Consider the following 61565-nt stretch of genomic DNA (forward strand, 5'->3'; position numbering starts at 1 on the left):
GTTTCTGCATGCACCCTGTTTTATTTTTCTTGATGCTTTGCCAACGTAATGGCAATTTGCTCGAAGCATCATCATTCAAATTATGTTTTGACAAGACGAACTTAATGTGATCATTACTCTAATGGATTTTATGAGAATGCTCTGATGTCCCTTTTCTCCTGTGGTGAACTTAAATAGGTGTGTGTTTCAGTCTACCTTTGTTGCACAGGACAGTGTCGAGCATCAGCGTAGTACTGGAACAGATGGTTCCTGTGCTGGACAATATGACCCCAGCTCCTCTGACACAGAACTGCTCCAACTGCAGCCAGGTTTTAGTCCCAGAGCTCAACGTGGTCAAGGCTGTGGTTTTGGGCCCGGTGCTTGGCGTCTTCATTGTGTTTGGGATTGTGGGAAACATCCTGGTGATCCTCTCAGTTGTTTGCCATCGACACCTGCGGACGGTCACACATTATTTCATAGTTAATCTGGCGGTGGCAGATTTGCTGCTGAGCTCCACTGTCCTACCTTTCTCTGCCATTTTAGAGATTGTGGATCGTTGGATGTTTGGACGAGTCTTTTGCAATGTTTGGGCAGCTGTGGATGTGCTCTGCTGCACTGCTTCCATCATGAGCCTCTGCGTGATCTCTGTTGACCGCTACATTGGTGTCAGTTACCCTCTGCGGTACCCAACTATAATGACAAAACGCAGGGCGCTGCTGGCGGTGATGCTGCTGTGGGTGCTGTCTATCATCATATCTATTGGACCTTTGTTTGGCTGGAAAGAGCCGGCGCCCGAGGACGAGTCCATCTGCAAGATCACGGAGGAGCCGGCCTACGCCATCTTCTCTGCCGTGGGCTCTTTCTACCTCCCTCTGGCCATCATACTGGTCATGTACTGCCGGGTTTATGTGGTAGCTCACAGGGAGAGCCAGGGCCTGAGGGAGGGCCATAAGACAGAGAAGTCAGATTCAGAGCGGGTGATACTCAGGATACACAGAGGCAACACAGCTGTGTCAGAGGACGAGGCCCTTCACAACCGCACACATTTCGCCCTCCGACTGCTCAAGTTCTCACTCGAGAAGAAGGCCGCCAAGACCTTGGGCATTGTGGTTGGCTGCTTCGTGTTGTGCTGGCTGCCATTTTTCCTGGTGCTACCTATCGGTGAGTATTATCACGCTCGTCTTAAGTAAGTAAGTAAGTTTGTGCAACAGATCATGTCCAAGACCTCTGCAACATTTGTGTGGGCAAAGCAACAATTGGTTGGACATTTTGGGAAACATGCGCATTTGCTTTATTGCTGAGAGTAATATGAGAGGATTGATACCACTCTGTATGGTAAATATGAAGCTACAGCCAGTAGTGGGTTAGCTTAGCTTAGCATAAAGTCTGAAAACAGGAGGAAACAGATAGCCTGGCTCTGTTCAAACAGCACCTCTAAAGCTCACAAATGAACACATCATTGCTTGTCTGTTTAATCTTTACTAAAACCAAAGACTAAAAATGACGGGTCGTGGTTCTACAGGTGTTGTGACTGGACGCAGTAACATTTTAGAGTCCTGAGTGAGCTTTACAGGTGCTTGCAGATTTAGTTCACCAGGCGTTTTGTTATACAGAATCATCTGGGAAGTCAACCATGGAAGTGCCAGCACTTTCAAAAATCACTTGGCAGGTGATTGGATGATGCATCACCAGAGAAGAAATACTCTCCGGTTCTGATATCACCAATGCTACACCGATGTTTTCACGCAAAGGCTAGCTTCTCTTCTCGTCACGTCTAAACCACGCCCGGTCGTAGCTGCCAGCGGTTCCTCGTAGGAGGCTGACTGGTCCAAACCACTGTGGTTCAGCCACAAGTTCACAACTTGATGCCTGGCGAGATGGATTCTCAGCTTGTGTGATCTTGTGATCTCGCGAATCCAATCCGGTTTCCCCCTGTATCCAGTCTGTACGCTATCTCCTGGCTCCAGATTCATAATGACGGGTCATATATGAAAGTGGTTTTCTCATCTAACTCAGGGCAACAAAGAAAATTAGCACATTTCCCCAAATGTCACTACTCCTTTAAAGATCCACAAGACCTGCTTTTAATCCTTTTAATCAATAAGATTCCACAAAGGAAAAATAGGTTCATATATTTGATCACCTGCATTTACACGTATGAGTCAGACCACTTTTAGAAAGCCATTCACCTTCTGCATTAATTCATTTTACAGATACATTCATTGATTGCCAAGTTTTTAAGTGCTGGCGAATTTAATAGTTTGATCAAGTTAATTGAATTGCTCCTCTGTGGGAGCACACTGAAGTTACTATCATTCAGACGAGCCTTGTGGCCTCTTGTAGTAAATGCTTTGACTCGGTCAGGTAGACGCTCTATAAATAGGCTCCATAAATCTTTCAGGTCTCTGACAGCCTCTGTTGCTCCCCTGTCTGTAAACAAAAGCACAGACTTTCAGACCAACATGTATTTCAAACACTCACTCTTTAAGAAGTGTAAAGCCATTTTTCTGCTCCTTCCTCTCCCCTTTGTGTCTGCGGCTCACTTCATCACAATGCCGGCCCAGCAATGACAGATAAAGCTATCACATCAGTGTCAGACCGTATATTATGTTCCCTTCAAGAACACCCAGCTTTATGAAGACGGACTTGAAGGGAAATCACACGGCTTGCCGACCATGCATGCACTGTATGTGCCGGAGTCAATATGGAGGGAATGTGAGGCGGAAATCTGAACCAAGTAGATATGAGATATGGCAAAGCCCTCAGAAATCCCTCAGGGTTTTTTTTATTTATTCCATGCTCTCATGCTCATAAATATAGCTGTTACCATTTGGCTGAAGGCCTCTCCGGACTGGGAAATGAGGAAAGGCCTCAGCTTACCAACACTCCCGCACTAAAGCTGGCGTCTGGCTGCATACCGCTGCCACATAAGTCTGTGGACAATGATAGATTCATCAGTGAATCACCAAGCAATGGTCTAGCTTTGACATGTAGAGCCAGATAACTCTTGATTGTTTGATTGTTTGACATTGTTTTGCCATCAGAGAAAAATACATTTGAGAAAGCTGAAATGTTTTCAGCTCTGTTTTTATTTGAGGACTGTCTCTCCTTGACTTTGTCTTTCTCAGAGCCAATGCTAATTTAAAGAATAATTTCATGTCCTCTGGCCAAAGATGTTAAGATGTCAAACATGATCTGCAACGTCCCTAGTCTGCAAAGTCCACCTATTGTTATCTAATAAAGGCATAAAATGTCCTCACCCCCAAAATCAAAGTCATTCCATACCTTTTATGAAAAGCAGTGGTTCAGTGCACTTTCTGATTTAAAGGTTTATGAAAGTCGCACCTGTAGCCACACCTCATCACAATCGAAAAAATGGATTTTCAGTTGGCGTTAAGCCTCATTTTAAAGTTGCACCAGTCACCAAACTGCAGTTCCCCCCAGCTGTCCCAAAAAATCATCTATCGAACCCGTCCTCTCCAGAAAAACGACTGCGTAGGTCGACTGTGCAAGCAGGTTATTACGATTACATTTACGTTTACTGCATGGACTGAATTGTCTGTGATGAAAGTCATATTAGCTTTGTCGCTGTACTCCCCAACAGTGAGATACATTGTTTTGGGGGTCACTGGCGAACGAGCTATTCAGTCGTTTAGGTATGAGGGTGTTGCATCGATCAGATAATTGCTTTGATTTTACAGCGTGCATCTTAACCTTTTTGCTTCACTCTCACCGAGCTCACCAACGTCGATTTGAGCCGCCGCTGTTTTCAGGCTCTAAAAACCGCAGTGTGCTACCAGCCGCGCGCTAAACAGCTGCTAGATAATCAGATATTTTTCTCATGAGTTGGTGGAGACCAAAACGGAGCTAAAAGGAGAGGGAAAAGTTGCTTGTGCTTGTCAGGTGGACAAACACTCCACATGAACGCTGATGTTGCTGTTTGAAGGATGAACACCACAAATGTATCAGTGGAAGTCATATAGAATTTTCTCCAAGCAAATCGTGTTGTCCTTTAATTGAATTGACAAAAGTTACATAGGTTTCCCTTGACAACAGCCAGTGATGCTTCATTGATTTTGGACATCAAAACATTTGTCAAACAGCTGCAATACCCTTCATTTTTCATTAAACAATGAATTTATCAAACATACTGGCAATAATAGAATTGTTTTTGTTGGGACAGCTGGGGATAAAACGTATGAGCTGTAGAGCCAGGCACAAAATAATTTGCTCCCGAACTCTCTCCACCTTCTACCTTCCATCCATCTCGATATCTCGATCTCATTTTTCAAAAGCCCACGTTTAACCGTCTGCAGCAGCTCGCCCAATAAACCATTTTACAAGACAGCTTGTCCCCTTCTGCCTCCGATGATAGATAGATAGATAGATAGATAGATAGATAGATAGATGGCAGCCGCACAAGAAGTCAGCCATTTAAGTATTTTAATGTGTCACTTGCAGTCATTGGATATGTGAAGTATCAGCTACATTCGCAGTGACTAACAGGCCTGCATGTAATGTGCCTGTTAAGCCATTTTCTCTGCTTCTTCATTAAGGATCCCACTCACGCTGTCTGCCGTGAACACTTCCTCTAATCAAAAGCAGCACTATTTGTGACGGCAGTTTTAATCCGAGCCTCAACCTTGATGGCAAGTGGGGAGCTTTTATTAGCGGAGTGTGGATAAAACAATTAAAAATATATTGGCTTAGGTGGATGTAAATGAGAGCAATGATATGTTTCTCCCGTGTTATTTTCACATAAACACAACCCCGCGATGAAATCGATACTAGCGCAGGTAACTGGAGCTCTACAAACATCATCTGTATCATTTTAGCCGTGCTAGCAGCGTAGCTCGTGGCCAGTGTTCAGTTAGTCACTTTGGTCAAGACTGAAATATCTCAATCACTTTGGATGGATTGCCTTCGCCCGAGATGGCTGGGATAGGCTCCAGCCCCCCTGTGACCCTGCAGAAGATTAAGCAGTGTATAGATAATGGATGGATGGATGGATGGATGGATTGTTGACATACATGTCCCCAGAGGATGAATCCTCATGACTTTACAGTTGTGCCTACAGCCTCATAGAGCTGCGAGCATGGCGGTAGATTTGCTTTCGAATATCTCAAACTCCACATTCCAGGCAAGACATCAGTTTGGATTTTGTTTTTCTTTCTGCCGTAATGTTAATCCCTCTTGTTTATCTTAATACAGGCTCAATTTTCCCTGCATACAGACCTTCAGACACTGTCTTCAAGATCACCTTCTGGCTCGGTTACTTCAACAGCTGCATCAACCCCATCATCTACCCGTGCTCCAACCAGGAGTTTAAGAAAGCTTTCCAGAGTTTACTCGGAGTTTGCTGTCTAAGAATGACCCCCAGACCGCACCATCAGCATCTGAATGCGGTTCAGAGCCAAACTCAGGGTCACAACCAGACGCTCAGTCTGGGCCTGGACAGCAGGGGGGCTCCCTGTCGACTCAGCCCTTCCTCCTCTATGGCCCTGTCCAGAACCCCTTCCTCCAGGGACAGCAGGGAGTGGAGGGTCTTCTCTGGAGGCCCCACCGCCGGATCTGGACCGGCTGAGACGAGCAGGGCCAAAGTGGCCAAACTCTGCAGTAAAAGCTTCCACCAAACCTGCTGCTGCATCCTCAGCGGCGGGACTCCCCCACAGGAGTCAAACTGCGCCCAGCCCCCTCCTGTCGGAAACCTTCCCACCATTAAAATCCACCAACTGTCCCTGTCGGAAAACGGAGAGCCCGTATAACTACCGTAATCCTCCATCCATTAGTCACGACTCCGCTTTCAAGGTCGCAGATGAGGAGATATTTCCTTTTGCTCTGTTACCATCACAATTGCTGCGCTGTGTTGGAATGATGGCTGCTTCTAATCGAAAACGTAAAAGTCTCTGCTTTGATATCATTCTGTGATTTCTCTGGATGTAAGATTGAAAGAAACACGACAGCCATTTTATTTAACCCCTTTCCACACTGCAGTCCATCGAATGTCCCTAAAGTTTGTTTAAGTGTAGAAAAGATCCTGTAAACGCTCCCCTGATGTGGACCAAAAGAAAAAAAATCCATACTGTAAAGAGACCAAAAGACCTCTAAATGTTTACATATTTTTTATTCCAGAAGAGCAGTTCACATGTATAATCATGTAAATAGGAAAGTTTTATATGTTGCATGATTTCACCAAATGTTTCAGAATGCTGGTCAGTGGTGCTCCCGTTTGCCTAATGCTGTTCCTGTCGTCAAAATGCTGTTTGTGTACTGCTTTGTACACAGTAAAGACCAAGGGACCTTGTGTACTTCCATGTCACATTACAATAAATTTATATGACGTACTCCCAACAAGGGATTCATGAGGACATTTTTAGACTTGTTGTTTCTTTTGGTTGATTCACTGAATATATCGCCCTCAAAGCTTCTACTTCATCTATCCACATTCCCACAATTTCATGTACCTCCCAGCGATGCCAGATGGACGTCTTAATATACTTGTGTGGAATTTTAACTGACCTTGCGGTTGCTGACCTCAATCCTGACCGGCCCCCAAGCCTCTTAAAAAATCCACCAGATTTAGAGATGTCAAGTTAAGTCATACAGTCACAGACATTCTTCTCTCAGGCCGTACTCTTTGTTTCGGTCTTTTTTACTTGCAGTGCACTTACAAAGCACGCAGAGCCTTGATCTGGGCTTTTCGTAAAATCCTCTGCGTGGGTGCTGTTTACCAGTGCAAAGGTGCAAAACTGAGTGTGTTCAGTGTGAGGTCAAGACTGCAAAGTGTCTCTCTGTTTACGCAGAAGCACCAAAGGGCAAGAGGACAACCTCTGCCAACCGTATTGATTTATTTCCCCCTGGCTACTCCTTCTGTAGTACCAAGATGCACTCCCTTTGTGAGTGAGAGTGGGAGGAAATGCAGTCGGCATTGTTAAGTCCATCCACCCGTCTGCGTGTGAAGTTCAGCCCTAGAAGTGGAGTCGACAGATTTCCCACAGGGGAGGGACCGGCAAGGCAGCGAGAGTGCTTGTCTGTGTCCGCGTTGTCATTGACTAGCATGTCTGTGAACCTGTAAATCACACCATCTCCGCGCCGATGCCATTAGGAGAGCAGCCACCAGCCGCAGCAATAAACTACAGATGGTACAGATGACCTAATTCACCCCTCCCTTCTATTGTCTGTCTCTGTGGAGAGTGGTGGGATTATGAACAAAACCTCAGCCAGCGAATACCTGTGTGCCTTTATAAAGATATATCATCTTCCAAATGCAATAGCTGTAATGAACACCATAAATAGATCTGCAGCCCTGCAGTAGTCAGATATAGACTGGAACAGGGCAAGAACAGTCTCCCTGTGTTCCACTCTCTCCTCTTATCCAGAAGCTCAATTTTTTTGCATTCATGTTGCATTTATCAATAAGTGTATAATCTGCATTCCCTCAGCATTGTTTTAAAATCTGATCCATCGCTGAACCCACAATCTTTGATCCTAGAGGGGAATGAATGCTTTCAGATCTAAATTCATGTTCGTGATGATGATGTAGTGATGACAATTCGATTCTGGGAAGGATTGTGGACTTGCAATGCTGGTGTCTATGTTCCAGGGGATTGAAAGCATAGTGAGCGCAGCTGGTGAGTCATGTTTGCACACTTCTCCCAGGAGGGCTTAGCTTTGTAAAGTCTTCCTGATGCTTTTTGTGTTCTTTCTAAAGCTCTCATCAGTGGGTGAAGATGCTGACATTATAGGATTCCCCTCTCCGGTTTAATCAGTGCGCTCATCATGCTAAGTCCTAATTGGACGACTGTCAAACAGCCAGGGGGCTTCACTAATCACAGAACTGTTGTTGATGTGTGCACTCTCTGTGACGTTGTCTTGCTCGGTTCATTTTACTGGGAGCGTCCCTGTGGGTGAAGTGTTGAAGGAGCTGGAACAACAAAATGCTGCTGCGAGGCTGAGGCAGCGCACCACGACTCTGTGCCTCCACCTAGTGTCTTGCTGCCTCTCTGCAGTTACTCCAACCACTGCTGGATGTGGTGCGACTCAACAAAGTAATTGATTTCCAAATTTGAAACTGACAGCACTCAGTTTTAAGAGGTCAGATTGTTGACTAATCCTTTCTGGAAAGGACTTTCACATATGTCAAATTCTCCAGAAGGTTCCCGGACAGGATTGTGTAATTGGACATTAATTGTAAGGACGCTGGAGACACTGCTCATTTGGCACACTTCTAATTAATTGATTCCAGTTAATTGCTTATGTGATAAAGCGAATCTTTTAATCAGCAATCTAAGAAAGATTCAGTCTTTACTTAAGTAAAAGCAGCATTAAGACAGTGTTAAAAAGTAAAAGTCCTGCAACTTAATTAAAGAAGCATTAGTAAAAGTATTCATAAAAATCACCCCTATGAGCATTATGTTATTAAAGGAGCCCTATTAAAATGTTCATATTTAAAAATTATGAATATATATATTATATTTAAAGATATATTGGTGTTGGATGTCGTCTTTCCACAAAAGAGTCTTTGCAGCCTCAATTAAAAATCTTAAATTTATGGATGTGAATGTATATTTAATTTCCTTCTTCACTGAGAAGTCTATTCTCACTTTATGTGACCCGGAGGTTTAAAGATTCAACGTCACACTTGTGTAAGTTGCATATTGGAACACGATTGGCCCCCAAACTGTGATCGTGTCACAAAATCTCACAGCACAGGGAGATTTTCCTCCGTCAGCAGATCTTCAAGTCAAACTCAAGTGTCTGCACGATGAAGCCGAAGCGTCCAGGTGACGTAAAACACAATTCTGACTGTGTGCATGAAGGATTTTATTCTTGTAGCTCAAAAGCTGACAAGTGGCATAACAGAGAGCTGTAACAATGCATCAACAATGCAAGGTCGTTAAATCATAGCAGTAGAAAAGGGGAAATACTCAAGTACAGTACTTGAGTAAATGTACTTTCCACCCCTGCTTTTAATCAATGTGCAGCAGGTGAACAAACAAAAATGTCAAATTTGTCAACAGGCAAGAAGAGTTTAGTGCATCTTTCCTGGAAAATCCTCTGAAAGCTAACAAATGATATAAACTTACTAAAATTGTACATTATGTGAGTATTAAAGTATTAGGAAGTTATTGGATAAAGTGTTTCATTTGAATTGTAGATGGTGAACTTATTCGTGTATTGTATATATTAAAAAAAGAGTCTGGAAAATGTTTAATTTTTATTATTTTAATCCACTGAAGTCAACACAGATAGGGTCAAATGCTGACAGGACCGATGATTTCCCCCCCAAAACCCTGGTTTCCTACAAAACATACACGACCAAGGGAGTATCACACTTGCTGGGGGAGGGGCAACAACATCACAACTCAATAACCATCACCAAGAAACTTCCCCGAATGTAAATCACTTCACATTATAGCTCGGCATACAAAACCTACACTTGACAAGGGAATGAGGAAGAGATAATCCAGTGTTTTACAGTCTGGCTGTAGAGTGCGTGAAACTGACAACCCAACGCGTTTCAGTGAATACAGTTACTACCTCGAGTGAATCTGGTGTCGACAACGTCGGGCAGGTAGAGGGGGTAAGAAAAACCGGCTATCTGGTAATTCATTCACAACACCAACACCGAGAACAGTGGACACATCATGAGCACGCTGTGAGGGACTTCCTATACATACTGAGGCATTTTTCATCAGGTCTCAAAGATCATGGTTCCACTTCTTCCAAGAGCCTTCATAGATACAGTGTGCTATCAATATGTTACACAACAGGCAGGCAAGTAGTTCAAGTCAACACATATCCTAAAACATACAGACGTTTCCAATACAAAGAAAAAGTTGCAAGCTCACATACATTTTTACCGTTTGGATTCTTACAGGTGCAAATCAATTTAAAAGAAATGGTGGGTAAATGACTGTACTGTGACTGCTGATATTACAGAGTTTACACGACCGCAGTGTGGAGGTGGACATCATCTGCACATATACAGCAAAGGTTGTATAGCACCAGGTGCAGAGAGGCTGCAGGCAAACCTCCCGGTTAGCTTCTTCGTAGTTTCAGTCTGCATCCCCAACAATATACACCGGTCTGATTATTGGAAGCTTGTTGCCCTGACAACCTCTGAGGAAAAACAACAAAATGATGAAATGGAGGAAAAGGTTCATGTTGCTTGGACAAAATGTAGCGTGCCAGCCGTTTCTCCCCCGATGTTCAGGTCGAATGAGTGGTTAAACCCTAAAAATACCCTTTCTGTTCCTTTCAGTGCAGTCAGCGCTTTCCAAAACGACTGATGAAAACATTAAACATCCATTTAAAAAAAGTGCAACTATAACACAAACAGAAGGTGAATTGTTCAGCTGCACACAGTACCGACAAAAAAACCAAATACTGCAAACGTCAGGTTGTTATGAGATGCAGGAACCGTTTTCTACAGTCTAATCTTTCATGATTAGTTTCTTGTGGCAGCAATGAAACAACATTTTTGTACTAAAACAGCAATCTTACAGTGTAACAGTGTCAAAACACGGACAATGGAAGCTTTACTTTCAGCTGAAGGTGGCTCTGGAACACGACCACCGGCACATTCTAACTTATATCTGGGAAATGAACAGCGCATGAAGAAAAAGTGTAAACGCGTGACGTTCCTAAAATGCCCGCTCGTGAAACTGACCGCTTCCTGGGACTACTTTCTGAGGCAGGAGGGCAACTAAACAGCTCGAACATGTACAGCAAAAAATATACAAAAAAATGTAAACAAAGTAATGTCATCAAAACCAAACTGGGCTTAAAAACAGCAAAAAAAGCTGCTTCGATTCACTTGTTCCTTCCTCGGTGATGGAACATGGCAGGAAAGATGAAACAAAATGGAATAGTGCCTTCTTTTTTTTTGCATGAGGTGACATCGTGGGAGTGTGTGAATAAGAATGGATGGAGTGCTTTTGGGTGGGATGCAGGGGGGGGTCAGAGGTGACCTGATGTGATGTGACAGCGGTAAGAGTGGCCTCTGGTCCCGCGTTGCCCTGCATCCACGGCTCAGTTGAGAGGAGAGCTTAGCCGAGGCTGGTGATGTTGGCTTTTCCACCGGGGGGAGCCACGATGCGTTGAGTGGTGCGGCGAGGAACATTGTCATCGATTTGGGCACCTAAAAAAATGACGGTACAATCCAATAAAACTTCCAGTTGTGAAAGAGGCCGACTGCAGGGACTGAAATGTGTGCAATCACTCACCAGACAGACTGAAGCCAGACTGGTGAAGGTTGCGCACTGGCTGGTGAGTAACCTGCTGTTGCTGCTGCTGCTGCTTGGCCGGGGAAGTCTTCACTGAGGAGACGGAGGACATCACCTTGGGAGTCACAGTCACCTCGCACACCGGGCCATCGTACTGGCCCCTGGGGACTCCTCGCAACTCTGTGAGCTAAACGTACAGCCACAGCTCGTCAGACCAGAAGCCGTGCAGCCCATCGGCGAGTTTCTCTAAGGTGTGACTACCTGCAAGAAGGACTCACCCTGCTGCGAGCCTTTATCCTCTTGTACACGTGGTCAGAGAAGGGTTTACGGCTGATGTAGCGCCCGCAGCCCTCCATGGTGTGAAGGCTGCCCTCCTCCAGCACTATCTTGCCTTGGCTGATCACCACCACAGGACCTCCACGCACTTCTGTGCCCTCGAAGATGTTGTACTCCACCGCCTGAGAGAAGAAGAGATTTGATCAGGGCACAACTAAAACACTGCTCATTACATGATTAGCATAAGTGTTTGTGTTATTCATTGTGTTATTCTGCATTACATCAGTCGATGTGTGTTGAAAAATTTAACTGCCACTGCACCGCTCTTCTTAAGAGAGGTGGCTATACCTTACGATGTGCACTGCAGCCTATACAATCTTAAAAATTAGCTCTCAACATGTCTTGGACACATAAATGACATAGCAGAGGAGAGTTGAGAGTCAAAGTTATCATCTGACCAGGTTGTGGCTCTTGGCTGAGATGATCTTGGTGACATCTGGGTCCCACAACACGAGGTCGGCATCAGACCCCACAGCGATGCGGCCCTTGCGGGGGAACAGGTTGAAGATCTTGGCTGCGTTTGTGCTGGTCACTGCCACAAACTGGTTCTCATCCATCTTGCCAGTCACCTTTTGGGACAGGACAACCAATCACGTGCTAGCGCCTAAACATGCACAGAGGTCATCTGCTTGATGGGAGTGTATGGAATGTGTGAAGAGGGGGTCGAATCAAACTCACCACACATTTGTCCCAGATTAGAGACATCCTCTCCTCAGTGCCATTGGTGCCCTCTGGGATTAGGGTGAAGTCATCTTTGCCTATTGCACGCTGAGAAGTCTGGAAGGTGCAGTGAGCACTGCCAGTCACCTGCAAGTCCCCACTAGATATGAAAGAAAGCAGGAAAACTCATTTCATACGAGCAATACGGTTCATGTTTCAACAATTACTCATAAGATAAATGTGGTGTTTATTAGTCTACCTTTGCATTAAGTGCATGTAAAGGGCATTTCATAATGAGCTCCAGCTATCTTTAGGTCCTGGTATGGAGCACCTACCATGACAACAGAGAGCTGAGGTAGTCAGGGGTGGTGGGATCAGGACTGAGCGGTGGAGAAGTGACATAGGCTGCAGCCTTGGCCCAGTTCTTGCTCCAGTAATGGGTACCGTCTGTGCCCAAGCTGGCAGATATGGGCTCTCCATAAACCACAGCGCCTACAGGAGTAGACAGGATGACATCAGGGAAAAAAAAAGAAAAGAGCCGGAAGCCAGGCAGCCACTGATGAAGGTGTGCAGTAAATCTGCACAAAATAAAAGTTTCTCTTTTTACCCTTTTTCCTGGCAAGAGCAATGACGTCAGCAGCACTCTTGCTCATCACCTTGGTGATGTAGAGGGGGCAGTTGGTCTGATTGGCTATGGTGACAGAGCGATTGACTGCCTCGGCCTCCACCTGCAGACACACGAAGTCAGAATCATCAGCAGTCTGGTTTCCATACCGGATTTCTCTTAAAAAGTGCGACAGCTGCACCTCTTTCACTCGACAAAAAGCCTGCTAACAGCCACTAACACCTGGCTTTCCTCTTCAGCAGAAAAGGGTACAATCAGCATTCATTCCTCGGTCAAATGACTCTGCAGTAGTCACAGGTATTTATTGGCTCCAGCTCCAATCGGCAGTGATGGAAACACGACACCTACGACAGACTAATGACAGACTTCATATTCTGCAAGATGCAACACTGGCAAGAGGTGAGAAGCTTCTCCTGATTCAGTCAGCGTTTAGTTTTAAAGAGACACTGAAGTAAAAGACACAAAAAAGCAACCACTGTAACATTGTCGCTATCCTTCATGCTGTTGCCTACTGTTCCCTGTTTTCTGGCACATTTGTGATGAAAGGCAAACTGGTCCACCAGAAATTGAAAAAGCACATATATATATGTGTTTGTTTCGGTGGGTATTGGTGGCATTATTGAGAAACCTGTCCTCTATCTTACCTCCTCTGGGCGGCTGAGCACATGACCTTCAGGGCCAGTGATCCCCAGCTCTAGAATACGTCTCTGCTCCTAAAAAAAAACCCGCACAAGAACATTAAGATCCAAAATGGCGATAACTGCTTACAACTGAGATTTGTCCGACTCATTCTGTTACCTCTGCAATGATGTCGCCATTCTCAGCATGCACCTGTGCAATGGCTCCAAGGTCTCTGATGACACTGAACACCTCATAGATCTAAAAGGAAATGACACACGCTGGGTCAGCTCGTAGGACAGGCATCCACGCCTCAAAAACATATGCCGTGACAGACGGCTCAGCAGAGCGTGCAGAGCCGCCGAGCATACCTGAGAGTCAGAAAGTTGGAAAACATCCTTATAAGCCAAATAGACCAGGAAAGAGTTGACACCTGAAGATAGAAAACTTATGAGAGAAAACAGCCAAAGGTGGAATAAAGAGAGCAAAAGAGGGAAAACCCAGAGCAAAGGAGAAAAGTAAAATCAAAAGGATAAAAATTACAAAGCAGAAACATTCAGTTACTGTTTACGGTCTGTGAGCAGTCGCTTACTTCTTTCCCAAAGCAACGTCTGAGAAACACTTTTTATTGAAATATAATGACTGAGAAAAATTCCCGTACTAGTAAAAGTGGCAGCAAGTCTAAAGTATGTGGAGACAAACGTGAACGTGTTGACTGCATACCATGATCCTTCGCTAGGGCCTCCATCTCTTCTTGAGTGCCTTTGTTCCACTCGGTGATGTCCACATGCAGGGAATAGTCACAGCAGGACTTGCTATCGGCCCACTCCCTCCACTGTTTGAAAGCCGCAACCAGGCTGACGCCAGGCTCCGGCACCACGTGGTCGACTATGAATCACAAACAAACAGGTTGGATTTCGTGTGCGCAAGCAAACTGCATGATTAAATCATACGTTTGACGGGACGCGCATCTGCGGTGCTATGATCCCTGCAACGGGATGACTGCGCTTTAAACTGGTTGAAAAGGCATGTGGGAATACGTCCGATACAACACATACTGATCATAGTCGTCCCCCCAGCCAGGGCCGCTCTGGTGCCCTGATAGAAGTCATCTGCTGCCACCATGCCTCGGTCAGGCATCTGGAACCGGGTGTGCACGTCAATACCCCCAGGCATCACCATTCTCCCATGAGCCTCTATGATCTTAACTCCCCCGGGAACAATGAGGTTGTCTCCTATTTGCCTGAAGGAGGCAAATGAAAGGAAAGATACAGAAATGAATAAAGGAGACATGATAAAACTAAGAAAATTTAGATTCCAAGAATCAAGGTGAAGGTGTGTCCTGTTGTAGATAAATATCATTATCATTCTGTCATTTGTAATATGGCCCCTATAGGAGTTAGGAATCAGCAGCATTTGAAGCAGCCCTGTTCATCTTCTACCAAACTTACTTGATGACTCCATCCTCCATGTAGATATCAGCCAGGAACGACTGATCATCGTTGACTATCTTTGCTCCTTTGATGAGGAGACGGTCACTCTGGAAGGAGCAGACAGCATTTCACATTACCCACAAAGCACAAAAAATTCAAACCACCTGCTGAGCAGAGTAAAAGAGCAAGAATCATCTCTGTTAATTCCTGCTAGCTAAATAGTCTTTTCCATAATTCAACAGTAAATTTGACCAATTTCTAAGACAAACTACTTTTTAAAGAACAGAAAAAGACCCTTGGGCCAAATTCAGTGATTCATTTAGCTTAATGTATTTCCCAATTTGCCCAGAGAAAATGCTTTTATTAAGGCAGAAATAATAGTCACCCCATCGCTAATACAAACATCAATCAATCCATACCAATATTCATCCTGCGTAACGATGATGATGATCACACATGACAGACACGTCACTTGAAGGGAGGGAGCAACTCTTGATCAAAACCTTCAAGTAAGAGCTTAAACTCTTAAGAAGCGCAATTAACTCAAACTCGGCCTAGGTCGGCCTATTTCTCCTCGAGGCTTCCCCAGGGTCTCTGAGGACAGTCAGGAGAGCTAATGAAGACAAAAGTGGTTTACTGCCAAGCTCACAGCAGGAAACACTCAGTTTCTAATGAGCAGAGTGGACGGACACGGGCAGCAGGAATGCATTAGGTATACAAGTCGTGGCTGTATTGACATGATCTCCCAGCCCATTACTCCCCTATAAGTGGGTCATACAACCTACAGTATGTCCTCTCTGTGCCTGAGTGGTCCCCAATGAGAGCATTGAGATTGTTATATACCGCCAATCAAAATGGCTTTCATTGTGCATTGCTGTAGTCCTTAATTCTGTACATGCATCAGAAAGTCAAACCCAGATTCGAAAAAAGTCAAATGTAAATCCTCCATCAGAACCATCCTCGCTTGTGAACAACTGAACCTTTCAGGATGCTCCTTTCAGACCCAATCATCTATCGCCTGTTTCCAATCAACCTGTTTACCTGTGGAATGATCCAAACAGGTGTTTTTGGAGCGTTCCACATCTTTCCCAGTCTTTTGTTGCTCCTGTCACAACGTGTTGGAAACGTGTGGTTGCATCAAATTCAGAATAAGTAAATATTTACAAAAATCAGTGAAGCTGATGAGGTCAGATATCAAATATATTGACTTTGTGCTGTTTTCAACTGAGTATATGTCAAAAATAGCAGATGATCACATTTCATTAATGTTTTACACACAGTCCACAGTAGGAGTACAGTAGTACACATATATACACACAGACACGCACACACACACGAGCGTGCACACACACACAAACACACACACCCTTGTGAGAACTACAGACATAAAACTGAATGATTACTAACGACTGAATGCTGAATGCACTTTGTAAAGGGCTCAGTGTCAAGCAGTGTCAGCCATACTGTCAATGGAAGTAGAAACCGTGTCACATACACAGAACTACACTCAGCTGTCAGTTTATTAGGTTCACACAGGATGCAAAATTTGGCATTTTCACTGAGTGAAGCTCAGCGAAAATACTGTACCAGCATTTGGCCGGTGCTAATTATGTGTCATGGGCACACCTAGCTAAAACTAATGCAGAGAGGTGTTTCTGTTAGCCTACCCTCATTGATATTAACAGGTGGACAAAATAATATGAACATCAGCAGTATAACACTGAACAGCACCACACACTCCAGCCTCCAACATGAACAGAAAGTTGAATTAGCACCTCTCTATAACAGTTTGAACAGAAACTGAACACTACAACCTTCAGGAAGGAAGGATTTATTGCAGGGCTGCTGCATTACACTGCATTAGTTTTAGGTGTGGCTAATAAACTGCCAACTGAGAGTGTGTTACGGCTCAAATAGGCCAAGCATGAATAAAACATCTTTTCAAGTTGTATAAACATTATTGTTTTTGATTATTTCATGTGACACAACAAAAGCTTAACAGGCAAGCATCTAATTAAGAAGAGACCACGCTCACAATCATGATTAATATAATATATTACTTTTCTAGCATCATTTTTGCATCAATGCAGGCCTGGACCTGGTGATTATTCTCTTTTTTAAAGTTTAATTCCTGGTTTAAATGTCTAATTAGAAAAATCAATGTATGACATAATCTAATATGCCAAATTAACTTTAAAAAAAATCATAACCACTGTTTTAATTGACTCAAAAAATGAATGAATGGTGAAAATAATGACCATGTTTCTGTCACGCAGCTAATCAATAAATTGTATTGACTGCATCTAGATACGGTGGTATCAGCTATGACTGGACAAATGAATACGATGAAGGACCACCCTGTCTACGTCACTGTGAGGCTACAACCTTCACAGTATCACAATTGCTTTGTTTTAGGCAAATTTGGCTGCTGTTGTTCAGGAACAAAGCCTAATCTTGGGGTTTTTTTCAATAACTCTGCAGAATGAAACTACCTGCTTCGTTCCAAACTAACAAGCGTTGTCTGACTGTGTGTCTGAGGGCCGGGTGCCTGCTGCAGAGTTACTGCTGTCTGCATGTTGTGTCTGGGATGTCAGGGCTGCATGTTTGTAAGTCTGCCTCAACCTGTCAGACAACTACCTAGATAGCTGTCTGCACAAAACACAGCCTGACACTGAGTCAGTATATTTTTACAGGACAGTGGTGTTATTAAATAATCAAACTTAAAGCAGTTTCTGCCTATATGCTTCAGCACTCTGGCCATAACAGCTGCATGATGCAAGCTTAGAGAAAAAGGTTTGGATGGGTGCTTCTGTCCAATGACCTACTTTACAAAAGAGGTTTTACTTCTTTCAACTATCACGACATCCCTGCTGTAGACCCTTAATACTGTGCTTTCTGGTGGAAAAGCTGCACCATAGAGCAAATTTAAATGATCAAATCCCAGATCAGGGTTAAATAGCCAAAGCTTGTCCTAGCTGAAGCATTGGAAGATCTTGCAAAAGGCTAGTTGTGCAAATAAAAAAATAAAAAAAGAAGGTAGACTGAGTGGATGTCAGCTGATGGAGGATGAAAGATGAGATGATGATAGTGAAGGAGGCTCTGTCTAAACCTGTTAACTACACCCTACAAACTGAGGATGCTGCCAGGCAGAGCTACACAGCTACTAATGACAGCTAGAGGAGCAAAGAGCTGCTTCAATTAAGCCATGAGTGTTTATGACACAGAAAAATACTACAGCTCCAGTTATCAAAGAGCTTGCTGCAAACCCACTGGCAGGTTATCATTATTCATCCCAGGCTGTCAGTGTGTGAAGCTGGAGCAGGGGTGCTGCTGGTGACAGCGTCCGTGTAAATGAATGGACACGACAGCTAAGCGTTGGCTAGCTTTTCTAATCCTGAGGCTCAACGCACGCTGACAAATCACCACCACCGAAGGGCAAATGTGATTTTTTTTTTGTCCAAGCAATCAAAATGTACTTACTGTAATTCGTGGAATGTTCTTCTTTCCTTGGTAACCCGACATTTTGAAGATGCCTCAGACACAGCTGTCCCCCTGCCTCTTGGCTAACGCTAAGCTAGCTTGACTGGACAACCTCAGCTGCCAATGAAAGGATGAATGGATGCTCTGCTGGTTGGCCAGTCGACGCCCTGGGTGCTCTGTGCCTGTCCGACAATTTCTGTCGATAGTAAGTGACGTTTGCAGCCTCACAAGCAGTTTAATGAACGGATATAGCGTCGCCTAACACTCCTATCTTCAGATTTACTGCTATAAAGGGTCTCTGAAGACCAGACAAGCTCCAAGAAGAGAAGGGCCACAAAGAGGTACCGCGCATGCGCACTGCCCCGCCCTGCTCAGCTCCAGCTCCATGTTTCTTTGATGTGTTATCATCGGGGGAAACACGGGTCAGGGACCTCAACAGGTTACTGAGGAATAAAATAGTTAGAGATTAACAGTTATAATGACAATTGCAAAGTTTAAAACACTTTATATGGTGGTTGATTAACTCTGCAGTTGCATATTTTTGTAAATAAGATGGCCAGTCTCTGTCATATCAGGGTAAGTTTTTACAGGGAGCAGTCACATAAGATGACCTTTTGACCTGGGTGAACATTATGTCTTCTACCTTACATTAATGTTTTTTATGACATGGATACAACTTTAATTGCTGTATAGTTGGAATAAAACACTATATTCCACTGTGAGTCCAGCATGATCATAATCAGATTTCTGTGTTTTTGCTACTCAACACTGCTGGAATAAAAACAGTTATATTTTTCCAGTACTTGACATTAACCAGGAGCCTTCCCTGACTATGAACAAGCAATTTTTGGCCTGACAGGTTCAAAAAGAAATGCAACAATACTGTGCATGTGATCAAAAGGTGAAATCTGAAATGTGCCAGTCTGCATGCAAGGATGCTAGTAATAAGGATTAGAGGTAACTAAAAGTCACATCACATCCATTTAATGTTGCCCTCTCATCCGTTCAAAGGACCATGTACAAATAGCAAAGAGAAGACAAGCTTTGTAGGGGTCTAATTTGTGATATCTGTAGCTTAAAAAGTCTGGGCCTGTGACCAAAGGTTGCTGATTTGATCCCTGAACCATCAGGATAAATCTGGGTGGAAAGAGTGACTACTTACCCCTCTGTTACTACCACCACCTGAGAGCCCCTGAGCAAGAGGCTCAACACCAAACTGTGGAGCTGCTTGGTGGTTCAACTGGTCAGCTTCCAGATGTGGCCTCAGGATTGGCCTTAGTTTGCCCCTCCTTGTTGGCCTACTAGTTTTTCCCTGTAATTCAGGAAATTGATGGGTGGGGCTGAGACCTCATACCTGAGCAGACTGGGCTCAGGAGGCCATAAATCCTCTCATCCTCCCCTCTCTGGCTGACCGTGTTCACACTCCTCCCCATTCACCCACTGACACACTGACACAGGCATTGCATACATACCTTTCTGCTGACAAACACATTGCATTGCACTGTTCACTTCATTTCTTTCATTAAAAACTTTGGCATCATTTATAGACTATGTGTGGTCTCCCTCTTTTGTCACATACTTGAAAGCAGGGCTGTGACAATGTGTGTAACTGAGAAAAAACATGAACAAAATCCAGTTTCCCAGGATTTACAGTCAAAAAGCATAAGCATGTCAATATTTCAACCTTATTTAAAAAGATTTAGCTACTGACACAAATAAGTACGTAGCATAGCATTTATTTTGGATTATATTAGCATGGTTAGGTGACCACATGAGTTAAGAGATAGTTAGCTGATGTAGAGGTTTTCCTTACTTTAATTTAAAGAGAATAACATGAATTTAGAAAATTAACCTCCATAGACAACACTTTCTATACGTATTTATGTCTCAGCCTCTTTGTGCTGTGTTCAGTAGATTTTACGATGCTCACTGCTGCTCGCTAAACGGCTGTGCAGAAGCCCATAAGGATATGTGCCATTTATTAGCTATTATGACTTGAATAATGCATGAAGGTCTTTGGAGCTCTTTTCACTCCCTTTGTATTTATCTCTCAGCCGCTGTATACAGTACAAACTTTATTCAAATTCCAAAATGCTCTGTATTGCACACTGATCAACTGTACATAAGCCTGTTATGATGACAGTTTTATGAGTTAGTATGAGTTATATAATGCATTAAAGCCTGAATGCATGTTGAGTGCTTTAAAACCAATGACTCTATAATGTCATTCATTTGCAAACACTGACGGAAGAATCATCCAGTCATCCAATCAGCACGCATCAATACACGGAAATCACATGCATTTTCTTCAGGAAATGCTCCTCTAGTTTCTCTGGAAGTTCAACACACACTGTACACTGTTTATTCCATCATATTATGTGAAATGATTGCACAGTGTAGTCTAGATAAAAGTCTGATAACACTCTTAAATGAGGCCCCTGGAAATACCTTCCACTGTGGTGGTTTCTGCCACTGACGCTTCAGCAATTAAACGACAGCAAAAATACATTACGTACACTGCCACAATGCTATATAATAACAATGACATAATATGCATTAATATCAATGTATAAACAAATTATACAATGTCAAAAGGTGTACATGGGGCAGATCACAGCTTAAATTATTTTTCACATCTACATCTTTAAATACCTAAACATACCAGAAAATCAAAAAAACAGTCTAAGATAAATCACCAATGTGCAGTGGTGAAAGATACAAATTTGGCACTTTGCCATTGCTGCTATGTTATGTTTAAGAAGATATGTTGGCAAAAAGAAATAAAAATAGCATATGGCCTGGTAAACTGCCATCTAGCCTAGGTTCCACTATCATAGGTACTCAAGCAACCCCATTGTAAAAATTTGCAGCTACATACGAGATCAATGCATAAGCCTTGAAAAACAACCTTCAAAAAAACAAAGCTTTTAAAAGAAACTCTCGGGAGTCAACATGATACAACTTCTGTTCTCAAAAATGTGTGGAATTTAAAAACAAATCCCACTGTGCAGCATCATTTCTCCCTCCCCCCCACAATAACTGCACCTTGAATGTTTAGCTAAAAAATTAAGGCGATGGGCCTTTCTGTTCCCAGAGCCAATTCAATTTGTCTGTATTGCAGAAATGGCGAACATTTTTGGTTCATACACTCTTCACTCTACTGTGGAGAGATGCAGTTTGGGAAAAGGCCAAATTTCTCATGACATAACATCAAAACAAGTAGAGAAACGTCAACCCTGAAGCCTCTGGACATCAAATCCTTGTCATATATTTTTGAGTTGAACAGGATGACTAATATTCTGCAGCTCTAACAGGGTCTGCTATCTACTGGATTCAAGTTGGTGGCAGCTGCTGGGTACAATGTGTCAAAATGTGATGGAGTGCAACCACATTACATCATGTGTATAACTCGATAGCTACATCTACAATGTGACAGAATTTAATGCTGACTGGAAGAAGAAATGTGGGTGTACAATAGATGCAGAGAGACAGCTTGACTACAGGAGGATGGTTGAGACTCTTAGAGACAGGAGAACATCCAGGCACTGCTTCTTCTTTTTTTCAGTAAGAGCTGGTGGAGGCTGTGGCAATTCTCTTCCCAATGTACACCCTAGAAAACAAATCCAGACAGTGCATGAAGTCAAACCAGAGGAAAGAAATGGGATAACGCGTATAAACATTCTGGAAACAGTGAAAAATGTAAAACCTGCGCTGATGATGCAGTAGTGAAATAAAGCCATCAATCCATATCAATTGAGCAATTAAAATGAAGGTTTGCATTCTCATTAACAGCCAGGCCAGCCCTCTATTTTGACTGTAAAAGGTGTAACTTGCAGGTGACAGGAGCTACTCCTGCAGTCGCTGCTTCCAGCTCTAATCCTAAAGCTGCAGCGTGTGTAGGAAAAGGTTTCCTGTTCAGGTGCAGTTAGTTGTAGAGTGAACCATAGAGCTGCTGAACCATTTCCACCACTTATACTGTTTTAATAATGACACCCACGTCTGAGCAGACAGCCGTCTGATACGTAAATTGCAGTCATCTTCAAAATGTGCGTTTCTATCCACCTGTTTCTAAATGATTTTTCAGTTTGCAGGAGGTGGAAAAGTTGGTGTGTCTTTTAGCATCGTCCATCATTACATTCTCTTCTTCTACAAAGACATAATAGTCCCGGACTGGAGCATTAGCGCCACCCACTGCTTATCTCAATAAACCACCTCTTAATATTCACATAACAGAAGTGGACGGATAAATTTGCATTTCGTTGTGTTGATTTTCTGAAAATTCAGTTAGAATTTCTGCTACTTCTGGATGGAAACCTGGCAATTAACACAGCCCGTCCTGACCCTCTCCTACATGCACACGGTGAGTCACTAAACCACCAAACTGGCAATGGCAAGTAAAAAACATCAGATTGAGAAAATGTAACTTTTTCCGATCCAAAGCCAAGCCGCGCATTTTGCCCCTGCAGGAAGACACAACCACGTGAATTCAGACCTACCCGAGGCCGAGAGCGAGGATGTGTGAGATGAGTAAGGAAGGGATGAAGACTTTGAGGAATTCAGCAGAGAAGATGCCACCTTTCTTCATGACTCCACTCTTTCTCATACTGAGAGATACTGAACGGCGGGGGTGCCTGAAGTGGAACTCCCTGAGAGGAATAATCAATCAATTCAGAAAACAACTGAAGACAACATCCTGAACCACTACTACTGAATCATTCTGGAGGTGAGGGTTTTCTTACTTTGGAGGAACGTTTTCTGGTCTGCTGGACCAATCAGCGACCCAGTCTACTTCTTTGTTGAGCAGGATGTCTTCCTCTCTGTCCTGCTCTGGACCGTCTTCCTCCGACTGTGAATGTGCATGTAAAGCAGGTTTTAGGGTTAAATGAAAAGACTTGAAAAGGGTTTAAACTTTAGGGTCAAAATATGTTGTTTTACCTGACTACCTCTCCGGCTGGGCATCTCCACATCAAAAGTTATCTGACCCTCGTCCTGATCTGGACTTGGTGGCCTGTGAGGACTGAGTTCACATATTGGGATTACACATTTGTAAACACTTAGAGAGCTTTTAAGAGTGTAGAGTGGCCTTTATTCCTACCTATCACAGGAGGAGCTACTTGGGCTGGATTCGTGCTGTGCATCCAGGAGGATCTTTTCCATGTCTCCATTGTGGATGGAGGAGGACGACGGCACGTGCTCTAGTCCTCCAATCAGGGTTTCATCGTTCTCAGGCACCACTTCCAAGGTCTGCAGAGTTTGACTCATGCCAGCATTGGCGTTTATTTGGTCTGCAGCGGGTGTCATTAGCAGGTTGATCTGCGCGCCCTGGGCCCCTGTGTTTCTGTTCAGCTCCAGCTCTACCCAAGAGCCTTGGCAACACAAAGGTCAAGAGGAAGGAAGGGAGGGAAATTAAGCTTGTTGTGTTAAAGGGCAAACAAAACAGCAGAACACACAGAAACACACCCCTGCCTCCTTTCAAATAGAAACAGCTGACCTACATTTCCTGCACCACTGACACTGTGCATTCAGATGAACTGGCTGTGCACCGCATCCAGATAACATTTCTTTGTGCCACACTGCCCCACAAACAGCTTGCACATTTTTTTTTCCAGACAGGCGGGGGTTATGTAATCTCTTACGGGCAGCGGGCTTTGCTGTGTACAGAATGGAAACCTTGTGATAGCATGAGACGCCCCCCCCCCCCCCCCCCCCCCCGTTTTGGACTCGCTGAAAATAAATTAAGATTTGTGTTTCGACGACGCGTTTGCATAACCGAATCACATTTGCAGGCGAGGCTGTCATCAGCGCTGCCCTCATGAGACTGCTTGCATAACTGCGGTGCACAGTGAGACAGTTTGCCCAGACATGTCGCTGTTCCAGCTGTGATGGTGTCACACACAAAAGCGCACGTCCCCCTTCCCTGTGCGAGCTCATCTTCCAGTCTCTAAACTGTTTCTGGATTGAATCGAACACCCCTTGAGCCAGTTTAGCGTCTTTATGAGCTGTTATTCTGCAGGCACTTGAGCTAACATCCTACCATTGTCTTCCTTTACAATGTATATTTACTTAAGATGACTGCTGCTTGTTGAATAAATAGCAAACTCGGCTGCACAAAGAATGACAGTAATATGCGCCGTTATCAGAGAATTTAAAAATAAACAGTCGCGAATAAAAGCGACATTTATTCCGTCTTTTGTCCCAAACTTGTTTTCATTTCGGCCAGTGCCCGCCCAACGCACACTCCCTTACGTGATTGGCTGCCACCCCATCAGTCAAACATTTATCAAAAAGCAATTGGCTATCTCGCGGTGACGTCCTTCAACATCACCCGCCACCCCTCCCAGAAGAAGAGGAAATAGCGCACCAGATGTAACTCTACAATAAAACCTTCATTACGCTAATATTCTGATAAACACGCACACTCGTTAAGAATAACTACAGTAGGCTTTGTAACGTGCAGCACGCAGAGGTGACGGCGTAACGTACCGTGAAGCCCGGGCTCTTCGTTATTGTTCCGTTCAGCTTCAGCGGTGGACATGTTGACTACCCTGTTTTAGCGTTCATCAACATGACACGCACACAAACTACGATGTGCGCAGGCGCGAAATCTGTCCCGAGTCCAGACCACAGATAAGAGGCTAACTACAGGCTCCAGGTCAGGGATGGGCAGCATTTATTTCTTTTTCATGAAGCGCTGTGATGTTGAGTAACAATATTTAGCATCATTTAATAATATATGCAGTGAAAATGAGATGAAGTCCCACAAAGCACATTTGCACTATAATTAGGTCCTGACTGGTTGATGTGCTGGACTGCAGGACCTGGGTGGACCCTGGTTCTATCTGAGCCACCTGAGCCTCTGCAGGGTTTGAGGGCTTATGGTAGTTGTTGTAAGGCTGACCTGTCCCTCACTCTTCAAATAAGCGCTGCGCTGGCTGGATTTAACTATGAATGTGGTGAGGGAGGCTTGGGTGTACAGTATACATGTCCCCTCCTCCACGTCCACAACAGGGTCCTGTTGGTGGACTTTGAATTGGATGTTTTAGAGGGTTTGATTTTTTGTTGGTTTTCAGGAACACACATACATAAATAGGTGTATTTTCACATTATTGCTTATAGACATTAGGTTGTGTGCACATGTGACCTCAGAGTGGTTAAACAGAGGGAGATGGCACCGATGGACCCATCTGCCCTTTAAACCTGTTCCCAAGGCTGGGTATTGACGCCAAAAGGACTGAGGTGGTGGGAGTGTTATAACAGTATATATGCAATGTTTGAAAATTATTTGCTAAGAGTCGAATGGACTTCTAAGTGGTATCTCGCTGTCCCTGAGATCTGAATCTTAGAGAAGTCACTGCGGTCAGAGTGGCAAGAAGAAATGATTTACATAAATAAAATCATTTTAGTGAGAGCAGCAGAGTCTGGAACTACTGAAAATATCTTGAAAGCGCTGCAGAAACTCTGCCTTGCTGATGAAACAGGCCTAAAATAAGGTTGACCATGTTTTTATACACAGCATGTTAGGCTTAAATTGTAATTCAAAACGCATATCCTGATAAAGCTTCTATTTATGTGGTCATGTCACATTTACAACGCATCATTTCAATACAAAAACCATGAAGCAGCTTAGTCATGTCACTCACAATAATTTAGGTTTGAAATTCTTTATTACTTTTCATCTAAATTGTACTTTATTCCATTTGACAAAGATAAACATTGCTGTACAATGAGCCATTTGTAGTTTTTTTCCTCCCAAACAGATCACCCAATCTCTCCTACAATCTTTATTCAAGAGCCTCTTGAAAGAAATAAACAAAAACATACAAATTAATGAAATTCACAAAAATAAAAAGTGCATTTTTGTTTTAGCTCCTGTGATACATTAGACATGTACATAATGCTGCTTCAAGTGGAAAAACCTCATAACTCCAATTCAGACAGTTTCCTGGAGATCTCGCGATCCTTTGTATGCGGGGCAAGTTTCGTTGACCCAAGGTTCATGTTAAAAAACACTTGTAGCGACTTGAATTTCAAAAAGTGTGTGATCTACCTGTAAATAAGGCAGGTTTTAGTAAAGTCCTGATAAGCTGCTTTTTTTGGAAGGTACAAGGTTTTGATCACAGAGCAGCGGTAAAATCCCCTGAGCAGTCTCCTGTCTGGCACGCCAGAGAGTTCAAGAAACATACTTGATTATCTTATTTCTTCTTAATGCTATAAGAAAGGCATTAGGGTTCTTCTGAACGTCTTTGTGGTTTACACCATAGCCTTGAACAATAGCTATGAAGACAATATGAGGGGAGAGTGACAAAGATTACTGGTTAGCTGTTATCTTTTATGAATGTTAGTCACCATTTTTCCAATAATGCTCCGGCACTCGTACAGTCTGCGATGACCATCTCTGCTGTGTCTGCACAGATGGGATGTTTTTTTTTTTGTTTTTAAAAAGGAAACTTGCCACTTCTGAACTACTTCTGTACAGATTTTCAAACATCTTCACATCTTCCAACAGGTCGTTGGATTTAACAGTGCTTCCTTCGAATGAACGACAGGACAGGGCTGATCACTGAGCTCATATTTTGAACGGACGCCGCTCCTCGTTGACTGGCGGCGAGCCGATTGGATCGTCTTTGAGGTGCCACATCATACAGGTTTACATGACATGAGGCAATTAACTTGAACGGCCCTCAAACAATCTCGCATCAGACAATAAAGAAAAGTTGCTTTTCCAAAAGGGTGCAAAATAAAAAAATAAAGAGATTAGCAAAGTCTTTCATTACTAGAGGACATTACCCAGAGCCCTGAGAGTGACGCTCAACAGTAGCTTAACTCCACTGAGTGGAGATGGGTGGTTATTTTGGTGGCATCCAAGTGACTGGAAATCAGTTCTCTAAAGTAGGAGTGATACATCAACTCACATAAATATGATCCAGTGGAACAATAAGACTCCTGCCCTGATGTCACTGTAATAAAATGGAAAACGGAGCGATAATCAACCTGTTTGCTCCAGAAGAGAACTGGCGGCATGTGACTGAAGCATAGTGTAGCAGAGACACAGCAGAGTTCATATCTCGAATCTCAAAAGTCGTCAATAACTGCTTTCATACAACAAACGTCTGCGGGTCAAGTGCTTCACAAAGTCTCCTTTTTAAAATAAAAAAAGTCTGTATTCTCCTGCATCACAGGAGAGAGACATTTCACACAATAATCCAAAACCAGTAACTCTGCCAAGTCATCACCCGACCAGACTAGCTTTAGGAGAACCTGATTGAACAGTTTTAACATTACATGTTGATTAAAATGCCTTTCCCATTTCGACCCACATGGGTGTATTCTTTCACAGCGAGCAAAATGATTCATAAAATAAAACCATGGCACAAAAACAGACTGTTAAGATCTAAATCAACTCAGAATGTGACTCTGAAGCATCCAAATAAGCTTTATATAAACATCAGTTACAGTCAGCCAAATTAAAAAAATAAACTGTTATAGTGCTTATGACTACTGAGGTACTGACACCTGAACATACTTTTCTTTGGACATCCCACGTGAGAAACAAAACACTTCCTCGATGTCACAAAAAGTCTCGAGCTTTTAAAGAAATACCTGCCAGAATTAAAAATGTCCCAAAGTCGTGACAAAAAGGTGACCCCCCAAATCAGGTCACCTCCCATCTACAATCAGTCTGAGACAGACAGCTAAAGAAACTACAGTGATCAGACTGTAATCCTAATGCCTTAATTTATACAAAAATAAATCAGCTATAGTGATTATTCTTATTTTATCAGGTACAGTACAAAACATCATAAAAAAAACCTCTACAAACAGAAACTAGATCCAGAGAGTAAAGCGGTCGATCAATCTGCGACAATGCAACAGGCTTTGTAGGGAAGCTGGCAGCGGCACTCACGATTGGTGCCACCGACCACGAGAGAATGAGGCTACATCACGCCATCACGCCCTTCCACGTGTACACAAGCTTTTGTCCTGAGCTTCATGTGGTGGTCCACCAGTCTGCAGCTTGTCTGCAAGACAGCTTTAAATGAACAGAACTTTGTATAGGACTGGTTACTTTGGCATGATTAGCCCCCATTCAACTCCCAAAACCACAATACCTGACGAATGTGTGCACACGCCATTCTTGCGTCCACGTTAAAGGACGACACTTTGATGTTTTTGGCCAAAAACTAGAAATTACACATACATTACTGCTGACCATTTTCCTACATGTAGCCATTTCAATACACACTGAAAATCAACTCACAGACTTGAATCTGGCTCGAGGAATCCATCTCACCAAACAGAGGGTTCAGGTTTTGGTAATGCAGCTGAGACCAGGGATTGTTTTGAAAACCTGATGCTGAGCTCTCCAGTGTTTCGGTTTTCAGCTTCAGCTCGTCAAAAGCTCCTGCTACTGTATCAGGAAACTCTAACGGATGCTGTTAGAGGACAAATTCACAAGCCTGATTTTAAAAAAAGTTGGGCCGCTGTGTGAAAGAAAGAACACAGAATGTGATAATCTGCTGATGGTTTTGGACATATACTCAACTGAAAACAGGACAAAGACAATATATCCAATGCTTGACTCCCCTGACTTGATTTCTATAGAAATATGATAATTCTGAATTTGAAAAAGAAAAAAAAAGGTGTGGGATGCACAAAAAGAACACCTGCTTGGAACATTCCACAGGTAAACTGTCCAACACTGAGGTTACCTGCTTGCAGCTGCATTACCACCGAACAATTACTTTGACTTAATCAAAGACAACAAAAAGTTCACTGTGATGGAATACGTGTCAAGTCAGTTTCAAGCAAGTCGACTTTCTCACTGTAAAGAAATGAATGTAAACCAGTGGCTGCCTTGAAGTCTGAAATTTGATCTAATAAATATTGGGACGCAGTGAACAACGGTTAGCAGTAATGTACGTTATACACTAAATAGTCCTTTAACAGCATAACCACACTGTACACCAGGAACGAGGTGGTGAGTGAACTTGGCAACTTGACAAATACTTGGGGAAAATACGGAGTGTTGACAGCTTGTATTAGCAGTGTTTCAGGCCTGTACCATGGGAACTGACAGAAAGACGTATAAACAGTAGAAAGAATTTCCTATTCAAACTAATAAAACGTGGCAGCTACAAAAACTCAACAATTGTTAGCTATGACATACAGAAGAATCATGTCACGATGGCACAAAAGAATGATGAAACAAACTAGCCAAATATGTGTATTCAACACATTTCCCTTTGGTTTGGGATGTAGTGGAGTTGCAAATGGTAGTTTGGTGAACGGAGTGCTCCTTATGGAGAAAACCCATGACACTAGATCCCAAATTCTGGGCTCAGATTTACAAATCCTGCGTGTTTATATTTGTAATACACATGGAAAATGTGCTTGTGATGGCCTGCTTAGATGTACTGTATTAATGCCACTGATTGTTGTTGACAGAGTAAGTCTTGTCACATTCAATACTAAAATCACCAAGGGCGGATCAGATCGAGACTTGGGGACTTAGCCAAAGACAGACAGATAGTTTTGTATGTGTGTATCAGAGCAGTGGGACTCAAGCAGAAACTGGGATCTGAGCGGTTTAACGAACACTAGTTCAGTTTTTCCTGGAATATGTACAGATTGTTGGTGGTGGCCACGGCGATTATGTTGTCCAGGGGATGCCAGGCAGTGTGGAGGATCTTCTTGTTAAAGTCCAGACTGTCTACACTGATCTCATCCTTTTTGCGCTTCCCACCCGTGCTTACTTTGCGAGGCTTCAGGACCGATCGAGGCTTACTGTTCTCCCGTGACGCCTCTAGAGTTACATCCTGCCGATAGCCTCTGTCAAACATCCTGAAGAAGTTGTTGTAGGAGCCGGTCATCACAACACTGCAGAGAGACGAGTTACGAGTGAGCGATGGTGGTAATGAAGGACAATTAATCCAAAAGCCACATGTGCTTGCGTTTGCCATGAACCACAACAGGAGCATGTGCAGAATGCCCCTCTGCCACCCAAACCAAATGATGTGCAGCCTTCTGCTCTGCACTGAGCAGATAACGACAGTTATTGATAAGGCCATGGTGAAGGGTTCAGTTGCGTCAAATAAGGGTAAGCCCAGAAAATGTGCATGCATCATTCATACTGAATGTAGGAGAAATTCTAATAGCAGAAGAAAAAAAATCATGACCTTCTCAAATGCAAATTTTGTTCTGTCACAGGTACAACAGTTCTCCAGAAGGCATCTTTTTACCCAGACTGTGCTCATAATATAGCCGCTCACCTGTCGTTCCCATTCCAACAGCACTCAAACTTGTCGAAGATGCAGTCATTCTCATAGAGCGAACACAATTTACTCCTGAGATATTCGTGCACCTGTTTAAAGAAAAGGGCATAAGAGGAGTCATTATTTCATTATTGCTCCAATAAAACACCTCCCTCTTGTGGAGAGACAGTAGTACGACGTCAGGCCTTACAACCTCCAGAAAAGAAACTGATGTTGACAACATTACTCTTGTCTTAGCACGGCAGCAGTTACACACCTGATATGTTTCTACTGGCCGGCTCTCCATGTTGAGATCCCAAATTTTGACGGACAGGTAATCGCGGGTCATCATATAGCGTCCACTGTGGCTGAACTTTACATCAGAGATGGATGAGATGATTTCAGAAAAGAACGAACGGTTGTTTGGATCCTCTGGCTCTTCAAACACTAAAAAAGAAAAAAGATGAAGGTCATTAGTATACCCTGATTGCCAGGCTTTAGGCTCTTGATGTGCATGAAAGCGCCATCTTTCCCCTTAAGTGAGGACACTGATATTTTCTTCAGAAACTGTAACCTATCCTAGTTTCATTGTCTATCATTGGGTTTGTTTATGCATATTCCAGGCACGCCCCATGAATGAATTTGCTTACGTTTGGCGTGCTTGTCGCACAGTGCTGACGCCCTCATGTCACACAGGCGAATGGTGCCCTTGCTGCTGCTGTAGACAAAAGTGTTGCATTGGTTGGGGTGGAACTCTGCTGCTGTGATCACCTCCGTCAACTCCTCCATATTGGCTGGTTTAATGTCAACAATGTCTGAAGAAGTGAGGTTAAGGTCAAAGTGCTAAACAGACATTTGACAACTTAAAAAGAAGTCATTTAGAAAGGCACATATTTCCCTGGTCCCTCAGAAAGGGAGGACACTCAACAGCTCTCTCAACAGAAAGTCACGTGGCCGATGTGCTCAATTCAGGATTAAAACATTGCTTTACACTAATACTACTTTGGGGTCAAACTTGGACATTTAACTTTTTTAAAACTTCAGACTGTTACAGCCTCTATGTGCAGAAGTTGAGAATCCCTTACTTTGGGGACATCTGGTGGTAGCATCAAATATGACACCAATAGACACCAAAGCACAACAATTAATATTTACTAATGTTTGGGCAGCCTTAAAATACAGGTGTCTACTTTAACATATTAAATGGTCATTGATTGATTGACTTACTGACATAACATAGACCAAAAGAAAGGTCCTGATATGTAGCAGGTGTCTGTGTTGTTGCAGCGACCGAGTGATGCACAGTCTGACTGATGTGTGGTGGGCAGGTGGAAAGGATGCATGCGGGGGATCATGATCTGAGAGAGTGAGTCAGAGTTACCTCCAAGCAAAGAACTAAATCAAGCAGGACACACCATGTATTATTTCATGTTGTACGTATACAGAAAGAATTTAACTCCGGCATAGTTATGTGCATGTAAAATGGACTACAGGTTTCCACTTTTTTCTCAAAGTGCACATCAACAAATATGCATTTCTAAAAAACAACAGTTGCTGCTTCGAAACTAAAATGTCCAATCATGAAAAGACATGGGAGATATTTGTAAAAAGTCGTATTTCCCAGTCAAAGTTAGTGGTCCTGCTATGTCACGTTTCTGGTACCAGACACATGATTACAGCCTGTGGGAATATTTAAAAAGAGTCACGTAAAGACCTATGGAAAACAAAGGTTGCATGAAATTAAAACAAAAGGATACTAAAGCTGCGATCAGTGATCTCCAGATTCCAGAGGTTAATACGCAGGTCGTCTGCAGACAGGTAGGTCTCACAGTCACTGTTGACTGAGATGGAGTTGATATGGTAGGTGTGAGCATTTGCAAACACTCGTCTAGGGCTGGCTTCCACCATCAAGTCCATGGGCCTGAATACTGGGACCTGAGGAGAGGAGCAGGCTTAGTATTGCTTTAGCTTCACATTATCCTAATTTTTCAGGATTTTTAAAAGAACTTTTCCAATGAACACAGGACGTCCCAAACTGTTCTTGTAACACTGGTAAAGAGGCAGACAGATGACAGATGTAGGCATCGCAACAAATACTGGTTATCAGATAAGTCGGCCAATTATCTATACGTTTCCATTTTTAACCATTTTACTGGTAGTGTGAAGGGAAAAAAGATTTCACTAATGCTGATGCAAACAGTAGCAGTTAAATGTCTTTTAAAGAGAGAAAGAAGGGCCAAGCCTCTGCATAACAGGCAAGTCAGTTAAACTGAGTCTAAATTTGGAAACTATTCAATAAATATAGATCACTGTTGCCTAAAGTGGAGGATGCATGTGAGCAGGGAGGAAAAGTGCAGTGAAAGTAAACCTGAATTGAATTTTTTCAGAGCTGACTCTTTGGCTTGTATGATATGTCTGCTGAATGTCTGCATGAATCACAAACAACTGAGAAGTCACAGACGGTGCCTTAACGATTGAAGAACAATGGAGAGAAGAAATGAGAATACTTTGTTTCAACTAATTCTAATGGAATTTAATAAGCTTTAAAAAGTGCAACACAATTCATCTCAGTTTTATAAAATAGGCTCAATCAATGCAGACAGAGTGCAGTCAACTGTGTGGGCCTCTACTGTCCATGTGGGGTGGGAAGAGGCTGTCCACACCAACAGAGTACTGAGCTTTCAAGCAACTTGAAAACAAGCTAAATCTATTGCAGTTCTAATTCACTGCCGTGATTTATTCAATTAAAGAATGGATGCAAAGTAAGTACACAATCCCAACTGCACCTTGCAAATCATATATTTGGCATACTAATATATGGTTAATAATAGCATAATTCACAAGTCATACATGTTCATACATCAACTGATTCCATTGAGCGATTTTAATTCCAAAATGAGAACACTTGAGACTGACTCCCTGATTTGTACTTGTTTAATTGAATTGTTTATATAATCAAATTGAAATTTTTAACTTTGTAACTTGTGCTGCCACTTGGCCAGGACGCCCTTGGAAAAGAGATTTTTAATCTCAATGGGCCAAATTTCCTGGTAAAATAAAGGTTTAATAAAAAAAATAATGTTTAATGTGTATAATGTTCAACATTATAAGGAGAATAATAAAGCAATTTATACACACCCGTAGTGTTGTGACAGTATTGAAATCTCTGTATCGCCCATCTTCTTCTTTCAAATTGTAGCCCTCTGGTCTCTTGTCACGCTCACTAATTTTCCAAAGCTTTATGGTTTTGTCTGCCAATGAGGAAGAGCAAAGATCAAGAAAAACTCTTCTCTTCAGTAAGAAACTGTGTAAATTGGGTTACTTGCAGCCAAATATCAGCTCATACCTAAAACAGTGAAACTATTTAAATAAGAATAAAGTGGTTTCCAAACCATTTGTAGACAGCAGGAACTGTGCTGCGTTCTTCTGGGGCAGCCATCGAATCTTGTTGATCTTCTCCTCAATCTCAAGGCTTTTCAGGTAGTCGAACTCAGGCTCGTGGCTCTGGAAGGTGCTGTAAACATTGTATTCTCCTCGACACTGTGGCTGATTCTTGCTCTAAACAATGACAGACCGCAGATCAGTGTCAGTTTAAGTATTGTCACACCAGGAATGCAAGTATGCTGATCCGAAGTGTTTGGTTTTGTTTTGTTTTTCCATTTCTGATGGTGTTTTTGGCAAAAATTCTGAATTCAGTCAAATGTACAACAAGCTTGACCACATTTTGAATATATCAAATGTGAAAAACAGTTAATGCACTCTTTGTACGCATTTACTTTAGTCAGATGAGTCACCAAAACTTACCTCTGGCTCCTGCTGGAAGATGACAACACGACCCCCCTTGTCCCCAGTGGCTAGTAGCTCCCCAGAGTGGTTGAATTCAACAGTAGATATGATGTCAGCTGTCAATAACGTAGTGTGATTAGAACGTCATCAAACGTTGTGGCCTATCGTGCACATTTCGGGTATGTTCAATGCAAAAATATTTTGCAAGGCTTCTCTGGTTGAATAATTTCCTCCCACCGATGCACTTCCAGCAGTGTTAAAAATATTGTGCTTGTGCGCCTGTTTTGTGCACCTACAGTATGAGGGGTGAAAACCATGTCAACCATGGTGAAAGCATAACAGAGCAATGACGTACGTGTGTTATATATATATGCGCGCGCGCGCACACACGCACACACACACACGCGCGCGCACACACACACACACACACACACACACACACACACACACACACACACACACACACACACACACAGCTAGTGCAATTGAACTAAAAGTCTACTCTCTTAGGAAGGGAGAAAAAACTTGCCATGTGCAGCCATTCAGCACTTTTCAAAGACAAGCATTCTCATCAAATTCTACAACACAACAATCAATCCCTGTTTACAGGCTGGCACTATTCTGAGTCAGTGCAATCCTTCATATAGACTGGTGGTGTTGTTCCTCTTTTGACACAGCACACAAGGTGCCTGATACAACCTGACTCCATGCAAATGCTCATGTGAAGCGAAAGAGGGCAGAGTGAAGAAGAGCATTTCTGCAGGAGTCAAAGAAAACGACTTCACTACTGTAGTGTTGAGTTTTCATCTCCCTGCTGCTATGTATTGACACAAGGAGAGGCTCACATTTATACGTGTTCTCAGGCACAGCTTACTGTAAACAACTGTGTAGCCCTTTAGGTACAAATAAGTTCATCATGTACTGTAAACATACGTGTTTTGGGAACTTGTGAATTTAGTCATTGGACAACAGGACAAGGAGAGGTTACAATCCACCGCTGGTCTTTCTGTTCATAACCATCACTTACTCTATCAGCTCTGTTTTTTTGCACTTTATTAGCATGCATTATCCCCATGTACTGTGTAACAATTATAAACGGCACGGCAAGGCTCAGTTCCCTTAAATCACAGGAAACATTCTCACTTACCCCCAGTGGTATCTAACCATGCAGGTAAAACTCAACTCGGAAGTCTCAAAACACAAGACCATCTGCATGGCTAGATACCAACAGAGCAAGTATGTGAAAACATACTTTGCAACAAACCTGATTCTCAGAACGGGAAGGTTTCTTTTCTTTTGACTTGGCCAATCAGACCCTCTGAAAGTAGGACCTTTACACACATTTGAAGTTGAGCCCAAGCAACCTGATTGCTCAACCGAATAAACGCACTGTTTCAATAACTTCCTTCTTGCTTACGAAAGGTCCTTTAGAAGTAAAAACCATGCAACTATCCAATTCTGAAGTGCACTTCACTCCCAAGAATGCAAATATTACTTTACATGCTCTGTAGAAATGCACTCTGAAGATTTGTAAAGGTATTGACTGCTGACATTTTGCAGCAATTATGGCAAAAACAGATGTGCTGTCAGCCTTCCACCAGTTTTACCAGTCTGTACCAGGCCTACTGGACTATCAGCAAGAGTGTGCCACGCTACTGACGCTTTACTCCTGTGCAAACACCTTAATGCTCTAAAATAGCAATCACTCAAAACTTATCATGATCTGCATAGACAGCACAAACAGAACGTGTAGCAGTACCATTGAAGCTAACTTCACAACAAGCATGCACAGGATGCCAATCAGACAGTGCAGGACAGCAACTGTTCATTGACCAGCACATGGACTCACCTTCAGCGACATCATCGTCTATCGCTCCTTTGACTTGGGAAAAGCACCACTGCACATCACTGTTCCCACCACCGGCACCTGCACGAAACACAAACCCAAGTTATACCACACCACCATCAAAGACAACTTTACACGCGTTAGCCCGATGCTAACTTAGCTAAAACCAGTAATACGACAACAAGGGCGCCCGTGACTTGACACAAATTACATATTGTAACTGTCATAGTACATTCCAGGCACAGGAAACAGTTTGAGCACGTTAGCAGTGGAAAACGGTCACTTTCACAGTGTCCGATATTAGCATCATGGAAGTGTATCCTAGCCTGCTAGCTAGCCTGTGCTGGTTAACCACAACAGAGGGACAACCCCATCATCTGTGTGAAACAGGATAGTGTAACTAACGTTAACTGCTGGTAAATACCCAAACCTCTCACACTCTGACAGTCTTTGCACTCTTGTTTTACCTGCCATGGTGAGCGACTCAGACAGAGGGTGTCTCTGTAGCGGGCTCGGGCCCTGGACTGGAGCAGTGCTGACCCGGGTCGGCTGGGTGGTTCTGACCGAGGAGCAGCAGAGGAATAAACCTGGGAGTGCTGTTAGTTACTCCGAAGACGGCACAAGTCCTCGGCCAAGCTGATAGAGACCACACGAATCAGTTTTCAACCAAAGAAAGTGAACCGCAATCCTCAGTACTGAATTTTAGACTTTGCACTCTACTTTGAGATTTCCCTCGCCTCTGCCTCTCCCAGCATTACACTTTCAAAATGGCGCAGCGCGGGCGGCGTTCAGCAGGCATCAAACGGAGAGCGGTGAGGCTGCATCATGCGGTTTTAATCTGTCTGACTGCTGAACCGTCAGCGACGTGGGTCTGTTTCCCCTGTGCCCTGAGACCACACGGTTAACTGATTTATAACGCGTTAAATTTTCAATGAAAAATAATAATACGTTTTTAGAAAACCCGGTAAATGGTTTAAACCCCGCCCATGAGGATTGTTTCTGTGACTAAAATCCAACTAACCCGCGCACGCAGGGTTTTTGGCTTCACGGCAAAAGTGAACTTACTGATGACAATTTTAGTTTAGATTCAAGTAGCAACTAAATATAATTGAAATATCATTCATGATGTGTATAATAGTTATGCAACAACAAATAATGAATTATTTTGGGGTGCTGCTCCTGACATGTTTAAACATATTATATAAAATCAAAAAAACTTCCGGTGGCACCTGCAACTGCCTCTGCTCTCCGACCGGATCTGCTGCACTTTCTTGCACCTGCTGCCGGACATCAGCTCTGGAGGATGTCACTCTGAAAGCTTTGCTGCATAGTTGTTAAAAGTGAGTGACAAACTAACTGTTCCACCAGGGCCGGATATACCTGCCGCAGGGCAAGAGTTAGCGGTGGCCCCTATAGGCCTTTGTCACAACAGACATTTTGACTTGTCATAACAGAGGGAGTTCAGGTGTGACTAATAACATTAGTATGCCTCTGTTCTATTCAGGTGTCACTCTAAGCCATGACAGTGCGGCAGAGGCAGCATGCATAAAGAAGGACCCTGCAAATTGCATCAGGTGAATGGAATTCAGCCATCATTCCTCTTATTTTTTATACCTGTGTTTTTCCCACTGTAACATGTCAAAATGTGTTCTGTGTCCATGAAAACGGCCTGTTAACATATGCATCCCTTCTGTACACTGTATGTGTGCATCATTTCGTTTTTTGTAAAAATAAATAAATAAAAAATAGGCTTTTTATGCATTTTATGAGATAGCACCAGCAGATAGATAACGGGAAAGAAGGAAGATAGAGTGATGCAACAAAGGTCACAAGTGGGGACATTGCTTTTCATGGTTGCATCTCAACCCCTAAATCACTGTGGCACTAACGCTTCTGGTAATTTCACTAATCACAAATTTATTTAGGAATTTGCACAAATTAAATAGAATTTAAATTAAAATAATGAAGGCTTTACAACTAGATTTTAACTCTACAAGACAGAGTAACAAGATGGGTAATAATGCAGGCGCTGCCTCAAGGCCCAAATAATTTGTTTACATTATGCTTTAATATAGTTGCCAGCAAAATGTAGAATTTGTGAAATTACCCCAAAAGGAATTGCCATACAGTAAACCTGGAGCATTCAGGCCCTCGGGGAGGCTGGAGCCCCCAGCACAGTTGTCACTATGCCCGGCTGGTGATTTGGTTTTCCCAGACACATAAGATCCCATCAGAAGGGACAGCTTTGTTTCACTAACTCATGCAGGAGAAATCAGTACTGTAACAGAGAAACAGTCCCTGCTGACTTCGCCACTGCTCATTTGCCTTATTTGCAAAAACATTTTTATCAAACTCGTACTTCTCAGGGAAAAAACAGCTCTAACACTTTATTCAATCAAGAATACACAATATTGACTATACAAACATGTTTCACACCCTCACTGTGGTAATTTTCCAACTCAGAAGATATCAGTTTCTAAGCTGCACATTTAACGCTGTCAACAAACACATCTGATGCAAGCTGTCTCGTTTAAGATGAGTTTCAGTGTAGAGTTGCACTACATGCCAGCAACACCCTTTTAGATTGTTTTAAAAAATGCACAAAAGCTGCAAGCTCTACTGCCGAGTGTGAATCAAATAAGGAAGCAAACATGATCGCTCCAGCTGTTGCTGTTGTGTGTGGAGACAATGATTTATAGGAACTGCATAGACCACAAATCCCAAGGAGGTGTGCCTGATCGTCCTCATTAATGAGCTCTAAGTCCGAGAACGGGCTCATTCTTCAACAGTCAGTTTCTTTTCACTTTCCCACCATATAATAAGTGGTCCATCTGGCAAGCAGCAAAGCACCAAACAGCACCGTGTAGCTGAAGAGAACAAATTTGAGGATTTCCCTGAATGTCCGGAGGAAGCGGATAAACAAGGGCTCCACATCCAGGGGATCCTGCTGTGTCTTCTGCCCGCAACCAGGTTGAGTCAGGTGTCCCATGTTCTCACCTCGACCCATTCTGAAAACACAAATTTCCAAATAGAACACAAAAGAAGACAAAATTACTGTAATTTCAGGAGCAAATACATCATTTTAGTTCTTTGTGTTATTAAATATGTCCAAGTTTATATGAGTTAGAGGAGCAAATTGATTTGCTCCCAGCCTTGTGGAAGCTGAGGAGGCTGCATTGTTACAAGACCACTGTTAATAATTTATTTGTGAATTGCAGTAAGTGGGTTCAGTATTGATCTGCTTTGTTTGTGTATAGTCACGAACAATATCTACAGCGGAACGTCTTCAGCATTCACCTTTCACTTCTTAAACTATTGATATTTTCATGGAAACATGCTGAATACATTCATACATATTTTCTGTGATTCTGTTGTTCATTAGGCTGCACAAATAACGGACAAGCTGATATATAAATTATGCTAGAGTCGGATTAAATTATACTAGTTAATATCCAGTTCTGTTGTTACTCATCACAGTTTGAAAGAAATGTCAGTACAGTCTCGTCACTTATCTAAAACTGTGTTAATATCTTCTGCTCTGGTAAAGGTTTAACAGACATGAACTAAAACGGAGAAAATTCAACACATGCATGAAACACAGACTAGCTCGTGGTGTAATTTCTGTAGTAAAACACTTAAAGAAATCATACCTCGGTGTAGTTGGAGCAGGACAGGAGCTGATCAGCAAGGGGGCTCCTGTGCTTCAAGCCCTGAAGTCCAAGTTGGTGTGCGCTGCTCTGAGCGTTTCAAGCCCTTATGGCAGAGGAGGAGCCGAAAGCAATAACTGATCACAAGGATCTGAATCCCGTGGGATTGATCTAATGGGAGTTTAAGTCTTCAGCGCACCTGCTCCTCAAACAAAGACATTGTAGTGTAAGATTTTGGTCATCATGCAAAGTCAACAGAATTAAGTATTTTCTAATGAACTAAATTAAAACAGTTTCCAGGTCTTCGAGCCAAACAACATGCAGGAAATGAACATAGATTTATCCAAGATAGTTCACCAAAATATCCAGATGCTGTCAGCAGGACTCCCTGTGTTCATAGAGTAAGGCACGGAGAAGGTATTGACTGAAACACGGATCAAACACCCTCCCGCAGCACAGCTATCCTCTACCGGAACATGGAGCAAATGGCCTCCTAATTCAATCAGTGTCCTGCGCTGTCAAATCATGGGCTGCCGTGGGCTGCGCTCTCCAGACAGCACAGGGCCATTACCGGCTGATCGGGAGGCCTGTTACAGCGCTAATTGCTCCTTCAGAGAGCTGGACCGCTACTGACGGATACACTCCCATCCCTGCCTTTCATCTGCTCTCCCCGATAACAATCAGCTAGCCACTCTGAAAATTCTCTACTAAACAATAGGCAAAATAGCTTCCCACATGACCAAGTCATTTGAGTTGCAATACAATATATTTACCACAGAAAACTGCTGGCACAAGACTTCAAAAACCGCAATAAGTGCATCTTTAATCGTCTTATACATGACATCATCACAAACATCCCAAAGGTTATAATCATACATTCAAATATACAGTAGCTCCATAGTACAGCAGTGACCTCAGTGATGGAAATGTAGCCAGAAGACGAAGGGATGCAGGATAAACAACATGAAACCATCTTTATATCATATGGTCTACGTGAAAATCAAGGACTGGAAAAAAAGTTAGGTACCCTGTGGAGTTCATGTTTTTAAATGTTTTTGCTATTGGGTCACCATTTTGTTCATATCATGCACATTAATGAGGTGACAGGCAACGTGACACACATTCATGCTGCCGGTCTCACATCATTGCACTGATTCACAGCTGGTGGTGTCACTGTACAAAGAAGGGTCGGAAAGCAGGCAAGCAAGACGACATGGATATAACAATGCGGGGTTTAAAATGTGATGAAGGAAAAGCATTCATGTCAGGAGTTAAGATGCTAGCGTGTTTTTGGTCAGTAACACTGAAAGTAAACGTAGGCTTGTTTACAAGAAAACTCCACCGGGCACCTGTAAAGAGCCTGTCGCTCTTTAAAGCACAGACATCAATGAAACAGCTGCATTACACCAACATGGACATAAAAACAGCAGCTGAGACTTTCTGATGGATGGGGTGTTTGATGTAGCCAGGTGTGCGTGCAGGTGACTCAGTGGGTCTGGGATTCAGGCCGGTCCATGAGGGATTTTATCCAAGTTGTACCGTTTATGAGTTTTGTGGTGGCTATAATATACTCCATCCCGCTGTCTTCCATTTGAGAGAGGAAACGAAGAGCGGCTATTTCTGCGTACGACACTCCGCCGAGGAAGAACACCAGCGTCGTCCGGTTCTCCCCCTGCTGGCCTGTAGGGCAGGAAAAGGAGACGCACGTCATTCAAACAAAAAGGAAAAGCTAAATGAGATAAATAAATACATACCCTGCTTGCGCAAACAAAGGACATTTCATGTTTTTCCTGTAAAACAGATGGTTTGTTACACAGAAGTCACCCATAGAGAAACTGTTAGAAAAGGGCAGCAGCTTTCCAAAACCACCTGGCAGATGACTGAATAAATCATCTGTTTATCACTGTCTATCATAGAATAACTTCAATCGATCAGATCAATTAACCATTTGTATTAGGAGAGTGAAACTCATGACAACATCATGATCTCTGTGTTGTCCTTTGCTCTCCCTTTAATACAAAAATGCTCTCCAGTTCTGAAATAACTGATTGTACAGCAGCGTCTACGCTAACCTCTTCAGGAGCCGCTATTGCTTTTGAAAGAACAGCAGCTTCCCTCGCTGTCGACACACTGAAACCACGCCTGCCCGTAGCTACCAGTGGCTCCTCAAAAGACGTTTCTAAGTACATAAAATTTCTGCCATCGCTCACGTTAACGCACTACAACTGAATGTAAAATAGGGCCAAGTCCCTTCAGCCAAAGCACCACATTTTCATATGTGAAAACACTAATTTAGCCATCTCCCTCCCCTTAGATTCGAGTCCTCTATTATCACCTTTTAAAACCCAGTGTGAGGCAGGCATGTAGAAACAAGTCCCACTGTCTGATGTCCAAACTCACAGTTCTAATTAGCACATTTCAAATTGAGTGTATAATCAAATTCATTATTCACATCAGTTTAACACCTCCTACTGCCAAAATGACAAGATGGAGGAAAACTGAAGGAGAGCACTGGTGGCTGCAGTGTGTTGTTATCTAGCCTCCTCTTCGATGCAGACTCATAGAAAAGCCATAGACAGTGCATCTGTGGTGTTGTCAGCTTTGTACCATCAATCTGCTGCTGTTCAGCATGTGACTGAACAGAAACAAAGCTGTGTCTTATCTCCATGTGGCAGGCAGGAGGCTGTTTGCTTTCATTCTGTTCAGGGAGCAGCAGGGCAAACAGCAGACCGAGTTTGTACTGGTCCTTACGTTTCTTATGAAGGCCGGCAGGCAGCTGTTGTCTCTCCTCAAAGTGTGGGCCTGGAAGCATCTTTAGCACCTCTTCAATGCTTCGCCATCCGGGCCTGGCTAAGACCTGGGTCAGTCGGATGCTTAGTGGAGCGTAGCCGCTGTATACGTAGGAGATGTCGTTGGGGTTCTGCAGGAATAAAAACAACACACAAAGAGGTCAAGGTCCTCCTCAAACCGTCAAGACTGTTTGGGTTTAATCCCCACAGTTCTTTCTTCTCTTCATAAATCTCGTACCTGTTCATTGGCGTCCTCCATCCACAGTTTAAGGGTTTTTCTAATAGTGGGGTAGTTATTCCTTGAGCTCGTCTGTGGCTTCAACAGACCCGCCTTCTCCAGGTTGTTCAACGTTAGCATGTGCTCATAACCATAGGTCTTCACAAAAGACAAAAAAAAAGGCCATTATTAAAAAAAAACTGTCACGAGACTTCCGGTGATGCAAGCGACCGAGCAGCCATGCTCTGCTGGAGCTCCGGCGTATCCTACTGTTTTATAACTGTAAATCATTATTTTTAACAACCTAGTTTTCAACTCCGGATAAAGTCTTTGGAGCATTTCTGGGGAAATTCAACTGGCAAGATGCCTCCAAAACCAACCAAGAAGAACCCAACTGCTGAAAAGTCTCACTCCTGCCGAGATGGCGGTAGTATGTCAAGGTTGTTTTTTCTCACTAATCACTTTTACTTCTTTCTTTACATATATTCTTGCTACCTTATCAACTTAAATTTAAGGGGAATCACTTGTCTGAAGGTTGCATTACCATTATCGTTATGGTAATTAATTATTGTTTATTTGTGTTTAGATTTTATTATCCTTTTCATGTGGAAATGCCGGGTGTAAGCTAGTATGATTGCATCTTTGTTAAGGTCGAGGGTCCTCCAGCCCCAGAGATACTCTGTGGGTACTGGTTTATTCTTAAGTGTTTTGTTTGTTTTGGTTTTACAGTTTCAGGACCAATAAAGATAATTGTACAAAGTTCTTACGGGGGTATGGCCATGGTTTCACTCTGCACAGAAACCGCATTAGATGTCCAAAGACATTATTTATGGAGCGGCTTTGATCGCATCTGCGATAATGAATGAAGTGACAGATAAGAGAGAGAGAACAGCAGCACAATTTACAGTACAGGCAGAAATGAAATTCAACTGTGGTGGGAGTGGCACTAAGTTCTTGGAATGTGCAGGGAGTACATCACCCAGTTAAAAGGACAAAAATACTAACATTTTTGAAGAGGGGAGGGGTTAAAATTGCACTATTACAAAGATACAGAACATATTAAACTCTAACGTGGGACAGGTCTTTTTCTCATCCTTTACCTCAACTAGCATGTGCATCTTAATCCACATATCACTTCCATTTAAGGTAGAAAAATGTATTTGAGATGAAGGAGGTCGATATGTTAAGAATTGAGAAACCTTAAGAATGTTACGGTAAGAATTTGCTGCTTTTTTTTCTTTTCTTTGCCATTTATGATATTGATATATTAATATTGATGATATATGAAATGAATAGTCTTTGAGTTGAGACTGTTGGTTGGATTAAAGGAACCAATTAAAAGGCGTCGCTTTGAAATTGTGATGAGCATCTTCACCGTTTCCAAAACTAAAGGATTAATTGACGAATCGTGAAAAGAATCAGCAGATTAACTGATGAACTGATGAAAACAATTAGTTGGAGCCATAAACAAATCTTCATGTCTTTAACTCTACCTGGAGAATCTCCCTCTTGTAGTAGTCAAACACCTTCTGCTTGAGGCCATTGTTGCAGACTGACTGCATACACACCAGGCGCAGAATCTTGATCAATGGATCCTTTTGGGCAATGGAGTCTTCTATATATGTGTTCACCTGGATAGTGACGGAACATTCATCAGAACTATAGTGTTCCCATAGAAAAAGTATATTGATCTAATTTCAATCAGTAAAAATCAAATAAAAAAATGCAATGAACCACCTCAGATTATTGTGAGGACATCATATGATCATATGAATCTATAATATACTTATGCACATAGTTATGTGGGAATCACTTTTATGACAGATTAGCTTTAGAAAAACAAAAGGTAGATGAAGAAAACCTTGTCTGTGTCGACCCCGGTCATAAACTCCTGCTCCACTGTTAGATTATCAAAGAAGGCCTCCGATGCTAAGACAAGACACATTAGATTAGATCACATAATAATAAACATAGACGACAGCTTAAACTTACAACGCTGCAAGAAAAAAGACATATGGGATTCTATGGGCCTTAAAAGCAGGAGAAATTAATGATACAAGGTGGGTTCATAATGCTTTTCGGGTGATTTACGTTATCGTGACTGCTCACTTCTCGAAATAAAGATTCTGTGTAGGTTTTCACAAAGCACAAGGCTTTATTTAGTTATTATGAAAATATGTAAGAATCGCTCCAAAATGCAAACAGAATGAACTGTAAAGCAGTTTAAGGAGAAAAGAGTGAGTTATTTACGCACTGGTGATATCCTTGATCAGCTCCGCTATAGAAGTGTGGTTCGCCAGCGAGCTTCGTGCTGCCTGCATGTGAGGCAACTGAGACACAAACTGCTTTATTTCTCCCACTGTTTTGGCATTGTGGCGTTCCTGAAAGACAACAACAACAAAAAAAAACGTCACTGGTCGAGCTGTTGATATGTTTGATACTGCAGCTCAGAAAAACAACATTTAAATAATGGCATACAATTTAACTACCACAAAAAGCCAATCACACTGCACATCAGCAGCCTGCTCTCTGCACCTCTGATGGTGCATAATTCTGCTTATCAACAATCTCTACTCATTGCAATCAGTGTACAAGAGTTCTGAGGTGACGACAGAATGCTAATATGTTTGGCCTGGCTAAGCATTCTACTTAAACAATTAGCATTTTATCTTATCTCTAGGTAATTGTCATCACTTCCCTAACCACATGGATTTACAGAATGTTATGACCTTTGTGGTAAAATGCCACAGAGATTGCAATCAGATCAGCAGGGATGTCTGGAAGGGATCTAACGTAGCTCCCTGGAAGCACCAGACATTGCAAAGACATATTTTTTAACATTCTTGCAATGAACATTATTGAGCTGAGCAATTAAAACCATTCTGAAACGGGATACAAGTCAGATTGATAATGATGATAAACATTTGACAGTTTTAACTTGATATGGACAGATCTAACAGCCAATCATATCACACAGCAGAAAAAAACGTGACAACAGCAATTCAGTCTGCAGTTTTTGGCTTGCACGTCAAAGTACACGCCTATTTCCTTCTGCAACGCACTGTTTGAGCTGCCGATGAAAAAAGTGTGCTTTGGAGAAGAGGAAAAAAATTAGATGGGGCACGAAAGCAACGGTGAAAATAAACTTGCATTTTCCTGCAAAGCTGATAAAATTATTGACAAAAAAAAGATAATGCTACATGGAAGTGGTTTAAATATCTCAAAATGATGAAGTGCAGATTAAGATGGTCTGCAAAATATGCTGCTGGTCGGTCCCGACCGAGACAGGAAACACAAGAAATCTTTACCATCACCTGTGAAAGTACCATCCCAGCAAGCACACAGAGAGGATGAAAATCCTGGCCCATGTTAAATGATTACATTTAGATATTAGTCAATATATTCTTTAATCACAAACTATATTCTAAACCGAGCCGTGTTTGTCCAGTTAAACGTTACGTTGTGTTTTCATGTTATTAGTCAATTTAAACACAAGATACTTGTGCTCAAAAAGAGGATTCATTCTCAGTGAAGAACCTTGGACCCCTAATCTGCCTCTATACCTGCCAAAGAGCAGTGATTCCTAACACGTCTCTGGGGGTCATCAGGTGGATACCTCCCTTCAACAGTGTTTCGCCTACTTAGTCCAACGACACCTCCAGGAGGCTAGGCGGTGAACTCCGGCGTCCCAGAGTCACCCCCCCTAGTGCCAGTTCACACTGCTCCTACACAATCCAAACAGCACTGCCACGTTCAACTGACCCAGGCCTGTTTAGGAGATGCTCCAGGTAGTGGCCAGTACCGATGCTACCATTTAGCTAATGCTAACCGCTAACCGCTAAGAAGAACAGAAGAAGACAATACAGTACCGATGCTACCAATTTGTGTTTTCATGTTATATTCTGAAGTTTAACTGATGAACCTTCTCTGGTTTATTCAGGCTGCAGTCATTATTAGGATACTCTTCAAACTAGCAGCATTGTCAAGTCGTACATTGTGATAAATACTGATACTGTTCAATATGGGAAAAATGATCGTCAACTTATTTTTTGCTATATTGCGCAGCCCTACAGTGAAATCATCTTACAGCTGGCAGATATTCTACAGTGGCAAAGATTAGGGGAGACCAACCTCAAAGGCAGCTGAAATTATTTTGGCCTTCTTGCTGAGCGCTGCTCCCACAGCGTTGAAATTTTTGTCCCGTATTTCTGCATAGAGTTCCTCTGCCGAGTTGAGCTGTAGCTTCTTGGACTCTGTGGGCAGATCTTTACTCGCCTCGCCTTGCTTCTTCTGTGCAAACTTCTCAGGAGGCAACTTGACATAACCTGAGTCAGAGGGCGCAAAGACAAGGACTGGACATTAAAAACAGAAGCAGACATTCAAGAAACACACAAGTACATGGAGACTTATCGTTAACAGCGCATTCACATCAGACTAACATTCACACATGATCAAAAAGATTTCTTCAGACCGTTGTTGATTCCGTAGATCTCATCAATGAGACCCTCGTAGGTGAGCTGTGTGGCCAGAGGGGTGAGCAGGTCAACATTGCGGTCCAGCAGGAGCAGAGTATCGAACACAGGCAGGATCTGATTCTGACTGCCGGCAAACTCCCTCTTCATCCTCAGCATCATGTTGGCAACATGCTGAGATCAAGCAGAGAATTTCTTTCTCAAACAAATTCCTTCACCTGGCTGCCGCCGAGCCTCCGTCTGTGTGCAATCAGCGGTTTCAGCATAATAGCGATCATCGGTCACACTCACCCGAGCACACTCTCCTTTGCCGTATATCTGTGGAATGGTGCCATACAGTGCCTGCAAGGTCATGAGGCCTTTGGCTGTGTGGTAAAGGCTTGTTTGGTCATTTTCTAAGTAACACTCCTGTAAGAGACAACAGGGAGTAAAAACAGATCATGGCAGTTAAAAATACAAATTCTAAATATTTGAGCAGCAGAGTGTATGCCCCACTTGCATGGGGCAAACAAGCTGAACACACCCTGAAAGCGCTTTCGTACTCCATGGAGAGCAGGTCGCCATCATAGGGGATCAGGTCCAGGATGTACTCGTCGATGTTGATGAAAGAGCCCAACACGCCCTGCTCCTTCAGTCGCTGCTCACACAACATGCTCCGCCGAGGCACAAACAAGATGTGGAAGTCTCGTGACGAATGCAGCTTGTCCTCACTGAAAGCAGCACAGTCCAGGACTTAGGTGTTAAATACCGTGGGCGGACCTGAAAATACTTGAGTACCTGACACTGAGAAAACACCTTCTTTAAAATGGGGCATATAAAACAGACCTGAATACATTCTCAGCAATGATGTCCATGAGCTCCAGCCTGGGACGGACAAAGAAGATGATATTTTTGACGTCAGCAGGGGGGAGCCTGCCACTCTTGAGGGTAAACATCTTTTCCACTTCATGTTCCTTAAAAAACACAGTAATAAACAGTCAACATGGCATTAACAGCTTAGAATCAACAAAAACCTAAGCTGTGTTAGATATATGGAACACTACTGTACCTTTAAGGCCAGATACCTCACCTGGGCCTAGTCTATCATGCTACTGAACAGAAGAAGCTGCACAGAAAGCGCTCACCTTCAGTAGAGAGTACTGAGCTATCAGCCCAAAAGGTCCCGTCAGATATTCATCCCAAACTATGGCCTAAAGAGCAAGAGCACATTAAGTTATGAGTATCAGTAGCAAGAGCTGAACAATGATCTGTAAGCGGAAATGTTTAAAATGAGCTATTAGCTAATGCTTCCAATAATACACTGATGTGGTGCCAACATAAAGGAAAAATAAGCAACATGCAGATACGGTTGTAGCTACATTGCCAGAGTAGTTTTAAATATATCGACACTCAGAACATTAATATGTGTTTAATTGACAGCAACAGTATGTATTGGGAAAGGTGTGTCGACCACTGGCAGCTCTGTGATAACGCTGAGGCTGAGGAAACTAACGTCACATCCATGGCTACGGCTAACTGTCGCTGTTTCCGCCATGTTTTCGGTCACATGTTAATGTGTGTTCATTACCTTGCTTCCCGCACATTTGTCCAAAAACTCTCGCAGCTCTTTTCGTGCTGCTTCTCTCAGAATGTTTAAATTGACTCTCCCGTACGAAAGGTGTGCAGCCATCTTTCTTCACCAGAAACACAAGTCAGGTGACCACAGCGGCACTGCTCAATCACGTGACCAAAGGAGATACGGTATCAAGATAGTTCACACCATAATACAGCCCCGAAAGCTAATTTCTTCCAGCCTATAAAAAACCGTCCTGTCTGATATCTTACAGCAGTCTGAAATGATCATAAATAATGGCAACTAGAAAGCTAAGAGAATAGCTATCCACCTTTGGCTTTCAGGTGCAGCTAATTTGCGGTGCGCATGCGTACTGAGAGTTCGTTTAATAACACCATTAAAGCCAGTTTTGGGGAACATCTGCGTCTCATATGCACACCACTATCGTTACAGTGGACGTATCATAATCATTTCTGTGTACACCACATGTACAAGAGCGAATACTTAATAAGTATGTGTTCTTAATGTGGGACGCGAATACGGAAGTAGAAAAGGATTAATTTCTTGTTTCACCTGCAGTCTTTTCCTCTCTTTCCGTGTGTGTGTATGTGTGTAAATTGCAAAGTAATTTTTATTATGATTGTATTTTGTATTTCTTTTGTACCGATTTCACTGATGTTACACAGAAATATATGCACATATATATACACATATACATATAATTCCGCGATCAGGTGTTGCTGATCTACTGGAGGTTTCAAGCAATAGTCTAAAGAAAATTGGGGATTCAGACTTTGTCTATTTCGCCCCAAAGCTGTGGAACACACTACCTAAAGATTTTATGCTGTGATTTAATGCTTTATGCTTTTTTATATATTTCATCCTATTCTATTACTGTTTTATCTATATTTTATAATTGTATTCTGTGGTTTTATGCATTGTCTTCATTTTTATTTTCATCCTTATTATTGTTATTATTATCAAGTGGTTTTATTTTCCATCTTATTTTCCATGCATTTTAATCTGTTTTTATGTCCATTCTGTCTTTTCTATGCAAAGCACTCACTTGGTGCATGTGATTTCTTTCTTGTAAAGCTTGCAGAAACAACAACAACAACAACAATAATATCACTACCAATAATAATAATAATAATAATAATAATAATAATAATAATAATAATAATAATAATAATTTGCACATTTCTCCTTGGAGATAAATAAAGTATCTATCTATCTATCTATCTATCTATCTATCTATCTATCTATCTATCTATCTATCTATCTATCTATCTATCTATCTAATAATATACGCTCTTCCTTCGTTTTTTGGTGCAATGAATACTTTATCCATTAGATGGCGCAATATCTCCACAGTAAGAATCAAAGTGGTAGCTTTTCCTTAAAATTGAGACACTGATGTTAGAATTTCAGTGGTTGTTTTTGGAGATTCAATTGTTGCTCCAAAACAATAAAATAACCCAACTCATGCGACGTAAAGGGTGCCAGCAAATTATATATAGTATATTTTGCCAAATAATAAGATATTTCTGGTGATCCACAGTAATGCAGGATAAAGATAAACACAAAATAAAAAGCAAAACGACTCTAAAAATAGAATGATTGCTCAATTCCATTAAAAGCCTTTGCCTTCAAATGGTTAAAAAACTTTCAACAACCACATTCTTGATTTGATGATAATGTTAAAATACCATAAAGCGCAGTTACAAATCACCAATTCATGACTTATCAACAGGGCTGCGTGGATGAGGAGACAAATTTAGACACTATGCGCTGTTATAGAGACGATCGCATCAGGTGATGACTGTCCACTTAAGCATCAGTGTTATCACTTCAGATCCAGGGGTTTCCTTCCCAGGGTACCAAGGGCTTTCCATCCTCCACGCAGGAGAGAAGACGAGTTCCCACGCATTGAGGAGGTCCGCTGTGCCTCGAGCAACAGACTACTCCTCCTGGCAAAGAAGAAAAACGGGGGTTTGGGTGACACGCACCATGCGCAATGACTGACTTTGTGGTCGAATCCAAGCGCTGCACAGAAATTTAGTCCGCATCATTCTCTGACAGCTCCCTGAGCGAGAGGAGAGAGGAGAGAGGAGAGCTGGACTGGACTCACAGGTAGGCATAATGATCTCCTTCGAAGGATTTTCAAACATCGCTTCCTCCACCTAAAATCACTGAGAGGTTATTGCGTTTGGCCAGTGACTCAGTGCATTAGAATTTCTCATTTACAAGTTGAATGAATGCAGCATTTCATTCACAAGAGAGAGAGACTGGAAATGATCCCTTCTGTTGGAACACCTTTCATTGCCTGTGTTTGTTAATTTGATGGAGAATATATATATATATATATATATATATATATATATATATATATATATATATATATATATATATATATATATATATGTATATATATATATATGTATATATATATATATATATATATATATATATATATATATATATGTATATATATGTATATATATATATATATATGTATATATATATATATATATACATATATATATATATATATATATATGTGTGTGTGTGTGTATATATGTGTATATATATATATGTGTGTGTATATATATATATAATCTTTATCTCTATGAGGTAGTTTTTTTACTGAGTCATTTGAATGAAAAAGGAACATTTGTGAATGTGTGCAGTGCAACTCCATATGCATAGAGCTGCTGCTAATTAACCTACGTGAGGTACAAATTATGCAAATGAACATTTGATTGATTCCTTTGTTTTATGGAAAACACGTCTCACTGGAAACATTGCTCTGCAGCAGCATAATCCTGTCATTCATGCAGAAGAGTTCAGCTGATTGCCTTCTTATTTTGAATTGTTGCATTGATTTTACTACAGCATGCTTTCATGCTTTGGTGTTGTGATTATGTACTCATGAATGGCTGATAAATATAACTCTTGGTGCAGCCCAGTAGGTTTTGGTAAATTCCTCCTTGATGAATTAAAACAATGGTGGCTGGCTGCACTCCTGCAACACGAGTGCTGCCTTGTTGCAGATCTGATATAAGAAAACAGACCTGGTAAGTCATCTGGGAGATTGTGTGGTTGCAGTCCCTGGGCGTTGCTGCAGGATTTTTACAGTAGGAACGCACACTGGGGCTTGATGTGCCTGCAGACGAGGAGGAAAACATCAGTGATGCCTCCAAATGCTGATGTGGGCAGGGCAGCTCTCAACTCCAGCTGTGCCACGGGACAGGTGATTCAGTCGCCTACTTGTTGTGATATTACCTCATCCTGCACCCGTGGGTTATTACACTTTGTGGGTCAGAGCAGTGCGTGTTGTAACAAGACTTATTGGACCAAACAGGTTCATTGCTGCTGGTGTGAATATGAAAGGAGGAGAGAAAAAAGAAGATGGGAATCCGCCTCTCGGTTCCACCATCTCCAACTCCTCCTACAGACCTGAAGCATGGGGATTAAATGGGGGAGGGGAGAAAAGACTGAATGAACAGTCTGAGAGATATCTGCAGCTGCCTCCTCTCACATGAGCAACCACAGTAGTGATTGGACGACTCCCCTATGCTGGTACCTCGCTCTCTGTATTTCTGTCTCCCTGCCAGCCCACTGTTTTCTTTACAGAGGAAGACCAGAATTAGGCAGGAAGCAAAATGGGGAAAACTGTTTCTTTGGACATATCATATGAAACAAGAGAAAACAAACGACTGAGAGCTTAAGGAAACATGGGCGTTTCGGGAAAAGGTGAAAAAAGATGGAGGAAGTGCTCTGCACACTAACTGCATTATTTAAAGCTGAAGGATGCGAGGCGACTGTACTCATAATCCCGTGTCTTCAGCTCGTCTTCCTCTCTTGCCATGCTTTCTATTCAGCTGTGGCTGTTGAGCATCATTCTAGCGAGATGCATCATTTCTGACAAATTGCAACCACGTTTATTGATGAGAGATGATCCACTGACACTGCTGTTGCAACAATGAGCCGTTCTGCACAGGCTTTGAAATTTGGCACAGGTACAGTCTACTACAAACACACAGACTGGTGGACACACACACACACACACACACACACACACACACACACACACACAGGCTTTTAATCATTCTGATTCTCGTCTTCTGATCTTGCCGTTACCATGGCCACAGTTGGTAAAGGTGCATAACTCTATGTTCTTCTGTGCTCTTCACAAAACATACTGTATATGAAGCTTCTAAGTATCTGTTTGTCCTGCTTTTGAGCACATTTCTAAATGTGTTGTGCGAGAGACAATTTTCTGCAGTTTGTGGCCGAGCTTCAGCAGGGAGTGGCTTCATCTTCAAATTCTCATCAGAGCGCTGGATGAGAATCGATTCACCAGCCTCTCTGAAACTGGTGATTAGATCTGCCTAAACACTGTGGCATATTGGAAAAGACAGATATAATTAATGTGGCCTTTAAACTAAATTCCCCCAAGAGAGGAAGGAGCTGAAAACCCAAAACACAATCAGGTTGTGAAAGAATCTATAAGCATCACTTCTGTCCACTCGGACGCTTATATTTAGCGGATTAGAATCACCTCTGTGCACATGCTGTAGCTGCGGTAATGCCCCAGCAGCTCAGAGTGACGTCTAAATAAACAAACTTTGCATTTCAAGTCACATAGCCGAGCATCTCAACAGGGGTTTTTGTCTCAGAAGTTGGTCCAAAGCTTATTTTTAGTGTCGCAGTGTTTCCAGACCAGCACAGGCTCTCGTTTGCCAACAGAGATCCACTGAAAACACCCAGGTGTATTGTACCTACTAGTTTGCTGGTGGGGCAAGAGGAAGGGTCAGATATCCGGCAGTTGAGCTGTGCCAGATCTTCAAAGCAAAGCAACAGCAAGACAGTATCACGGCTACCGCACCGAGGGATCGATAGGAGATTGGATTTGTTTCTTTATATGTATAGAACCATGTAGTTTATCTCAGCAGACCACCAGCTGTAGGTCACTTCTGGTTAGTGGGGAATAAATGCGTAGTATCTTTACAGCAGACCTTTACTGTGCTGATTTAATGCCCCTGCCTGCCAGTACTTGTTTCCCCGAGATAAGATGGGAGGAAATTGAAGGAGCATGACTGGCCAATGCATCAGCAGGCCGTTCTCAAAGTCCCACCTCTTACCTCTGGGGCATGAAGGGATGAATCACCATCAGGCAAGAAAATTTGAGACTTACTGCAGGCTCTTACTGGAGTGCAATTAACTGAGTGCTGCATGTCCAATAGCCATTTACTTCTGTAGTTCTAAAATAAGGCCTGGATGAAAGAGGCCTCTGAATTACATCAAAATGTCTGAGAAAATGTGGGTCAGCAGACATTTGTCTGCTATATTTGAGGGCTAGTCCTAAAAATGAGACCTATAGGATATGGACCGCTAATTCAGTGCGCATTGTGTTGATTTAAGAATGAAATTCACAGCGTCTGCGCCGTTTAGGTCTGCTGGGTAGGGCCAACAGTGATAGCAGGAGAACAGCACGGTAGCTTGTTGGTCACTGGATGGTCTTTCCTGTTTGTTCTCCTGCGATGCGGGACCTGGAGCCTTGCCTGCCAAGAGGATGTAGTTGTGTGCATTTGAATCGGTGGAACGCTCTCACATTTGAGAGGTGAAGAGTCCTCACAGATGGTTCCACAGATGGTCCCTGTCAACGCCGTTGTCTGACTGAAAACATGGATAATTTGTTGATGCCACAGACATAAAAGGCTAACAAACATCCTGACTATTTCCCAAAATAGGCTTTAATAACTTCTCAATCTGTCTGATGCTCTGTGATCTTTTTCCTCCCAAAAGTCACTGTTCTGTACATAATTTCTGATAGAGATCCGAGTACATAAAGAATGCACTAATGCCTTAAAGAGGGGACTTACACAGAGTGAAAGGCAATGGGGGTGGGAGTTGTAAATAATTAAGAAATGCTGAGTGATGTTTTCCCTCTGCAGTGGAGGGCTTCTTGGTGCAGTGCTTTACAATCTTGCCCAGGTCCAGGCCTCAGTGTGTTGCTATGTTGGCATCTCGTCGTCCCATTATGGCGGATGGAGGGAGCTGTGCCATGCAACTGGGAGCAGGTAGCTCCCTCGCCCTGGACGCCTGGTGTGTGTGCATTAGACACCAGCAGCTGAATACTGCGAGGAGTTTCTAAGACCCAGTCATCTGTTTTGTGACAATCCATTCAGCAGAAAGTCGATTACTACTCTTAACCCTTTAAAGTGGCTGTCCTCCAATCATCCATCGTATGCGTCTTGTGTTTAACATCCGATCAGCTGTGGTGACACCAGTTATCAGACCATCCATGAAAACTGTCTGCACAGGCCTTGAATTTCTTTGCGTCATTCATTTTTGAAGAGCCCACATGTGTCACCAAGGAGCAGCTGGTGACGTGAATCCCACTTGTGAGTCAAGGTGTTGTCAACTAGTTTATGTTTTTGGGAACATTTTAATGAAGGTCTGTGTATGACTCATAACTCAAACTCTGAACTGGTAAATTTGACCTCTGATTGACACTCAAATAAGTCTGTATTTATAGATGTGACTGAAGAAGAGATTTTAAAGGGGAAAAAAAGGCTGTTTTCCAGTCTTCCCTGCTCAGACATGATGTTCCAGATCACCACGGGATTTGAGTTGAAAGTGTAGACCAGCCAAGACTCTCCTGTCTGAGGATCTCAGGCTGTGTTCTGTTTCATAAAACATAAAACAATGTGAGTTACTGCCAGGCCAGATGGCAAAGGAGGAAAAAGTAGTAAAAATAAAATGTTATTTCCCTTCTCTTCCTCATCCACGCGCCACAATAATTATAATTTTTTTAGTGTCGCTTCATATTATTCATAGTTTCTCAACATGATAAACTATGAATATAAAGTCACGCAAGGCAGTACGAGCCTAGTAATGGCTAAGTCTAAAAAATGAGCTACTTTCCTGCAGCACTGTGAAAAATTGTGTATGCTTTGCAAGGTTATTGGTTCTTTAATGGAAAAAAGCAGAGTGTGTTATAGCTGATGAAACATTCATGGTCACAGCAACCTAAAAAGACATTTATGGTTTCACCAGGATTATTAAATCATTGGCAGGGTGATGTGGTGTGCTGACATGAATATCAACTCAGCATCAGCACCTTGGAGAATGTTTTGGAAGAAAGTGCTGATCTGAGCCCACAGGGACTCCGCCTCGGCCAATGGTCGGGGTTGTTGGTGGGAGATTTGGTGGCGGCTACAGGCGACCTCCATTATACACGAGTAAGTTTTACCCCGAGGCATTAAAACACAGAAGGAGACCTGCTAAAAGATAAATTAAAGTGAAGCCAATTGTGGGACTTCGCATTGATCTCCGATTCTCATTAACCCATTTTAGAAATGTCCCTCTTGGAGGACGGCGAGGGAATTATTGTCCTGGAATTCAAGTGCAGTACGACATAGTGTTTCATAATATTCAATATGTTTTACACAAAGCAGCGTATGGAAAGAAAACAGACTGATGATCCATTTCCTGTCAATTCACTAATGGGCTTATTGTTACAGCACAAACTGCCTGATAATAACATGAAAACACTGATAGTAAAATCTTTGCCTCAACACGTCTATTTTTGCTGATCTCAGTACAAAGGAGATGACTTTCTTGCCTCTGTCGCCCCCACCCCCCCCCCAGCTCTCAGCGCTGTTTCCATAATGATCCATGTTGGATCAATCCACCGCTGCCTCGCTGTCACTCTTCCTGCTTTCATCGGTTCTTGTTTACACGAGCAAGTACCAACATCTCGAAAATAAATATTGGGCTGTCGGCCATAACAAGGTGCTCTTATTCCAGTCATATGTTCTGCAGTAATGACTCATACACCTGCTTCTGAAAGTCATATAACAGCATTAATCTGTGCAAGTGCCTGATAAGACTTCAAGCTAGTTAGTCACGCTGAGCCTTCACCTCACGTATCCAAGGAGAATGCATGGCTGTGTTTCTAAAAATGGATGGAAAATGTGTAGGGTGTGCTCTGGGAGTTGTGAACGCATACACCCCTGATGCACAGATGCAGATTTTTATTGACTATCCTCTCAGGCCCTGAGGAGGAGACACAGGTTTCTAAATTGGTCCTCCCCACCCCCGTATGAAATTCTATACAGGAGAGCTTCTGCTGGGTGGATGACTTACGATGATCATGCAGATGACGAGCTTGAGTCGATGCCCTCCCCCTGGTCTTTTCCTGTTGTCATCTCACACGTGACGTGTTACTATTCATGCCTGGTGTACTTGTAGACACCGTTGTACGATCGCTCGCAGACCACCACATCTGAAAGCATCGTCGCCGAGGCTTCATGATATTTTGGAGAAGAGAGAGAAAAATATCTGCTGCTCCCCAGAGAAGAATCCACCACCTGACTGAGTCATCTCAGATGGGAGGAAAACACGGAGAAGATGACTGTTGTACCAACTCAGAGTCACAGATGACGCAGATTAGTTTCATTTATAACCTCAACAGCATTGAGGATGACGGTCTGGTGGTCACAGTGATATCATGACTGAGAATAACAAGGCTCAGTATGACATTTTGGTCAAGATAGTCCATTATAATTGGCCTCAGATACATTGTTGAATATGTACGTTCGAAACTGTAAATGAAACCAAGCTGTACTCTCCGACTGCATGTCTGTGGCAGCAAAGCATAAACTGACAGCTCTTTATGAGAAAAGTGTGTTTACGATCCTTTAGACTATCTCCTGAATGCTAATTGGATTGTCAGCAAAGAGTCCACTTCAGTGATGCGGTAACACCAGCACCACAGAGCTCTGACTTGTCTGAGTCAGTAATTACCCAGCCCAAGTCTGAATGCTCCCTCCCATCTGTCTCTCTCCATCCACCTCTCCAGGACAATCATGTTAGACAAAAGTGGGATTATTCATTTTGGCAAGTGAAGGAGGGCCGTGCTTCAGGGCCTCTGTGTATACGATATCTATATTGAACATTCAGAGTGTGAACTGTCAGACTGCTGCTGAAAAGTGGAAAAAGACGAATGCTCCCAGAGGACTGTGTTGCCACCGTTGGCTGGATGCAGCAACATCAGAGGGAAAAGCCCACACCCAAAGTGTCTATTGATAGCACAGCGAATTTGTTGTTATTCTGTGAATCCGGCAGGCAGTGCAGCAACAGATTAGAGCTCAAAGGTATGTAGCATGGCATTACGCAGCATAATATGAGCATCTGAATGAGGGAGACGGCGGCACATCCCGCCCTTTCTCTCCCTCTTTCACTTTCCCCAAGATTCTATAATGCCGGATTTTACTTCGGTAAAAAGCTGAACACAAGTGAAACTTATTGATTTTCCTTTTAGCCTTATCATTATACGCTCTGTGATCTCTCTGCAACACGGTACCTGCTCTCTCCTCATCCTGCACCATCACAATTCTCGACATTTGAGGCTCCAGACAGGCTTTTACTTCCTCTTGTTGCTGCCTTGCGGAGCCCGCTGGTCCTCTCTGACTGCTGGTGTTTGCCCTCAGGACATACACTGCTGCATCCTCCGGCCTGTGGCTGCTGCAGCATCACTCCATGTATTGTCTGGCAGAGGCTTGAAGCAGCTCTCAGTCAATTGTGCAGGGGCACACACACACACACACACACACTGAGCAGACTTGCCCATGGGCATTTGCCTCAGTGATTCCTGTTGACATCTTTGTATCATCTTCATCATGTCACTTTGCGATTAAATTACTTTGCTGATGTATCATGTATAGATACAGCTGACATCTCTCTGTTTCCTACTGTCATCATTATCACTGGACTGTGTTCTCAGCCTGTTTTTTGTCCCATGCACACAAACGACTGCAAAAGCTTATCTCCTGTCATCGTGTACTTTAAATACTCTGATGACACAGCCATCTTTAGACTCCTCCTCAGCAGCAGTGGCTCTCTCCTGGACTACAAACAATCCAGTCCCAATTTCACAACACGGAGTGATGATAGCTGCCCACAGATCTTAGAAGCTGCTCAGCAGCCCCGTCCCACCAGCATCCCTGGAAAAAGGGTAGAAGTGGTTGAGAGCTGTAACAACACATTTGTCACTTTTGATAAAAGCTTCACCGTAAACGATCAGAAACGTTGGAGACAAAGACTCTTAGTCATCTCTGTCAGTACAAACTCACCTCCTCCTCCTCCTGTTTCGTAGCATAATTGAGTGACTCCTGCTATATGGAACCATCTGTTTCTTTGAAATGTGCCAAGCCACAAGCTGGAAGATGTTCTTACAGTTGCGGTTACAGATGCTAAAACAATTGGTCCTGTCGCTGTCAATTTGGAAAGCAAATATAAATTTACATGACCCACACCACCCACTCCGGTGTCATTTCACTCTGGTCACTAATGTACACTAATGTTGCTGTATGTCGGCCTAGTTTACAGATTCTTTCTATTGTGTCTTTGTAGTACTTTCCTGTGTCAATTTATTGCTTGAATATTTCTCTGGAAAGAATTTAATAAAATACACTTGGCAAGAGGAGATGGTACTGACGCTGGCTGTAAATTTGGCACCAGGAAATGTGCTTGCATGGCCATTGGTATCTAATATTTTGGTGCTATTTCAGAGTTAATATGTAAATTCATAGGAAGCAAGTTGATGAAAGTGAAAATGTAATCATTACTTTTCTGGAAACTTGAACTAATTGATTTTTATCTCTTCTAGTGGTTGTATGACTTACGGTGGTCACTAATGTAAAGTCATCTTTGTCTTTTTTTAGCCCTGCATCATTGTGTGGCAATCGAAGAGGCCTTATTATGCTTATACCTCTATTTGAGGGGTCTACTAGAAGGGGTTCATAAGCTTGAATGTTCAAAAAACAAATTATTTTCTCATACTGTACATTGCTGCAGCACCTCTATTCACCCTCTGTCTGAAATACTGTTTAAGCTCCTGTATCTTTTAGGCCTCCTCCCATAAAGCCCAGTCTGCTCTGATTGGTCAACTCCCACAGGCCTATCAGGCACCATTCACCATGTTTCTGCATCATGTCTACCAGTGTTTTTGTTGCCAGGGCATTGTTATAACCCACTTCTTCCTTAAATATCACCACAACAGCCACCTCTAACCCAAAAACTTCACCACTGCACATGTTGGAGACTTCAGCCTCATTGCTTACCGGACCAGTAATGTTGCAGCTTTATGGTCTGAGCAAGTTGTTGTGTGCTAATCAGAGTCACACAAGCTGCCAAACAAATGTATTCCTGCAGTTTGACCATTTCTTTTTCTCTTGTAGCTATATTGTTAGCTTCAGACCATGTCTTTCAAGTGAATTTACATACGGCAGCAACACACGCACACATACTGGCGGGAATCCCAAAGCAGAACGGAACAGTAATGCTATTGCTAGCTGACCTAGTGCAGTATGAAGTTTCGCTTGACTGTCCCTCAATATCACAACATTAGTCCAGCATCCATCCTAAAGATTAACCTCTAAAATAAACAGTAAACAGTAAAACAACATAAAACATAACAAAACTTACAGGTTTTGGTCTGTGTGTGTGCAGCCAACAACAGCACAGTTCCAATGCTTAGCACTTAGCTTTGTACTGGTCCTCATTGGTTAGCACACACATTTTTTTTTAGTTTCCCAGTTGTTTAGGGGGCATTTTCACCCGAAATACAGTTATTCCACAGCCTTGAGAGTAGATGAAGACTTCAGAGTTGGTTCTTGAGAGACAACAGAGAGAAACCGGTGTGGTTTGCTTGTCCCTTCCGTATCTTTGCATAACGACGGCAGACAGCGAAGTAGATGCATAAGGATTCAGTTGGGGAGGGTGGTCAACCGGCTGGAGGTGGTGCTGTGTTACGTAGTGACACAGGCAAGCAGCGGAAGACACCAAACTACTAAAGAGGCCTTTCTGGCATCGACATTGGGCTTTGTAGCTTTGCACACAAGCGCTATGTAACACACTCAAGAAATGGGGAAAAAAATCAAAAAGCATAACATGTCAGGGGTCAGCAGGGTCAGCAATGTTGTGGCTCACAAATTAGTAAGAAATGTAATTTGTGACAAGAGAGCAGCCCATGATGATGGTTAAGTCAGTGGTGCATGAGCTAAAGAGAATAGAAGATAGAAAGTGTAGACTGAAGGGACGTAACTTGGCAATCTAGTCATGACTTTGAAGATTTCTGACTGTACTTAACAAAACCATTAATTCCGACCCAAATTAAGAGCTCTTCTCAGGACATTAGTTTAAGATCATGTGACCATTGCTGAGCTCATCTCTGTGTTTTCTGTCCACCTGCAGACTGTGACAGTGCAGCATGACGGACACGGTGATGAGCAACAGCTCGGATCGCTGGGCGTCCAACGACAGGCAGAGGAGCATGCATGCTAGGTAAGCATGATTGTCAGATTGATTGGTACAGTTAACCTTCTCTGGAAGTCCACCAACCCTACGCTGTACTCTCCTTTGTTCCACCTGCATCCCGCTGATGTGTGATCTGTCACACAGTGATAAAGAACAGTAAGTAGACAAACTCCACTTCTTCCATCTGCATCACGTACATCTGCTCTGTAACTGTTCAGAAAGCAGTTGTTGCCGAGTTCATTTATTCGTTTCTGTATGCTCTATGCATCCAAACAGTGAATGTGAAGCATGCAAATGTGTTGATCAAATATCATTT

The 61565-nt window shown here is 42.7% G+C and overlaps 6 protein-coding genes across 6 annotated transcripts in view; 2 read left to right on the plus strand and 4 right to left on the minus strand.

Moving 5' to 3' along the window:
• Positions 1 to 227: 227 nt before the first annotated feature.
• Positions 228 to 5744, plus strand: adra1aa (adrenoceptor alpha 1Aa). Its single transcript, XM_041937740.1, has 2 exons — positions 228 to 1140; positions 5191 to 5744. Exons 1-2 carry the CDS (start codon positions 243 to 245, stop codon positions 5742 to 5744), a joined length of 1452 nt encoding a protein of 483 aa, XP_041793674.1. The 5' UTR covers positions 228 to 242.
• A 4642-nt stretch (positions 5745 to 10386) lies between these two features.
• dpysl2a (dihydropyrimidinase like 2a) lies at positions 10387 to 18464 on the minus strand. The gene is made up of 14 exons (XM_041936545.1): positions 18360 to 18464; positions 14898 to 14986; positions 14505 to 14689; positions 14170 to 14334; positions 13818 to 13879; positions 13627 to 13707; positions 13473 to 13541; positions 12811 to 12931; positions 12539 to 12695; positions 12222 to 12363; positions 11942 to 12112; positions 11486 to 11665; positions 11208 to 11394; positions 10387 to 11122 (listed from the first exon to the last, which is right to left on the minus strand). Exons 1-14 carry the CDS (start codon positions 18399 to 18401, stop codon positions 11031 to 11033), a joined length of 1743 nt encoding a protein of 580 aa, XP_041792479.1. The 5' UTR covers positions 18402 to 18464; the 3' UTR covers positions 10387 to 11030.
• A 1957-nt stretch (positions 18465 to 20421) lies between these two features.
• Positions 20422 to 24929, minus strand: bnip3la (BCL2 interacting protein 3 like a). The gene is made up of 6 exons (XM_041936546.1): positions 24843 to 24929; positions 23455 to 23725; positions 23295 to 23376; positions 23099 to 23205; positions 22856 to 23005; positions 20422 to 21969 (listed from the first exon to the last, which is right to left on the minus strand). The coding sequence occupies exons 1-6, from the start codon at positions 24892 to 24894 to the stop codon at positions 21921 to 21923; spliced, it is 711 nt and encodes a 236-aa protein (XP_041792480.1). The 5' UTR covers positions 24895 to 24929; the 3' UTR covers positions 20422 to 21920.
• A 1828-nt stretch (positions 24930 to 26757) lies between these two features.
• On the minus strand, positions 26758 to 36999 carry ppp2r2aa (protein phosphatase 2, regulatory subunit B, alpha a). The gene is made up of 10 exons (XM_041936921.1): positions 36710 to 36999; positions 36246 to 36323; positions 34415 to 34512; positions 34003 to 34168; positions 33749 to 33861; positions 32368 to 32545; positions 31261 to 31425; positions 30888 to 31057; positions 30629 to 30720; positions 26758 to 30236 (listed from the first exon to the last, which is right to left on the minus strand). Exons 1-10 carry the CDS (start codon positions 36714 to 36716, stop codon positions 29957 to 29959), a joined length of 1347 nt encoding a protein of 448 aa, XP_041792855.1. The 5' UTR covers positions 36717 to 36999; the 3' UTR covers positions 26758 to 29956.
• A 3700-nt stretch (positions 37000 to 40699) lies between these two features.
• Positions 40700 to 49051, minus strand: vps33a (VPS33A core subunit of CORVET and HOPS complexes). Its single transcript, XM_041937241.1, has 13 exons — positions 48935 to 49051; positions 48492 to 48557; positions 48193 to 48320; positions 47891 to 48077; positions 47659 to 47775; positions 47367 to 47541; positions 47027 to 47220; positions 45150 to 45276; positions 44757 to 44824; positions 44389 to 44526; positions 42917 to 43054; positions 42641 to 42809; positions 40700 to 41569 (listed from the first exon to the last, which is right to left on the minus strand). Exons 1-13 carry the CDS (start codon positions 49034 to 49036, stop codon positions 41376 to 41378), a joined length of 1803 nt encoding a protein of 600 aa, XP_041793175.1. The 5' UTR covers positions 49037 to 49051; the 3' UTR covers positions 40700 to 41375.
• A 12151-nt stretch (positions 49052 to 61202) lies between these two features.
• The window catches only part of LOC121606888 (rabphilin-3A-like), a 7236-nt gene continuing 6873 nt past the window's right edge, over positions 61203 to 61565 (plus strand). Inside the window, exons 1-2 of the mRNA XM_041937485.1 lie at positions 61203 to 61276; positions 61394 to 61405. Of these exons, the coding sequence (XP_041793419.1) occupies positions 61203 to 61276; positions 61394 to 61405 (86 nt within the window). The remainder of the gene's footprint in view (positions 61277 to 61393; positions 61406 to 61565) is intronic.

The sequence above is a fragment of the Chelmon rostratus genome, chromosome 5 (genome assembly GCF_017976325.1).
Source record: "Chelmon rostratus isolate fCheRos1 chromosome 5, fCheRos1.pri, whole genome shotgun sequence".
In the NCBI taxonomy this organism is placed as follows: domain Eukaryota; kingdom Metazoa; phylum Chordata; class Actinopteri; order Chaetodontiformes; family Chaetodontidae; genus Chelmon; species Chelmon rostratus.

Excerpts from the sequence above, each read along its gene's own strand:
- ppp2r2aa (XM_041936921.1), bottom strand. Across the intron at positions 30,721-30,887 it reads GGCCAGTAGAAACATATCAG|GTGCACGAATATCTCAGGAG; the intron begins GTGTGTAACTGC and ends TTCTTTAAACAG. Across the intron at positions 30,237-30,628 it reads TGTTGGAATGGGAACGACAG|TGTTGTGATGACCGGCTCCT; the intron begins GTGAGCGGCTAT and ends GTCTCTCTGCAG.
- dpysl2a (XM_041936545.1), bottom strand. The coding sequence starts at position 18,401 with ATGTCGGGTTACCAAGGAAAGAAGAACATTCCACGAATTACA. Across the intron at positions 13,880-14,169 it reads GGCCCTAGCGAAGGATCATG|GTGTCAACTCTTTCCTGGTC; the intron begins GTATGCAGTCAA and ends TTCTATCTTCAG. Across the intron at positions 12,113-12,221 it reads TAATCTGGGACAAATGTGTG|GTGACTGGCAAGATGGATGA; the intron begins GTGAGTTTGATT and ends CTGTCCCAAAAG.
- bnip3la (XM_041936546.1), bottom strand. The coding sequence starts at position 24,894 with ATGTCCACCGCTGAAGCTGAACGGAACAATAACGAAGAGCCCGGGCTT. Across the intron at positions 23,206-23,294 it reads CCAGCCGGAGAGGTAGTCAG|TCGGAGGAAGACGGTCCAGA; the intron begins GTAAAACAACAT and ends GCACATTCACAG. Across the intron at positions 21,970-22,855 it reads ATCCTCGCTCTCGGCCTCGG|GGTGTACATTGGGAAGAGAA; the intron begins GTAGGTCTGAAT and ends TTTGTTTTCTAG.
- vps33a (XM_041937241.1), bottom strand. The coding sequence starts at position 49,036 with ATGGCTGCACACCTTTCGTACGGGAGAGTCAATTTAAACATTCTGAGA. Across the intron at positions 48,321-48,491 it reads CTCAGTACTCTCTACTGAAG|GAACATGAAGTGGAAAAGAT; the intron begins GTGAGCGCTTTC and ends GTGTTTTTTAAG. Across the intron at positions 42,810-42,916 it reads TGGAGGACGCCAATGAACAG|AACCCCAACGACATCTCCTA; the intron begins GTACGAGATTTA and ends TTATTCCTGCAG.
- adra1aa (XM_041937740.1), top strand. The coding sequence starts at position 243 with ATGGTTCCTGTGCTGGACAATATGACCCCAGCTCCTCTGACACAGAAC. Across the intron at positions 1,141-5,190 it reads TTTCCTGGTGCTACCTATCG|GCTCAATTTTCCCTGCATAC; the intron begins GTGAGTATTATC and ends ATCTTAATACAG.